This window comes from Falco punctatus (assembly GCF_963210335.1).
Source record: "Falco punctatus genome assembly, contig: scaffold_35, whole genome shotgun sequence".
In the NCBI taxonomy this organism is placed as follows: domain Eukaryota; kingdom Metazoa; phylum Chordata; class Aves; order Falconiformes; family Falconidae; genus Falco; species Falco punctatus.
The window spans coordinates 116,385-188,096 of record NW_027660155.1 but is presented as its reverse complement, the minus strand read 5'-3'; positions in this window follow the sequence as shown (position 1 = coordinate 188,096).

Sequence of the window (71,712 nt, the reverse complement as noted above, 5' to 3'; positions counted from 1 at the left end):
CATTCTGTTTCAGTTTTAATACATCAAACAGGGAGAGGAAAAAATCCTATGAGTACACATTGTAAAGACAAGACTGTTGAGAGAATGTCACAGAACCACAGGAAAAAAGAAAAAAAACCCCAACCGATAAAATTTGAATGTTTAAGGAATGGAGACGGTTTCCAAGTCTTTGTATTTCTGACAAGTCATATTCCAAAGTCTTTAATCACATGCAAGCTTTGCCAGACGGTAGATTACCAAACTGAAACAGCACGCTAAGTAATACAAAACCATTACCGTCTCTGAGAATCAAGCACCATTTCTGAGATTCAAAAGAACTTAGGGCTTCTCGAAGAACATTTTTAGGTATATTCACCATAACTGATCTGCCATAAAACTTCAGTACTGCCCTGACACCGTTTAACACGCAGTACCACGACAAAAATGCACCGTTTGAAAGAAATGAAGAAATGATGCTCAATAGCATCTGAATGAACATGTCTTTGGTGCAGCAAAGAAGCTGTATTGGCAAGAAATGCCAAGTATACTTTAGACAGAACGCTCGTCTACAAGATGGCTTTCCAGGGTCTGCATACATTCTCACTCACAGATACACTCTTGATCCCAAATGTTGCTACTGAGCAGTTTCTGCAACAGCCAAGCACCACTTTTCCAATGCGGTGGAGTAAAAGTAGCTGAAGACAAATTTCAGTCACCAAACCCACTTTTTTTTCCCCTTCAAATTAGCCACCCACTCCTTTTCTATCACGTTCAGCCTTCTCTGCCGGCTTTCAAAGAAATCTGGCAGGTTTGTGATTACAAGGCATTGTCCCACATTTCCTTATCGTTTTACCTAGAAGGGTTCCCAGAAACCAAACCCCTTCCACGCGCGGTGTCGCCCATCGACCCCGTACGCTGCTGTGCCTGGCTGCGCACACAGCCCTGACGCCAGCTGCCAGCGCACAACCACGGAAGAGCAGCTCTGAGGCCCCAGCACAAGTCACCGCTGCCGGCCGCGGCCCAACCGCCTCACTGGGCGCCTGCGCCGCCGCCAGCCGGCCGGTCCCCGGTCCCCGCGCCCGCCGCCCCCACGCACCTTCCATGGTCTGGGCGTTGGTGACCTGCAGGTCGCAGCGGGTCGCCTTCAGCCTCTCGCGGCCCATGATCTGGCGCCTGAGGTCGCGCAGGGAGATGTGGGGGCCGTGAAAGGTGACCACATCAGAGCTCAGCCTGGAGGAGAACTTGTAGTGGACACACGACATGGCCGGGGCCAGGCGGTGCCCGCTCCGCGATGGCACCTCACGCAGCAGCTGGCCTCGCGGCCCCCACAGCAGGTCAGGGCCCACCGAGGGGCTGGGGCCAGCAGCGCGGGCTGAGCCCGCCGGCTCCTCCTCGCAGCCCCGGTGGGAGGACGATGGCGACAGGCCCTGGCTCAGCCTCCGCTCCCTCCTCGCACCAGCGCTGCCAGGCCAAGCTGCTCGCTATGGCAACCCGGGCGGCTCCGCATTGTGACAGAGGGGCTCAGGGGGCCACTCAGCGCCCCTGGGGGAGGGGCCTTCATCAGCCCCGCCTGGGCCGCCGGTGTCCCTGCTGTCCCCCAGCCTGTCACCGCCCCGTGCCCTGTCACCCCCCAGGCTGTCACGGCTTGCTGTCCCCTCCTGTCACCCCCCAGGCTGTCACGGCCTGCTGTCCCCTCCTGTCACCCCCATGCCGTCCCAATCTGCTGTCCCCTCCTGTCACCCCCCAGGTTGTCACGGCCTGCTGTCCCCTCCTGTCACCCCCCAGGCTGTCACGGCTTGCTGTCCCCTCCTGTCACCCCCCAGGCTGTCACGGCCTGCTGTCCCCTCCTGTCACCCCCCAGGCTGTCACGGCTTGCTGTCCCCTCCTGTCACCCCCAGGCTGTCCCAAGCCACTGACCCTTCCCATCACCCCCAGGCTGTCCCCAACAGTTATCCCCTCCTGTCACACATCAGGCTGTCCCCACCAGCTGTCTCTCCTGTCACCCCCCAGGCCTGTTACTACCAGCTGTCCCCTCTTGTCACCCCCGGGCTGTCCCCACCTGCTGTCCCCTCCTGTCCCAAGGCAGCCTGGGGGAGATGCTGGGGCTCTGCCGGGTGGCACTTGGCTGCCCGCACCGCAGGGACAGCGCGGGGAGGGGACATCTCAGGGTGTCGCAGTGTTGTCCTTGTTGTACTCCTCCATGGTATTAACGATGGTTCCTTTTGTAACTGGCTTTTATTCACTGTCTGACGGGGCTTTCTCTGGTAGAACCAGTGCCAAGAGGAAAAAAGGGCGCAGTCCAGTCGTAATGGGTGAGGTGCACACTGTCATCTTTTGTAATGTTTCATAAAACAGCTTTTATTTAAATTCTGTATCAGCAGTATTTTTTCCAAAAATGTTCAGTTAAGGGAAGACGAGAGAAAGGGTGAGTCCACTAGCACGAGCGGGGAGAGCCATGTGACCTTGACCTCGAGCGGGGATAACCACGTGACCTTGAGCTAGAATGACAGCCTCGACTCTTCTCTCTGCCTCTTCTTGGATACGGTGGTGATCGTGGGTAGGAATGAGAGGGGTCACGGCTAGATGATTGAGAGCAGCAGCGAGGGTGGGAAGGACCTGATCTTGACTTGGAGTAGGTATGCGAACTTCTAGAGCGAGAGGAAGTGGCACAGGGAGACCTGGACCTTAAAAAACAAAACACAACACAAAGGAAATGAATGAAGTTAATTCAAAACAGTCACTCACACCATTTTTTTTTCTCCCAAATTTGTTTGGGTTTGGGTTTTTTACCTCTCCATACGCTTATGTCAAAGTTCCTTTCAGCTGCTGATATACTGCTCCTGCAAACCGAAGAGCATGACGGCATGTAAAGGTTTCTGCTTACGAGCCAGAACAGCTGCTGCTGTGGTAGTGTAAAAACACGCAGGAAGGGTAAGTCTGCTCCTACTCACTTCTATCGCATGGACTACCCTAGCTATGGATGGATTTCAGGGGTGTCTACTGGTCTCTGCTGGTACATGGACATGCAGATGTCTCACTACCCAGCATCCACCTGCAGCGCAAATCACTCTTGTGCTTTGTAAGATGCAAAACAAGTGAGTCTTAATGGCCACAGCGCAGTATCAACTGTCAGGAAAGCAGGGTTTAGCCTGGAGGCAGTAAAGCTCCATTTGAAAATGCCAGCTTAGTCTATTTAACTTCACTACGTATTTGGCAATTTGTACAGGATGCAAAATGCCCCACTTCTAGCCAGTGGTAGCCAAATTCTGCACATACCTCTAGCTCCAACCAAGGCCAGTGACTGCATTTCAAGAAAAATCCTAGCTAAAAGCTTCTAAACTCAGTCTCCAGTAAGCTGACGGAATGCCACTACTCTGGGAAAGATACTGACAGCATTACTACAGAGAGCTCTTCAGATTCCTGCCCAAGGGCTTTTTAAGGACAGAAGACAGCAGCTATCTTTAGATTTTTCTTCACAAGTTATTCCACGTATGTTCATTCCTCCTCCAACTGAAGATTTCCTTACGCAAGTCTGATCTTTTAATTTGTAAGAAAAATTTAAGGATGTCAGCAGAATCTGAGCAAAAGGCACCAGTTTGCAGTCCAGGTTGCAATCCGTCTGTGCGAGATTAGATGACAGAGGCAACAAAGGCAATTCCTCTCACGTATCTCCTCCAAAGTGCTTTGAGGTAACAGTTACAGTCAGAGCACGGAGGCGCAGGAATCCACACCTGTCCAGTTTCTAGCCTCCTCAGGGCTGTCAGGAGGCGAAGGATGTCACTGCAGAGAAGCTTTGGCAAAAGAGACACCCGTTCCTTCTCAACTGCTGCCCAGTTATAACTATCAGTCGCCTGTAATCCCTGCCATCTTTGAGCTAGGGACCTACATGTGGAGCTCCCATCACTACTCGTCCCTTGAACCATCCAATCCACCTAAGGATAGAGAGGTGGACTGGAACTCCTCCTGATTCTTCTAGACAATCTGCTTCTCCGTCAGGGACATGCAACGCAATTCCCTGGGAAATGAATGCCTGCGCTCCTCCTGAAACTCCTCACGTGCCACCAATTCCATAGAAGAAGTGTTTGTGAACACTTTGGGTCTGGACTTTTTCTTTTCCCTGTTAAAATCAGTTTGACCATTATTATAATTATAGTTGGATATTTATTCCAAACAGACACCAAAATACAAAACACGGCCAAGATGAGAAAATGTCTACTGCATGTAATGCCAAACATGAACATCCTAGTCAAGCAAAACGAGTTTAGAATTCCCCCAGGATTTAGGGAAAGTTCTACAATTCCATTTGTCTTGCTTGAGTTTTGCACATTTACCATCTGCAATGAAAAGGTCTGTTGGATAAAACACGATGCCATTTTTGCTTCTGCCAGATGCGCTTTAGTGTAACTGCAGTCCAAGGTGCTAACGAAATACCAAAGCGCAAACCCGTGCAACTTCCTGGAGCCAAACACTTACTCCTTTTGAAGTCTCCGTTGTTCCCGTAAAACTCCTCCCTAGACAAGGGAGGCCAACAGCATCCTGGCTTCTGCCTGAAAGACGGTGGCCAGCAGGACCAGGGGAGGGATTGTCCCTCTGCACTCAGCCCTGGTGAGGCTGCACCTCCAACACTGGGTTCGGTTTTGGGCCCCTCACTACAAGAAAGACACCGAGGTGCTGCAGCGTGTCCAGAGAAGAGCAACAAAGCTGCTGAAGGCTCTGGAGCACAAGTCCTGTGAGGAGCAGCTGCGGGAACTGGGGTTGGTTAACCTGGGGAAAAGGAGGCTGAGGGGAGACCTCACTGCTCCCTGCAACTACCTGAGAGGCAGCTGTGGTGAGGTGGGGGTCGGTCTCTTTTTTTCCCAGGTAACAACTGATAGGAGGAAAGGAAGTGGCCTCAAGTTGCGCCACAGGAGCTTGAGATGGGATATTTGGGAAAATTCCTTCACCAAAAGGTTTGTCAAGCGTTGGAACAGGCTGCCCAAGGAAGCGGTTGGGTCACCATCCCTGGGTGTATTAAAAGAAATGTAGAGGTGGCGCTTAGGGACCTGCTGTAATGGCGGACTGTGTAGGTTTAGGTTAACTGCTGGACTCAACGATCTTAAAGGTCTTTTCCAACTAAACCTAAATGACCCTGTGATCCTATAAAGAAAGTGCTGGTGTCGCTGGGAGGGTATTTGAATGAGTCGCTGGCCGTGCTGTTGGCTGATGACATGTTTGCAGGAGCTGGGGGATATTCTGGAGCGGGGTGGGGGTATACCCAGCAGATGGAGGCTGACCAGGTGGAAACTGAGGAGGTAGTGGTGGTGGTGGTACCGCCAGCGGGAAAGGAAGCGCCTGGGGTGGGGGAGGATGCAAGGGAGGTGGAGGCACAGGTGCAAAGGCTGCTGTTGATGATGGCAGTGTCAGGGCCCGAGTCCTCTGGGTACGTGTGCTACGTGGATGTCCTCCATTTGAACTTCCAGAGAAACCCAAACCCGCGTGTCACTGTCACACTCTGCCCTGATTTTAAAGAGGAATGTGAATGAAGCGGGAGCACGGTGGCGAGCCCTTCTGGTTCTCAACCTGAGCATTTTTCTGGCAGCTTCCTGTCCATTTGAGCCTACCCTCATTTCTGGACCCTCACACTTGCCTTCCACATCCTCACTCCAAGCAGTTGCCTCAGGCTTCTCCCCCTCCATTCAGCTTTGTGACTGTGGGCAGAGGCTGCCCACGCTTAAAGGAGACTCCCATCTCCCAGGTGCCAGGTGCCCATGGCTCCTCTGCCACTCCTCCATACACTTCCTACTTCACACTTCCGAGCTTCAAAGTACTGCACAGATATTAACCAAGCTTCTCTCAAACTTCCTTTCAATTCTTCCCCATAAACTTCCTAGGTTGTTGCCTCGTGATGATCTGTTTGGCCTGGTCTTGCCCCTGAACTGTTCTTTCCTTGCTTACTGAACCTGAGAATTTTAGGTATCTCTGGGACGGATGCTGTGTTTTCTTTTGATTTATCTTTAAGATTTTATAAACACGACGCACACTTATAATCTATCCATAACAAATACATACCAAAAGGAAGAACTAACTGATATGGCAATAACAGCAAAACCAGATTCCTCTCTCTCCAACAGAGAGAAAGCAGCTTGGCTATTTGAGATGACTAGACTAAAGAAATTCAAAATGGTCACAAAAAACCAGCACTGACTCTTCCAACAATTTGCTCCATCACTAAGTCATTAAAAATCAAATGTTGGAGGCTGACTTCAATTGGGAAATCAATTTCTTCAGCCCTATCCAGCCAGTAATTCGAAAGGGTGGCTTTGCACCTCATCCTGTCATTATGTTTAATTTTGATATATACTTACGGTTTCCTCCAAAAGCGTTTGTTTTTCAGAGTCTACTTTTGGGTCACATACTGGAGTTTGATTTGTAATCGTTTTACTGCAAGCACAGATCCCCTTTGTTAGAGCCAACTCAAGCTGAGCCACTTAAAAATGAATTGCCACTTGTATTCTCCACAGCTATCTGTGCACAGGCATTTCATTATAAATCAGCTACTGTAGAAGTAATGTAGGTGTTACAGCCTGGTTTAACAGGTTACAAGTCGTCATAGACTGAATTTCTGTGAAATACTTACAGTCCCCAGCCTGGTCTGCCACCTGCTGAGCGAACTGCACTGGCTCTCATCGGATGACCTTTTGGAGTGGGGAGAGGAAAAAGAAATAAATCCCATTCAGTTCATCTGAAGATAATTTTTTTAGAAGAAATTCTAAAGTTACGGTCACTCACCAGGTGTGGGTATTTTTTGCTCTTGGGGGCCCAGAAGACATGGTACTGCCGGTTGTCTTGCTACAGGGACCGGAAAGCCCTTGTGAATAAATGCAAACAGTTGGAAAATAAGCTCTAATAAATACTGTATTTCAAAAGCATATGTTGAAATAAAACTTAACAGACCGCTGACTGACAGAGAGGAAGATTTAGAAAGTTTGGTGGCAGTCACCTGAGCAGCAGGTGTCACAGTCACAAGTGGTCGTGCAGGCGGTGACGGCGGCTGTCGCTGCTGCTGCTGAGTCTCCTTATGGAGCCCTGTTGTGTGGCCGGTTCCACTGTGGAAGTTGTTCACAGCCTAGAGGCAGAAGAACATTGACAAAAAGATCAAAGTGTCAGATTATGACGACAATAGATGAAGAAAAGCCTCCACAGGGTAAAATGACTTGTATAATCCCATACATGCTATCAAGCCTAGAGTAAAGCAGCACACAGAGATAGGAACACATCACAGGAAACACTGCTGTTAAGGACTGGTAGCTCAGAGTATCTGTAGTTAAAGGACTTCGGTGTTAACAGCGAATCTGAGAGGCAGGCAAGCATGTTTAGACAAAAGTTTGACCTGAGTTTGCCTGATTATCTCTAAAGAGTTGTCAGCTTCTGTAACAACAGACAACGCATTTGAAAAGAAAATGCAGCCTTATTCAGTTTATCCTTCTTTAAGGAGATGTCAACAATTTCCTCCCTTTCAGCTTTTTACAAACAGACTTTCCTTACAAACAGTTGATGAAAAAGTCACCACGTTACCTGGCGCAGGAAGTTGTTGGCAACTAAAGCGTCAGGAGAAACACCTGTCTGATGACACGCCGGGCAAGTATGTTCCTCTGACTCCAGTAAAGCTGTTCTAATACCTGTGTGTAATTAGAAGCGTCAAAATAGGTTTCAGCCAAAGTAGGGAAATCTTTGGGGTTCTCATCAATTATAAGAACACACAGACGATTAATGGGTGGATACGGTCTTGAATGGAGAGCATGAAGCTATAAATGGTCAGTAGTGTAAAAAATGCCCAGTACGCAGCAAATCGCTCTACAGTTTTGACATTCCCCCGCTGTAACAGCTGAAGACATAGAGCGGGCTGTGTCCTGATGTTTGGACTAGTCTTTTTTCCACTACCGAGTACAGCAAGAAGCCACCAACATCAAGGCTAATGAACAAAGCACATCTCAAAAAGCCGTGAGTCGGTTCGAGTTTTGAAGGTTTAACCAACTCCTGTGGCAAAGAATGTAGATTAAATGCCCGACTGCCTGTTTGTGGCGGACCAGAGTCAGTCACCAGAGCTGGCTCTATAGTTGTGTATGAGAGAAAGAGCTGTGGACAAACTACGTGCATTCCACATCTAATACTGTAATCACCTGCACAATTATGCACTCTTCTCATACTCGACCTTCCGCATGTGAAGAAGATTTGACTAGATACACAGAAAGGGAAAAAAGCTCTTTGGCCTTTGGGTTTGTTTTTTTTTTTCCCCCCGTTACGGAGAAGAGGCCTTTCCTACTCCGGGCGTACTGAAGTATGAAATAGACCACGTAGCACAGGCGATCTCCTATTCCTGCTTTCAGAAGATCCGATGTGGTGTTTTGGATTAAAAAACACGGGAGGGGAGTTTACTCCTTACATGACATTACTCACTTACATTCGTCACAGTAACTTGCTCCACAGCAGGGAATAAGCGCTGCATCCGTCGCTGGATCTTTACAAATGGGACATAACAACTCGTTTGGAACAGGCCTGTCTGCAGAGGAGGAGGAGGGCTCCTCTGGTAAAAAGGGTGGCTTTTCCTTTTTCTCTCTAGCATAAGCTTCCCTGGAGGGCAGGTGGGGAAGGAAAAAGAAAAAAGTGAAAGATGGGAAAGGAAAAATTTTCCAAGCTTTGGATTTTATCAAACGAAGGTAATAGGTGGAAGTCTTCTCACTCCACATTGGCTTTCTACAACGTAGGCATTTACGCTAAATGACTTCTCTAGGGCCACACTATCAGAAGAAGAAGGAGGGGGGAACATTTTTCCTTCTGCAGAACTCTCCCATCCGTTGGATCAACTACAAAATTAGCTCAGACTAGAAAAATAATTGCTTGACAGCTAGAGAGCAGGGGAAAGGAACCCCACCTCTCCTTTGCCAGAGGGTAAATGCAAATTGCTGGATCAGGGTAAAGTTCGTCCCCCAAGTAATTTCATTTTGTAAATGAAAGAAGTCTGTGCTACAGCTTCTACAACAGGAGACCCATGACAGAAAAAGAGAAGTGCTACCGAGTGCGCTTTCCAACAGCCACTCTTGTCAGCACACAGCAGTAATTTCTTAGTTTATAGCAACAGGAACACTTCAGCCCGTTTCACACATGAGATTTGCTAAAAGTCAGAGGAGGAGGAAATCTCAGTCCAAGGGCTATTTGTTAAATTTTGCAAGAAGCCTTTGAAACGTAAACCAGAAGCAGAACGAGCATTCAGAGAGAATGATGCCAGCTGGAAACACTACTGAAATGCCTTGCAGAAATACAGGTTCTTAGCATACCCCAAGGTCAGCCAGCTTCCCGGGGCATGAACAGCAGGGCTACTCTATTTCAATATGGGAAAGTATTGCAGATTTTAAGGTTAAGATACGACGGTAGTGCTTCCTCCCTCGTAATTAGAGGCTGGCCACCTCGGCTGCATTGCCACTCAGACATTTACGCATGGTTGCTCTCATTCGCATTTTGGTCGGCCCGATTAATTCCATACTTACGCATTAATAGTTGGTATTGCGTATTTCCCAGCCTTTGTCAGCATGGCACCTTTTGTGTTGGGATCCTTCACCTCCATCAGGAAACTCCTTGGAATTCCGGTGCTCCTTTTCATTCTGCGAACAGGCTCCACATTTTTGTCCTGTTGAGAACAGAAATGCAGACATCTCTCCTCTTCAGACGCACACTTAAAATGACGTTTCAGAGATAATTTTAAGCAGCGAAAGCCTTTAATCCCCTCCTTTTACCTAACATAATGGCTGCTCGACTCATACTCCTGCTTTCCCCAACGAGCATAGCCAGGACGTACCACAGGCTTGAGCAGAGTTTTGAACCCAGTCGTCATTCTTTGGCTTAACTTCAGGACCCTTCAGGGTGAAATAGCCCTTTGCTCACCATCCGCTCAGAGCAGAGACACAAACCTGTTCCCCCTCCAAAGCCCTTGGGCAACGTGTGAGAGCTTAATTCAGGGCTCCAAATCAGCCCCCATGGAAACTTACATTCACTTCTATATAGGAAGGCTGAATTCATCCCTCCTGCATGTACATTCAGGGACTGATGTTAAACGGCATGAATATTCAGCCAGAGGCTTCTGTAGTTAAAACTGACAGATACTCAATAGACGGGGTCAACAGAAACCTCTTGTTTTTAGAGGAAATACCAACAACTTTGAACTGTCATTAGAAAGAGTTAGAACCAGGAAAATTTCCAGTACTATTGAAATAGATACAAATATGTATGAAAGTTCACTGAGAAAGATCTATGGACATCTTTAATGTCTGTGAGCTAGAGAAAAAAAAAGTTTCACATGTAGAATTCCGGGTTTCCCTTGAATTTGGAACATGGCTTTGCAACATCGCCATGTAACATTTCGCCTCCAGAGAAACAATTCTTACTGGGAGTGTTCATGTCTTTGTCACATAAATGCCAAGGTAAAAAACCCTAAAAGCTCGGTAACACCAGAGGCCTGCCCCAATCTTACCCTATTTACCGGGCAGTTCTTGGCAAAGTGGCCAGGTTTTCCACAGCAAAAGCAACTGGATGATGGTGGAGGCAGATCCAAGGGTTCCCTCAAGTAACTAGAAGGTTTGGGGAAAAAAAGGAAAAGGTATGCATGTGTCTCTCTTCTTAAAAGAAACATCTCCATACTTTTTCCATAACCTTTGAAGACCACATTTGATACTTACTTGGATGGATCGTATTCATGGCAGGACTGTATCATCATCGCCTTTATCTTATCCTCTTCGGAAGCATTGGCTTCAGCCAGGTTGGCAGTCTGTTTAACAGGTAATGGTTATTTGACACACACATTAGGCTACAAATAGGCTCTCTTTGTACCTTACATAAAGACTTGTGAAGCCAATCCAAGTTTTGTCCAAGCGGACTGAAGCTATGTGTAGAAAAAAGCACACCAGCCAGCATTTTGAAGCTGGTCTTTAAGCTCCAGACTAGTCAAAGAAGCGAGCCACGGTACATTTAACCAAGAAAGATGTGTGCAAGTAGCATTATTTACATTCTGCAGCGTCAAAAGGACACACAACTTCAGAGTCGTGGCAGTTGGTTTTGCTTGCTGAAATTCAGCTTCAGACCCAGAAGCATTAAAAGGAATCAAGCTTTCTGTAATCCCTCAGCAAGACAAAAGATTCTTTTCAGCAGACATCTGACCATCATGTGCTGTAGGCAGTCCAAACCGCACGGTTCCGCCCCCTCCCCCGCTGCCACTCGCTTCTTCATAGGAAGTGACTGAACTACAATTTTTTTCCAGTTGGCACTGTCCTTTTAACACGCAAATTGTAATATAAACCTTACGCAGAACTAGATCTTCGAACTATGGAAGCCAGATGGTTTTTTTTTACACAGTACTTCTTCAAATGTTTCTATTCCACACTAGTCCAGATACAAGCAGGGTCAAAGGGGGTGACTGTAAATTATTTGGAACTTCAAGCACCTATCCTACAGACCAACTGCTCATGTTTTCCTTTTTACATGCATTCACTCACAAAAGCAACCAACTAGTTTCCACATGTGATTTCATCTAGCTGTTCCATATACGCAGGAACATAATCCAGATCGCCATCTATGAAATCATTTCCAGTAACATTTGCAGAGAACTTTTATAGACACTTGACTGATTTGTCTGAACCCAAATGGTTTACAAAACACACCCAAAACCCACAACACATTTCTAGGAACAGGCCGACATTAACTATGGCATTCAAAACATAGTCATAGCAAAGCAGAAAAGTTCTTACTACACATTGCCTCCTGTGCCAGCCTGCACTAAAGAGGTTAGGGTAACAGTTCGGAGCTGCTTTGTTACCTATCTCCGTATTTCTGAAATCTTTGAATTTCTCAAAAGCTTGGACAGTTTAGAGTAAATTTCACATGCCTTTACAGAACCAAGGGACAGCCCTGAGGGAGACCAATGTCTTTTGGTGGCTGCTTCCCAAACTAATTCTGCACACACCCCCACCCCCACCCTGCCGCAAAATGTTAATTAACACAATTAAATTTCTGCAGTGAGCGAGGGAAGACGTTCCCAGTGGGAAGAGATTTCTTTCTCGTGGAAATGAGCTCTGGCCTTCATTTTCAGAGGAAAGAACTAGCTCCTCTGCGTTAGGCCCTGCCTTCTCTACTCTTTGTAACTTTAAAGACTATGTTTTTAATCACTTCTGTGGCTAGCACTACGCCTCTTCACCAAGTGCAATCACTAGTGTTTCCCCAGACAACGTTACACGTTGCTGAGCACAAAATACCAGCAGTTCCATTACAAAACATGCTTTCAGGCGGTCACGTCTGCTGATGTGCCTCGCATAAACACTGGCACAGTCCTATCAACAATTAGGTGCACTTGCACAGTTTGCACAGTCTGCATGTAAACAAATTAGGTTGCGTCGTCCTCTGCCTGTATGCCACAATTCAGGCAGTCCCGCACCATTCAAAGAATGGACCTGTAACTGTAATGACTAGAAATTCAAAAACAGCCATGCAATTGTCCATGTTCCAGAAACACGTCTGTTCTGGCTGTTGCAAAGGCCCTAGAAATGTCCATAACTTACAGCCAATTAAATCCTGCTGTAAAAATTGTGTTAGTTTCCAATGAACAATGAGCGGGACATATGAAAAATGGTAAACAGCTTCTGAAGTGCTGCTTCTTTGTGTCTTGCAGATGGGTAACACTGCAGCATTACACTGAGGCCAGTAAGGTGCTCCCCTTCCATCTTCCCAAGCTGGGAACTATTCTCTACAGGATAGTATCAAAGTAACATTTCAAAGTTAGGAGAAACACTCTGAATTATTAACAATTAATGTTTTGCTCATATTACAGCAGTTATCCAGCTAGAGAGCACAGTGTAAGGTTTACAAACACTATTTCACAAGCAAGTACATCTAAGCATACCTTAATAAGCTGGGCCAGAGAAAGAGGTGCAGAAGGGTCGCCAACCTATTCAGAAAAATTAAACACATGTTCAAGTTCTACAATCAAAACAGAGCAATAGTTCACCCCTACTGCTGTATGAAAGCCTGCGCTATATCCTCTGAGCGTCACTGGAAGAGCCATCTCCAAGCCAGTGGAATTTATACTTGTTCAAAACAAAGTCCAAACCTTAAACAGCTTAAGTATGCCTACGTTGTTAATGAGAAGAAACTAAAGCAACCAACCCCTCCTGAGATCAACCAATTGCTCAGAATACCTCAGAGGGGGACCCTTGTCAAATGCTCACAACTGCTTAAAAGACGGAGGGTCAAGGAAGCTGTCCATTTTCAGCTCAAAAGGATCTAAAAAAAATATTTCCGTTTATTTGAGAAGGAAGTGTCACTACAGGAAACATTGTCAGCGCAGTTTATAAATTAATCAGTTAATAGCTCATCATTTACTAAATGCACACAGGTGTGATACATGAACGCAGTATAGTTTTTGCGCTGTCTTTCGTTTACTTTAATTAGACTCCAAGTTCACAAATTTCTAGATGAAGTTATCCTAAGAGCTTACAAAGTGATCAGATCCAGTGACCTAGAGCTCGTGTAATGCCTCACTCCATTCTAGTGAAGAACAAGCAGTTATACTTACAGATGAAAACCAAACACCACCGCAAAGTAAGGTTTGTACTATGAGGGCTATTTTGAAATGCATCGTTGCACGTAGCATTCCCCCCAAGGACCAAATGGAGATCTAGGCCATTACGAGTCAAGTATCTCCTCGAGTTACTTATTCATGTCTTAGCAGCAGAACAACAGTGTTTTCTGACCAGAAGAAAAATGCTGCCCCTTTTCCAAATGTAAATTCAAAGTGGTGGTGTACCAAGTTCAGTGGTGCAAACCTTGAACCTACAAGCTCTACCAATGAGCCTACATTATCTGTACAACACACAGTCATACAAGAAATATTCTAGCCTAGTCAGTACGAAATGCAATGCGTTACTAGGCACAAATACCATTATTCACATTAGAACCGTGCAAATGTTGGCATTGCTCAGTTTTCACTATGCTGAATCAAATACATTGGATTTACAGCATACACTATGTTTCACTGGAAAATATGTTTGATATATATATATTATAAATGTTATATATAAAACATATATATTTTATATATTTTTATATATATAAAAAGAATTAGTACAAGGCTACATTTCTTAGACTTAGGTGCAGCATGTAGAAAAAAGTTTCAGCTTGTGTTTTTACATACCTCTTTTGATGTTCTACTCGCTGGCTCAGTTCGACTTCTAGAAGAAGAAAGAAAGATGATCAGAACTTAAAATAAAGCACTTGAAACCAACATAAAGCCGTGAAAACAGTTTATAAAACCTGAACATCAAAACATTGTGTTCTGGTAGTCTTATGAATACGGAAATTTATTTCTATACATAAAGTGCGCTCTCCTGGTACATTCAGTGCAACTGAAATAAAGCCCAAAATCCCATTCCTTCTTTGTCCCCAATGACTCTAAGATACAGAATACAGCAGTGCAAGAAGAAGTCCTCACATATTTTCTTTCTGCCCTCTAAGTACCAAAACTGTGAAGACTGTGCTACAGTTTTCTGTTCTTGAATAGTCAGCCATCCAAATACGAAGGCACCTTCAGGCAATCTGTATAGCCCCACTATCACAAATAGGTACCAGATAGAGCACTTTGGTTTCTACACTCCTCTGACAAAACAAGAACAGTTGTCTGTAGAAAAGTGTTTCTTGGTGGAAGCCCCAGCACTGTGTTCAGGTACCTACCATACTTAGCCTAAAGTGACTACAAATAGCAGTAGAAACATCACCTGAAAGCAGTTCCTAGGATTTTCTGTGATCGAGGAGGCCTGTGTTAAAAAAATAAGAAAAAAAGTCTTGATTACCAGAACTTGCTTTAAGATCATCTTGAACATGCTACAATATTTTAGGAAACGCTTATGACACACAAGCCCTTGCCGAGATCCCACATACTCATTGGTCTGTACCTGCATGCTACTCATGAATCAAACATGCAACCGTCCATCAGTTAACAAACAATTCATACATCATCCAAAGCGTCCCACGAGCAGAGGCAACCCAAAGGCTGCTGTGCCGGTCCTGCACAAATAGAAAGGCTCATTCTTCCTGCCACTGCTACACCACCACCAGGCTCGCAAGTACAGCCACGTACCTCCTGAACATGAGGAAGTGCTTTAGATTACCACACCATGGTTTCTCCATCCATTTGCCTTGAGGAAGATACTACAAGGTGACTAACGCATTCCTGAAGGCCTCTCCACCGTGACAGCATGCATTCACCATTCCCAAACACTAACGACTCTACCAGTTGTTTCCACAATGGCTCCAGCTGAAGGAATAGAAAGCTGACCTGCCTGATCCATTTGCAACTTTAGCAGAGCAGCGGCGTTCATCCCTTATCCCCACGTGCAGGTATTTCTTGGATCTTTGATGCTAGTGGCACCTAGCCTCTCATTTTAGGGCAGCATTCCAACACCAGGAGAGGGTGCCATCTAACCAGAAATGGAGGATATATTGACAAGACAGCACTAAGCATCCCCATCTAAATTAACCCCCCAAACAAGGCCATGCTTAGCAGCACAGTGCTGTGGCATCCAGAAACTCTTGGTAGTGCTGGGAAGCACTAATATGCTCAAAGCTTACAGGAGAGCCACATAAATTCAGGGGGGTTTGCTTGCAGATGCTTCATGGGTACTAGGATGCTGCTGTACTGTTTGTTTGAGACACGCTGTAACTCGCCGGTATACTTTATTTATTGAGTACTAACATTAGAAAGACACGGCAAAACCACAAGTCAGTAATATCTACTCATGGTGGAGGAGAGGTCTATCTTGAAGAAGGCTGGAAAACATGACCATTCAAACCATGCTGATGCAGCTGATACAGAACTGGACTGTACGAATACATCGATGACAGCGACAATGCTGTAGTCAGGCTTACATTCGAATATCTGCAATTGTAATCAGATTCTCTGTCCTCCATAAATCTGAAGAATACAGCAGTAATACCTGGAGCACAGAGAGCAGCTTAGGGTGAAATCAAACTTAGAAAGGTAACTACCAACATTTGGGAATGTGCTCAACTGCTTTCTGAGCTTCAGGTTTGGAAAAGATCAACTGTTCCTTCACCGTCCTGGCACAAAAGGCAATACGCTTTAGGACGTTGCTCTTTTTCTCTTGCCCGACAGACATTGTCTTTAGGAATCTAATAGGAATCACTTAAGAATGAAACTTCTTGTTCGCACGGTTTGCCAGCTGGCCACTCAGTCTTTCCTCTGGAGATAGCATGCAGCCCACACACACACCCCCCTTTGGGGTGTAAGAATACCCTGCCCCCCTCCCCCAAACAAAGGAAGCAGGCAAACACTGAGACTCGGACTGCTGGCAGATGGGAACAAATCACCAGTTCACACTGCAATGTGTCTCTCCGTTTACTCTAAAAGCACTACAAGCAAAAGCATAAAATAAGGAATCTCTCTGCTTAGAGGAAACAGGATGGAGAACTTGACTCTCAGAAAAAACAACCCCAAGAACAAACTCAATTCAAACATCAGAACAGTTACCACTGTTGGACTTTGAATGCCACGTCCCAGCGGGCTGAAAAATCTAAGTCTGCTTTGGGACAGATACCTTCAAATCTGCCCTGTCACAACAAAAGTTAATAGCAGCTTTAACAAGAAAGATACAACCTGAATGCCTCCGTAAACCAACAGCCACAAAGAAGGTGAACACACTGAAACCCCTCCCACAGGACACAACGCGTTACGGCTACTTACCCAAGGTCTGTTTTGCCGGTAGCTTTAACTCCTCTAACAGGGACTCCCCTAACAGTTACCGATGAGTTCCCCGGAATCAGGGCATTGTCATCTGTGTATTCTGGAAACAACATCAATACAGAGAAAGCATCAGTCAGTTTGTAAGAGTGATATTAACATGTGACGCAGCACTTCAGGGAATCCCTTTACAGATAGAAAAGCAACATTTTACACACAGCGTCATGCTTTCATCATCTCACGGTACCATTCCAGAAATCTTCAGGTCTGATAGTCAAACACAAGCAGCAAAATCTTTTCCATTTGTTTTGAATTGTTTCAATGCCAACAGCAAAATGGTCTCTAAAGTCACTAAAGCAGAGTCTGCTACAACATGAGGCTCTTTCCTGATCTAACTTCCATTGCTTTTGCTCCTGTTAGCTTACAAAACCCTAGAACATGTCTCTAGAATAGCGAGCACGGAAGAGGACACCCCCACCCCGCCTCCCACCTTTTCAAACACATCCCAACCATCCATTTTGCCTTCCCACCATCTTCAAAAAGAGTCCACCATCTCTTTTTTTTTCCCCCCAGTGATGTTTAAAATCCTGTTTACTTTTAGCTTCTATTAGCATTGCTTCTATTACGAGATTTCCGTGATCACGGGGCTCGGAAAAATCTGAACAAGTTGGCCATCTTCACTCAGGGTTCACTGAAGGGTCTTTCCAAGATCATGTCACCATTTAGTCAGGACTCCTGCACCAAGTTATAAAACCCACGACCATATCTCCACAGGGAAGATCTCCAAGAACCCCCTTTAGGCAGGACATCCAGGCCTAGTTCTTTCCTTCATCTTCTGAAGGTGACTTTAGGCACGCAGATGCTGTTCAATAAAAACGGAAATTCACGGTTATGTATAAAACCCCAAAATCTGGCATACATGTGTATGACACTGAATTGTATTCCTTAGCTTTGCTCTGACAACCGCTGGGGGATTTTTGCATTTCCACAGGGAAGACACCCTTACAGAAGTTCCAGTAAGCATCTGTGTCACAACCTGTACGTCTGCCTCTACCTGCATGTCTGTCTCTACTGCTGTATATGACACGCGACCCCGTAACACCCCCAAGACCCCTAACACCGTGCTGTTAAGTCTGCTCACAGATACTCTCCTGAACATACTTTACCTATCTGTAGGTAAACAGCGTGTTTAGGTCCAACCACTGGAAAGGCTGGGGCCAAAGTTACAGTTACCGGAGCAGGCATGTCATTCTGTTTCAGTTTTAATACATCAAACAGGGAGAGGAAAAAATCCTATGAGTACACATTGTAAAGACAAGACTGTTGAGAGAATGTCACAGAACCACAGGAAAAAAGAAAAAAAACCCCAACCGATAAAATTTGAATGTTTAAGGAATGGAGACGGTTTCCAAGTCTTTGTATTTCTGACAAGTCATATTCCAAAGTCTTTAATCACATGCAAGCTTTGCCAGACGGTAGATTACCAAACTGAAACAGCACGCTAAGTAATACGAAACCATTACCGTCTCTGAGAATCAAGCACCATTTCTGAGATTCAAAAGAACTTAGGGCTTCTCGAAGAACATTTTTAGGTATATTCACCATAACTGATCTGCCATAAAACTTCAGTACTGCCCTGACACCGTTTAACACGCAGTACCACGACAAAAATGCACCGTTTGAAAGAAATGAAGAAATGATGCTCAATAGCATCTGAATGAACATGTCTTTGGTGCAGCAAAGAAGCTGTATTGGCAAGAAATGCCAAGTATACTTTAGACAGAACGCTCGTCTACAAGATGGCTTTCCAGGGTCTGCATACATTCTCACTCACAGATACACTCTTGATCCCAAATGTTGCTACTGAGCAGTTTCTGCAACAGCCAAGCACCACTTTTCCAATGCGGTGGAGTAAAAGTAGCTGAAGACAAATTTCAGTCACCAAACCCACTTTTTTTTCCCCTTCAAATTAGCCACCCACTCCTTTTCTATCACGTTCAGCCTTCTCTGCCGGCTTTCAAAGAAATCTGGCAGGTTTGTGATTACAAGGCATTGTCCCACATTCCCTTCTCGTTTTACCTAGAAGGGTTCCCAGAAACCAAACCCCTTCCACGCGCGGTGTCGCCCATCGACCCCGTACGCTGCTGTGCCTGGCTGCGCACACAGCCCTGACGCCAGCTGCCAGCGCACAACCACGGAAGAGCAGCTCTGAGGCCCCAGCACAAGTCACCGCTGCCGGCCGCGGCCCAACCGCCTCACTGGGCGCCTGCGCCGCCGCCAGCCGGCCGGTCCCCGGTCCCCGGTCCCGCCGCCCCCACGCACCTTCCATGGTCTGGGCGTTGGTGACCTGCAGGTCGCAGCGGGTCGCCTTCAGCCTCTCGCGGCCCATGATCTGGCGCCTGAGGTCGCGCAGGGAGATGTGGGGGCCGTGAAAGGTGACCACATCAGAGCTCAGCCTGGAGGAGAACTTGTAGTGGACACACGACATGGCCGGGGCCAGGCGGTGCCCGCTCCGCGATGGCACCTCACGCAGCAGCTGGCCTCGCGGCCCCCACAGCAGGTCAGGGCCCACCGAGGGGCTGGGGCCAGCAGCGCGGGCTGAGCCCGCCGGCTCCTCCTCGCAGCCCCGGTGGGAGGACGATGGCGACAGGCCCTGGCTCAGCCTCCGCTCCCTCCTCGCACCAGCGCTGCCAGGCCAAGCTGCTCGCTATGGCAACCCGGGCGGCTCCGCATTGTGACAGAGGGGCTCAGGGGGCCACTCAGCGCCCCTGGGGGAGGGGCCTTCATCAGCCCCGCCTGGGCCGCCGGTGTCCCTGCTGTCCCCCAGCCTGTCACCGCCCCGTGCCCTGTCACCCCCCAGGCTGTCACGGCTTGCTGTCCCCTCCTGTCACCCCCCAGGCTGTCACGGCCTGCTGTCCCCTCCTGTCACCCCCATGCCGTCCCAATCTGCTGTCCCCTCCTGTCACCCCCCAGGTTGTCACGGCCTGCTGTCCCCTCCTGTCACCCCCCAGGCTGTCACGGCTTGCTGTCCCCTCCTGTCACCCCCCAGGCTGTCACGGCCTGCTGTCCCCTCCTGTCACCCCCCAGGCTGTCACGGCTTGCTGTCCCCTCCTGTCACCCCCAGGCTGTCCCAAGCCACTGACCCTTCCCATCACCCCCAGGCTGTCCCCAACAGTTATCCCCTCCTGTCACACATCAGGCTGTCCCCACCAGCTGTCTCTCCTGTCACCCCCCAGGCCTGTTACTACCAGCTGTCCCCTCTTGTCACCCCCGGGCTGTCCCCACCTGCTGTCCCCTCCTGTCCCAAGGCAGCCTGGGGGAGATGCTGGGGCTCTGCCGGGTGGCACTTGGCTGCCCGCACCGCAGGGACAGCGCGGGGAGGGGACATCTCAGGGTGTCGCAGTGTTGTCCTTGTTGTACTCCTCCATGGTATTAACGATGGTTCCTTTTGTAACTGGCTTTTATTCACTGTCTGACGGGGCTTTCTCTGGTAGAACCAGTGCCAAGAGGAAAAAAGGGCGCAGTCCAGTCGTAATGGGTGAGGTGCACACTGTCATCTTTTGTAATGTTTCATAAAACAGCTTTTATTTAAATTCTGTATCAGCAGTATTTTTTCCAAAAATGTTCAGTTAAGGGAAGACGAGAGAAAGGGTGAGTCCACTAGCACGAGCGGGGAGAGCCATGTGACCTTGACCTCGAGCGGGGATAACCACGTGACCTTGAGCTAGAATGACAGCCTCGACTCTTCTCTCTGCCTCTTCTTGGATACGGTGGTGATCGTGGGTAGGAATGAGAGGGGTCACGGCTAGATGATTGAGAGCAGCAGCGAGGGTGGGAAGGACCTGATCTTGACTTGGAGTAGGTATGCGAACTTCTAGAGCGAGAGGAAGTGGCACAGGGAGACCTGGACCTTAAAAAACAAAACACAACACAAAGGAAATGAATGAAGTTAATTCAAAACAGTCACTCACACCATTTTTTTTTCTCCCAAATTTGTTTGGGTTTGGGTTTTTTACCTCTCCATACGCTTATGTCAAAGTTCCTTTCAGCTGCTGATATACTGCTCCTGCAAACCGAAGAGCATGACGGCATGTAAAGGTTTCTGCTTACGAGCCAGAACAGCTGCTGCTGTGGTAGTGTAAAAACACGCAGGAAGGGTAAGTCTGCTCCTACTCACTTCTATCGCATGGACTACCCTAGCTATGGATGGATTTCAGGGGTGTCTACTGGTCTCTGCTGGTACATGGACATGCAGATGTCTCACTACCCAGCATCCACCTGCAGCGCAAATCACTCTTGTGCTTTGTAAGATGCAAAACAAGTGAGTCTTAATGGCCACAGCGCAGTATCAACTGTCAGGAAAGCAGGGTTTAGCCTGGAGGCAGTAAAGCTCCATTTGAAAATGCCAGCTTAGTCTATTTAACTTCACTACGTATTTGGCAATTTGTACAGGATGCAAAATGCCCCACTTCTAGCCAGTGGTAGCCAAATTCTGCACATACCTCTAGCTCCAACCAAGGCCAGTGACTGCATTTCAAGAAAAATCCTAGCTAAAAGCTTCTAAACTCAGTCTCCAGTAAGCTGACGGAATGCCACTACTCTGGGAAAGATACTGACAGCATTACTACAGAGAGCTCTTCAGATTCCTGCCCAAGGGCTTTTTAAGGACAGAAGACAGCAGCTATCTTTAGATTTTTCTTCACAAGTTATTCCACGTATGTTCATTCCTCCTCCAACTGAAGATTTCCTTACGCAAGTCTGATCTTTTAATTTGTAAGAAAAATTTAAGGATGTCAGCAGAATCTGAGCAAAAGGCACCAGTTTGCAGTCCAGGTTGCAATCCGTCTGTGCGAGATTAGATGACAGAGGCAACAAAGGCAATTCCTCTCACGTATCTCCTCCAAAGTGCTTTGAGGTAACAGTTACAGTCAGAGCACGGAGGCGCAGGAATCCACACCTGTCCAGTTTCTAGCCTCCTCAGGGCTGTCAGGAGGCGAAGGATGTCACTGCAGAGAAGCTTTGGCAAAAGAGACACCCGTTCCTTCTCAACTGCTGCCCAGTTATAACTATCAGTCGCCTGTAATCCCTGCCATCTTTGAGCTAGGGACCTACATGTGGAGCTCCCATCACTACTCGTCCCTTGAACCATCCAATCCACCTAAGGATAGAGAGGTGGACTGGAACTCCTCCTGATTCTTCTAGACAATCTGCTTCTCCGTCAGGGACATGCAACGCAATTCCCTGGGAAATGAATGCCTGCGCTCCTCCTGAAACTCCTCACGTGCCACCAATTCCATAGAAGAAGTGTTTGTGAACACTTTGGGTCTGGACTTTTTCTTTTCCCTGTTAAAATCAGTTTGACCATTATTATAATTATAGTTGGATATTTATTCCAAACAGACACCAAAATACAAAACACGGCCAAGATGAGAAAATGTCTACTGCATGTAATGCCAAACATGAACATCCTAGTCAAGCAAAACGAGTTTAGAATTCCCCCAGGATTTAGGGAAAGTTCTACAATTCCATTTGTCTTGCTTGAGTTTTGCACATTTACCATCTGCAATGAAAAGGTCTGTTGGATAAAACACGATGCCATTTTTGCTTCTGCCAGATGCGCTTTAGTGTAACTGCAGTCCAAGGTGCTAACGAAATACCAAAGCGCAAACCCGTGCAACTTCCTGGAGCCAAACACTTACTCCTTTTGAAGTCTCCGTTGTTCCCGTAAAACTCCTCCCTAGACAAGGGAGGCCAACAGCATCCTGGCTTCTGCCTGAAAGACGGTGGCCAGCAGGACCAGGGGAGGGATTGTCCCTCTGCACTCAGCCCTGGTGAGGCTGCACCTCCAACACTGGGTTCGGTTTTGGGCCCCTCACTACAAGAAAGACACCGAGGTGCTGCAGCGTGTCCAGAGAAGAGCAACAAAGCTGCTGAAGGCTCTGGAGCACAAGTCCTGTGAGGAGCAGCTGCGGGAACTGGGGTTGGTTAACCTGGGGAAAAGGAGGCTGAGGGGAGACCTCACTGCTCCCTGCAACTACCTGAGAGGCAGCTGTGGTGAGGTGGGGGTCGGTCTCTTTTTTTCCCAGGTAACAACTGATAGGAGGAAAGGAAGTGGCCTCAAGTTGCGCCACAGGAGCTTGAGATGGGATATTTGGGAAAATTCCTTCACCAAAAGGTTTGTCAAGCGTTGGAACAGGCTGCCCAAGGAAGCGGTTGGGTCACCATCCCTGGGTGTATTAAAAGAAATGTAGAGGTGGCGCTTAGGGACCTGCTGTAATGGCGGACTGTGTAGGTTTAGGTTAACTGCTGGACTCAACGATCTTAAAGGTCTTTTCCAACTAAACCTAAATGACCCTGTGATCCTATAAAGAAAGTGCTGGTGTCGCTGGGAGGGTATTTGAATGAGTCGCTGGCCGTGCTGTTGGCTGATGACATGTTTGCAGGAGCTGGGGGATATTCTGGAGCGGGGTGGGGGTATACCCAGCAGATGGAGGCTGACCAGGTGGAAACTGAGGAGGTAGTGGTGGTGGTGGTACCGCCAGCGGGAAAGGAAGCGCCTGGGGTGGGGGAGGATGCAAGGGAGGTGGAGGCACAGGTGCAAAGGCTGCTGTTGATGATGGCAGTGTCAGGGCCCGAGTCCTCTGGGTACGTGTGCTACGTGGATGTCCTCCATTTGAACTTCCAGAGAAACCCAAACCCGCGTGTCACTGTCACACTCTGCCCTGATTTTAAAGAGGAATGTGAATGAAGCGGGAGCACGGTGGCGAGCCCTTCTGGTTCTCAACCTGAGCATTTTTCTGGCAGCTTCCTGTCCATTTGAGCCTACCCTCATTTCTGGACCCTCACACTTGCCTTCCACATCCTCACTCCAAGCAGTTGCCTCAGGCTTCTCCCCCTCCATTCAGCTTTGTGACTGTGGGCAGAGGCTGCCCACGCTTAAAGGAGACTCCCATCTCCCAGGTGCCAGGTGCCCATGGCTCCTCTGCCACTCCTCCATACACTTCCTACTTCACACTTCCGAGCTTCAAAGTACTGCACAGATATTAACCAAGCTTCTCTCAAACTTCCTTTCAATTCTTCCCCATAAACTTCCTAGGTTGTTGCCTCGTGATGATCTGTTTGGCCTGGTCTTGCCCCTGAACTGTTCTTTCCTTGCTTACTGAACCTGAGAATTTTAGGTATCTCTGGGACGGATGCTGTGTTTTCTTTTGATTTATCTTTAAGATTTTATAAACACGACGCACACTTATAATCTATCCATAACAAATACATACCAAAAGGAAGAACTAACTGATATGGCAATAACAGCAAAACCAGATTCCTCTCTCTCCAACAGAGAGAAAGCAGCTTGGCTATTTGAGATGACTAGACTAAAGAAATTCAAAATGGTCACAAAAAACCAGCACTGACTCTTCCAACAATTTGCTCCATCACTAAGTCATTAAAAATCAAATGTTGGAGGCTGACTTCAATTGGGAAATCAATTTCTTCAGCCCTATCCAGCCAGTAATTCGAAAGGGTGGCTTTGCACCTCATCCTGTCATTATGTTTAATTTTGATATATACTTACGGTTTCCTCCAAAAGCGTTTGTTTTTCAGAGTCTACTTTTGGGTCACATACTGGAGTTTGATTTGTAATCGTTTTACTGCAAGCACAGATCCCCTTTGTTAGAGCCAACTCAAGCTGAGCCACTTAAAAATGAATTGCCACTTGTATTCTCCACAGCTATCTGTGCACAGGCATTTCATTATAAATCAGCTACTGTAGAAGTAATGTAGGTGTTACAGCCTGGTTTAACAGGTTACAAGTCGTCATAGACTGAATTTCTGTGAAATACTTACAGTCCCCAGCCTGGTCTGCCACCTGCTGAGCGAACTGCACTGGCTCTCATCGGATGACCTTTTGGAGTGGGGAGAGGAAAAAGAAATAAATCCCATTCAGTTCATCTGAAGATAATTTTTTTAGAAGAAATTCTAAAGTTACGGTCACTCACCAGGTGTGGGTATTTTTTGCTCTTGGGGGCCCAGAAGACATGGTACTGCCGGTTGTCTTGCTACAGGGACCGGAAAGCCCTTGTGAATAAATGCAAACAGTTGGAAAATAAGCTCTAATAAATACTGTATTTCAAAAGCATATGTTGAAATAAAACTTAACAGACCGCTGACTGACAGAGAGGAAGATTTAGAAAGTTTGGTGGCAGTCACCTGAGCAGCAGGTGTCACAGTCACAAGTGGTCGTGCAGGCGGTGACGGCGGCTGTCGCTGCTGCTGCTGAGTCTCCTTATGGAGCCCTGTTGTGTGGCCGGTTCCACTGTGGAAGTTGTTCACAGCCTAGAGGCAGAAGAACATTGACAAAAAGATCAAAGTGTCAGATTATGACGACAATAGATGAAGAAAAGCCTCCACAGGGTAAAATGACTTCTATAATCCCATACATGCTATCAAGCCTAGAGTAAAGCAGCACACAGAGATAGGAACACATCACAGGAAACACTGCTGTTAAGGACTGGTAGCTCAGAGTATCTGTAGTTAAAGGACTTCGGTGTTAACAGCGAATCTGAGAGGCAGGCAAGCATGTTTAGACAAAAGTTTGACCTGAGTTTGCCTGATTATCTCTAAAGAGTTGTCAGCTTCTGTAACAACAGACAACGCATTTGAAAAGAAAATGCAGCCTTATTCAGTTTATCCTTCTTTAAGGAGATGTCAACAATTTCCTCCCTTTCAGCTTTTTACAAACAGACTTTCCTTACAAACAGTTGATGAAAAAGTCACCACGTTACCTGGCGCAGGAAGTTGTTGGCAACTAAAGCGTCAGGAGAAACACCTGTCTGATGACACGCCGGGCAAGTATGTTCCTCTGACTCCAGTAAAGCTGTTCTAATACCTGTGTGTAATTAGAAGCGTCAAAATAGGTTTCAGCCAAAGTAGGGAAATCTTTGGGGTTCTCATCAATTATAAGAACACACAGACGATTAATGGGTGGATACGGTCTTGAATGGAGAGCATGAAGCTATAAATGGTCAGTAGTGTAAAAAATGCCCAGTACGCAGCAAATCGCTCTACAGTTTTGACATTCCCCCGCTGTAACAGCTGAAGACATAGAGTGGGCTGTGTCCTGATGTTTGGACTAGTCTTTTTTCCACTACCGAGTACAGCAAGAAGCCACCAACATCAAGGCTAATGAACAAAGCACATCTCAAAAAGCCGTGAGTCGGTTCGAGTTTTGAAGGTTTAACCAACTCCTGTGGCAAAGAATGTAGATTAAATGCCCGACTGCCTGTTTGTGGCGGACCAGAGTCAGTCACCAGAGCTGGCTCTATAGTTGTGTATGAGAGAAAGAGCTGTGGACAAACTACGTGCATTCCACATCTAATACTGTAATCACCTGCACAATTATGCACTCTTCTCATACTCGACCTTCCGCATGTGAAGAAGATTTGACTAGATACACAGAAAGGGAAAAAAGCTCTTTGGCCTTTGGGTTTGTTTTTTTTTTTCCCCCCGTTACGGAGAAGAGGCCTTTCCTACTCCGGGCGTACTGAAGTATGAAATAGACCACGTAGCACAGGCGATCTCCTATTCCTGCTTTCAGAAGATCCGATGTGGTGTTTTGGATTAAAAAACACGGGAGGGGAGTTTACTCCTTACATGACATTACTCACTTACATTCGTCACAGTAACTTGCTCCACAGCAGGGAATAAGCGCTGCATCCGTCGCTGGATCTTTACAAATGGGACATAACAACTCGTTTGGAACAGGCCTGTCTGCAGAGGAGGAGGAGGGCTCCTCTGGTAAAAAGGGTGGCTTTTCCTTTTTCTCTCTAGCATAAGCTTCCCTGGAGGGCAGGTGGGGAAGGAAAAAGAAAAAAGTGAAAGATGGGAAAGGAAAAATTTTCCAAGCTTTGGATTTTATCAAACGAAGGTAATAGGTGGAAGTCTTCTCACTCCACATTGGCTTTCTACAACGTAGGCATTTACGCTAAATGACTTCTCTAGGGCCACACTATCAGAAGAAGAAGGAGGGGGGAACATTTTTCCTTCTGCAGAACTCTCCCATCCGTTGGATCAACTACAAAATTAGCTCAGACTAGAAAAATAATTGCTTGACAGCTAGAGAGCAGGGGAAAGGAACCCCACCTCTCCTTTGCCAGAGGGTAAATGCAAATTGCTGGATCAGGGTAAAGTTCGTCCCCCAAGTAATTTCATTTTGTAAATGAAAGAAGTCTGTGCTACAGCTTCTACAACAGGAGACCCATGACAGAAAAAGAGAAGTGCTACCGAGTGCACTTTCCAACAGCCACTCTTGTCAGCACACAGCAGTAATTTCTTAGTTTATAGCAACAGGAACACTTCAGCCCGTTTCACACATGAGATTTGCTAAAAGTCAGAGGAGGAGGAAATCTCAGTCCAAGGGCTATTTGTTAAATTTTGCAAGAAGCCTTTGAAACGTAAACCAGAAGCAGAACGAGCATTCAGAGAGAATGATGCCAGCTGGAAACACTACTGAAATGCCTTGCAGAAATACAGGTTCTTAGCATACCCCAAGGTCAGCCAGCTTCCCGGGGCATGAACAGCAGGGCTACTCTATTTCAATATGGGAAAGTATTGCAGATTTTAAGGTTAAGATACGACGGTAGTGCTTCCTCCCTCGTAATTAGAGGCTGGCCACCTCGGCTGCATTGCCACTCAGACATTTACGCATGGTTGCTCTCATTCGCATTTTGGTCGGCCCGATTAATTCCATACTTACGCATTAATAGTTGGTATCGCGTATTTCCCAGCCTTTGTCAGCATGGCACCTTTTGTGTTGGGATCCTTCACCTCCATCAGGAAACTCCTTGGAATTCCGGTGCTCCTTTTCATTCTGCGAACAGGCTCCACATTTTTGTCCTGTTGAGAACAGAAATGCAGACATCTCTCCTCTTCAGACGCACACTTAAAATGACGTTTCAGAGATAATTTTAAGCAGCGAAAGCCTTTAATCCCCTCCTTTTACCTAACATAATGGCTGCTCGACTCATACTCCTGCTTTCCCCAACGAGCATAGCCAGGACGTACCACAGGCTTGAGCAGAGTTTTGAACCCAGTCGTCATTCTTTGGCTTAACTTCAGGACCCTTCAGGGTGAAATAGCCCTTTGCTCACCATCCGCTCAGAGCAGAGACACAAACCTGTTCCCCCTCCAAAGCCCTTGGGCAACGTGTGAGAGCTTAATTCAGGGCTCCAAATCAGCCCCCATGGAAACTTACATTCACTTCTATATAGGAAGGCTGAATTCATCCCTCCTGCATGTACATTCAGGGACTGATGTTAAACGGCATGAATATTCAGCCAGAGGCTTCTGTAGTTAAAACTGACAGATACTCAATAGACGGGGTCAACAGAAACCTCTTGTTTTTAGAGGAAATACCAACAACTTTGAACTGTCATTAGAAAGAGTTAGAACCAGGAAAATTTCCAGTACTATTGAAATAGATACAAATATGTATGAAAGTTCACTGAGAAAGATCTATGGACATCTTTAATGTCTGTGAGCTAGAGAAAAAAAAAGTTTCACATGTAGAATTCCGGGTTTCCCTTGAATTTGGAACATGGCTTTGCAACATCGCCATGTAACATTTCGCCTCCAGAGAAACAATTCTTACTGGGAGTGTTCATGTCTTTGTCACATAAATGCCAAGGTAAAAAACCCTAAAAGCTCGGTAACACCAGAGGCCTGCCCCAATCTTACCCTATTTACCGGGCAGTTCTTGGCAAAGTGGCCAGGTTTTCCACAGCAAAAGCAACTGGATGATGGTGGAGGCAGATCCAAGGGTTCCCTCAAGTAACTAGAAGGTTTGGGGAAAAAAAGGAAAAGGTATGCATGTGTCTCTCTTCTTAAAAGAAACATCTCCATACTTTTTCCATAACCTTTGAAGACCACATTTGATACTTACTTGGATGGATCGTATTCATGGCAGGACTGTATCATCATCGCCTTTATCTTATCCTCTTCGGAAGCATTGGCTTCAGCCAGGTTGGCAGTCTGTTTAACAGGTAATGGTTATTTGACACACACATTAGGCTACAAATAGGCTCTCTTTGTACCTTACATAAAGACTTGTGAAGCCAATCCAAGTTTTGTCCAAGCGGACTGAAGCTATGTGTAGAAAAAAGCACACCAGCCAGCATTTTGAAGCTGGTCTTTAAGCTCCAGACTAGTCAAAGAAGCGAGCCACGGTACATTTAACCAAGAAAGATGTGTGCAAGTAGCATTATTTACATTCTGCAGCGTCAAAAGGACACACAACTTCAGAGTCGTGGCAGTTGGTTTTGCTTGCTGAAATTCAGCTTCAGACCCAGAAGCATTAAAAGGAATCAAGCTTTCTGTAATCCCTCAGCAAGACAAAAGATTCTTTTCAGCAGACATCTGACCATCATGTGCTGTAGGCAGTCCAAACCGCACGGTTCCGCCCCCTCCCCCGCTGCCACTCGCTTCTTCATAGGAAGTGACTGAACTACAATTTTTTTCCAGTTGGCACTGTCCTTTTAACACGCAAATTGTAATATAAACCTTACGCAGAACTAGATCTTCGAACTATGGAAGCCAGATGGTTTTTTTTTACACAGTACTTCTTCAAATGTTTCTATTCCACACTAGTCCAGATACAAGCAGGGTCAAAGGGGGTGACTGTAAATTATTTGGAACTTCAAGCACCTATCCTACAGACCAACTGCTCATGTTTTCCTTTTTACATGCATTCACTCACAAAAGCAACCAACTAGTTTCCACATGTGATTTCATCTAGCTGTTCCATATACGCAGGAACATAATCCAGATCGCCATCTATGAAATCATTTCCAGTAACATTTGCAGAGAACTTTTATAGACACTTGACTGATTTGTCTGAACCCAAATGGTTTACAAAACACACCCAAAACCCACAACACATTTCTAGGAACAGGCCGACATTAACTATGGCATTCAAAACATAGTCATAGCAAAGCAGAAAAGTTCTTACTACACATTGCCTCCTGTGCCAGCCTGCACTAAAGAGGTTAGGGTAACAGTTCGGAGCTGCTTTGTTACCTATCTCCGTATTTCTGAAATCTTTGAATTTCTCAAAAGCTTGGACAGTTTAGAGTAAATTTCACATGCCTTTACAGAACCAAGGGACAGCCCTGAGGGAGACCAATGTCTTTTGGTGGCTGCTTCCCAAACTAATTCTGCACACACCCCCACCCCCACCCTGCCGCAAAATGTTAATTAACACAATTAAATTTCTGCAGTGAGCGAGGGAAGACGTTCCCAGTGGGAAGAGATTTCTTTCTCGTGGAAATGAGCTCTGGCCTTCATTTTCAGAGGAAAGAACTAGCTCCTCTGCGTTAGGCCCTGCCTTCTCTACTCTTTGTAACTTTAAAGACTATGTTTTTAATCACTTCTGTGGCTAGCACTACGCCTCTTCACCAAGTGCAATCACTAGTGTTTCCCCAGACAACGTTACACGTTGCTGAGCACAAAATACCAGCAGTTCCATTACAAAACATGCTTTCAGGCGGTCACGTCTGCTGATGTGCCTCGCATAAACACTGGCACAGTCCTATCAACAATTAGGTGCACTTGCACAGTTTGCACAGTCTGCATGTAAACAAATTAGGTTGCGTCGTCCTCTGCCTGTATGCCACAATTCAGGCAGTCCCGCACCATTCAAAGAATGGACCTGTAACTGTAATGACTAGAAATTCAAAAACAGCCATGCAATTGTCCATGTTCCAGAAACACGTCTGTTCTGGCTGTTGCAAAGGCCCTAGAAATGTCCATAACTTACAGCCAATTAAATCCTGCTGTAAAAATTGTGTTAGTTTCCAATGAACAATGAGCGGGACATATGAAAAATGGTAAACAGCTTCTGAAGTGCTGCTTCTTTGTGTCTTGCAGATGGGTAACACTGCAGCATTACACTGAGGCCAGTAAGGTGCTCCCCTTCCATCTTCCCAAGCTGGGAACTATTCTCTACAGGATAGTATCAAAGTAACATTTCAAAGTTAGGAGAAACACTCTGAATTATTAACAATTAATGTTTTGCTCATATTACAGCAGTTATCCAGCTAGAGAGCACAGTGTAAGGTTTACAAACACTATTTCACAAGCAAGTACATCTAAGCATACCTTAATAAGCTGGGCCAGAGAAAGAGGTGCAGAAGGGTCGCCAACCTATTCAGAAAAATTAAACACATGTTCAAGTTCTACAATCAAAACAGAGCAATAGTTCACCCCTACTGCTGTATGAAAGCCTGCGCTATATCCTCTGAGCGTCACTGGAAGAGCCATCTCCAAGCCAGTGGAATTTATACTTGTTCAAAACAAAGTCCAAACCTTAAACAGCTTAAGTATGCCTACGTTGTTAATGAGAAGAAACTAAAGCAACCAACCCCTCCTGAGATCAACCAATTGCTCAGAATACCTCAGAGGGGGACCCTTGTCAAATGCTCACAACTGCTTAAAAGACGGAGGGTCAAGGAAGCTGTCCATTTTCAGCTCAAAAGGATCTAAAAAAAATATTTCCGTTTATTTGAGAAGGAAGTGTCACTACAGGAAACATTGTCAGCGCAGTTTATAAATTAATCAGTTAATAGCTCATCATTTACTAAATGCACACAGGTGTGATACATGAACGCAGTATAGTTTTTGCGCTGTCTTTCGTTTACTTTAATTAGACTCCAAGTTCACAAATTTCTAGATGAAGTTATCCTAAGAGCTTACAAAGTGATCAGATCCAGTGACCTAGAGCTCGTGTAATGCCTCACTCCATTCTAGTGAAGAACAAGCAGTTATACTTACAGATGAAAACCAAACACCACCGCAAAGTAAGGTTTGTACTATGAGGGCTATTTTGAAATGCATCGTTGCACGTAGCATTCCCCCCAAGGACCAAATGGAGATCTAGGCCATTACGAGTCAAGTATCTCCTCGAGTTACTTATTCATGTCTTAGCAGCAGAACAACAGTGTTTTCTGACCAGAAGAAAAATGCTGCCCCTTTTCCAAATGTAAATTCAAAGTGGTGGTGTACCAAGTTCAGTGGTGCAAACCTTGAACCTACAAGCTCTACCAATGAGCCTACATTATCTGTACAACACACAGTCATACAAGAAATATTCTAGCCTAGTCAGTACGAAATGCAATGCGTTACTAGGCACAAATACCATTATTCACATTAGAACCGTGCAAATGTTGGCATTGCTCAGTTTTCACTATGCTGAATCAAATACATTGGATTTACAGCATACACTATGTTTCACTGGAAAATATGTTTGATATATATATATTATAAATGTTATATATAAAACATATATATTTTATATATTTTTATATATATAAAAAGAATTAGTACAAGGCTACATTTCTTAGACTTAGGTGCAGCATGTAGAAAAAAGTTTCAGCTTGTGTTTTTACATACCTCTTTTGATGTTCTACTCGCTGGCTCAGTTCGACTTCTAGAAGAAGAAAGAAAGATGATCAGAACTTAAAATAAAGCACTTGAAACCAACATAAAGCCGTGAAAACAGTTTATAAAACCTGAACATCAAAACATTGTGTTCTGGTAGTCTTATGAATACGGAAATTTATTTCTATACATAAAGTGCGCTCTCCTGGTACATTCAGTGCAACTGAAATAAAGCCCAAAATCCCATTCCTTCTTTGTCCCCAATGACTCTAAGATACAGAATACAGCAGTGCAAGAAGAAGTCCTCACATATTTTCTTTCTGCCCTCTAAGTACCAAAACTGTGAAGACTGTGCTACAGTTTTCTGTTCTTGAATAGTCAGCCATCCAAATACGAAGGCACCTTCAGGCAATCTGTATAGCCCCACTATCACAAATAGGTACCAGATAGAGCACTTTGGTTTCTACACTCCTCTGACAAAACAAGAACAGTTGTCTGTAGAAAAGTGTTTCTTGGTGGAAGCCCCAGCACTGTGTTCAGGTACCTACCATACTTAGCCTAAAGTGACTACAAATAGCAGTAGAAACATCACCTGAAAGCAGTTCCTAGGATTTTCTGTGATCGAGGAGGCCTGTGTTAAAAAAATAAGAAAAAAAGTCTTGATTACCAGAACTTGCTTTAAGATCATCTTGAACATGCTACAATATTTTAGGAAACGCTTATGACACACAAGCCCTTGCCGAGATCCCACATACTCATTGGTCTGTACCTGCATGCTACTCATGAATCAAACATGCAACCGTCCATCAGTTAACAAACAATTCATACATCATCCAAAGCGTCCCACGAGCAGAGGCAACCCAAAGGCTGCTGTGCCGGTCCTGCACAAATAGAAAGGCTCATTCTTCCTGCCACTGCTACACCACCACCAGGCTCGCAAGTACAGCCACGTACCTCCTGAACATGAGGAAGTGCTTTAGATTACCACACCATGGTTTCTCCATCCATTTGCCTTGAGGAAGATACTACAAGGTGACTAACGCATTCCTGAAGGCCTCTCCACCGTGACAGCATGCATTCACCATTCCCAAACACTAACGACTCTACCAGTTGTTTCCACAATGGCTCCAGCTGAAGGAATAGAAAGCTGACCTGCCTGATCCATTTGCAACTTTAGCAGAGCAGCGGCGTTCATCCCTTATCCCCACGTGCAGGTATTTCTTGGATCTTTGATGCTAGTGGCACCTAGCCTCTCATTTTAGGGCAGCATTCCAACACCAGGAGAGGGTGCCATCTAACCAGAAATGGAGGATATATTGACAAGACAGCACTAAGCATCCCCATCTAAATTAACCCCCCAAACAAGGCCATGCTTAGCAGCACAGTGCTGTGGCATCCAGAAACTCTTGGTAGTGCTGGGAAGCACTAATATGCTCAAAGCTTACAGGAGAGCCACATAAATTCAGGGGGGTTTGCTTGCAGATGCTTCATGGGTACTAGGATGCTGCTGTACTGTTTGTTTGAGACACGCTGTAACTCGCCGGTATACTTTATTTATTGAGTACTAACATTAGAAAGACACGGCAAAACCACAAGTCAGTAATATCTACTCATGGTGGAGGAGAGGTCTATCTTGAAGAAGGCTGGAAAACATGACCATTCAAACCATGCTGATGCAGCTGATACAGAACTGGACTGTACGAATACATCGATGACAGCGACAATGCTGTAGTCAGGCTTACATTCGAATATCTGCAATTGTAATCAGATTCTCTGTCCTCCATAAATCTGAAGAATACAGCAGTAATACCTGGAGCACAGAGAGCAGCTTAGGGTGAAATCAAACTTAGAAAGGTAACTACCAACATTTGGGAATGTGCTCAACTGCTTTCTGAGCTTCAGGTTTGGAAAAGATCAACTGTTCCTTCACCGTCCTGGCACAAAAGGCAATACGCTTTAGGACGTTGCTCTTTTTCTCTTGCCCGACAGACATTGTCTTTAGGAATCTAATAGGAATCACTTAAGAATGAAACTTCTTGTTCGCACGGTTTGCCAGCTGGCCACTCAGTCTTTCCTCTGGAGATAGCATGCAGCCCACACACACACCCCCCTTTGGGGTGTAAGAATACCCTGCCCCCCTCCCCCAAACAAAGGAAGCAGGCAAACACTGAGACTCGGACTGCTGGCAGATGGGAACAAATCACCAGTTCACACTGCAATGTGTCTCTCCGTTTACTCTAAAAGCACTACAAGCAAAAGCATAAAATAAGGAATCTCTCTGCTTAGAGGAAACAGGATGGAGAACTTGACTCTCAGAAAAAACAACCCCAAGAACAAACTCAATTCAAACATCAGAACAGTTACCACTGTTGGACTTTGAATGCCACGTCCCAGCGGGCTGAAAAATCTAAGTCTGCTTTGGGACAGATACCTTCAAATCTGCCCTGTCACAACAAAAGTTAATAGCAGCTTTAACAAGAAAGATACAACCTGAATGCCTCCGTAAACCAACAGCCACAAAGAAGGTGAACACACTGAAACCCCTCCCACAGGACACAACGCGTTACGGCTACTTACCCAAGGTCTGTTTTGCCGGTAGCTTTAACTCCTCTAACAGGGACTCCCCTAACAGTTACCGATGAGTGCCTTGGAATCAGGGCATTGTCATCTGTGTATTCTGGAAACAACATCAATACAGAGAAAGCATCAGTCAGTTTGTAAGAGTGATATTAACATGTGACGCAGCACTTCAGGGAATCCCTTTACAGATAGAAAAGCAACATTTTACACACAGCGTCATGCTTTCATCATCTCACGGTACCATTCCAGAAATCTTCAGGTCTGATAGTCAAACACAAGCAGCAAAATCTTTTCCATTTGTTTTGAATTGTTTCAATGCCAACAGCAAAATGGTCTCTAAAGTCACTAAAGCAGAGTCTGCTACAACATGAGGCTCTTTCCTGATCTAACTTCCATTGCTTTTGCTCCTGTTAGCTTACAAAACCCTAGAACATGTCTCTAGAATAGCGAGCACGGAAGAGGACACCCCCACCCCGCCTCCCACCTTTTCAAACACATCCCAACCATCCATTTTGCCTTCCCACCATCTTCAAAAAGAGTCCACCATCTCTTTTTTTTTCCCCCCAGTGATGTTTAAAATCCTGTTTACTTTTAGCTTCTATTAGCATTGCTTCTATTACGAGATTTCCGTGATCACGGGGCTCGGAAAAATCTGAACAAGTTGGCCATCTTCACTCAGGGTTCACTGAAGGGTCTTTCCAAGATCATGTCACCATTTAGTCAGGACTCCTGCACCAAGTTATAAAACCCACGACCATATCTCCACAGGGAAGATCTCCAAGAACCCCCTTTAGGCAGGACATCCAGGCCTAGTTCTTTCCTTCATCTTCTGAAGGTGACTTTAGGCACGCAGATGCTGTTCAATAAAAACGGAAATTCACGGTTATGTATAAAACCCCAAAATCTGGCATACATGTGTATGACACTGAATTGTATTCCTTAGCTTTGCTCTGACAACCGCTGGGGGATTTTTGCATTTCCACAGGGAAGACACCCTTACAGAAGTTCCAGTAAGCATCTGTGTCACAACCTGTACGTCTGCCTCTACCTGCATGTCTGTCTCTACTGCTGTATATGACACGCGACCCCGTAACACCCCCAAGACCCCTAACACCGTGCTGTTAAGTCTCCTCACAGATACTCTCCTGAACATACTTTACCTATCTGTAGGTAAACAGCGTGTTTAGGTCCAACCACTGGAAAGGCTGGGGCCAAAGTTACAGTTACCGGAGCAGGCATGTCATTCTGTTTCAGTTTTAATACATCAAACAGGGAGAGGAAAAAATCCTATGAGTACACATTGTAAAGACAAGACTGTTGAGAGAATGTCACAGAACCACAGGAAAAAAGAAAAAAAACCCCAACCGATAAAATTTGAATGTTTAAGGAATGGAGACGGTTTCCAAGTCTTTGTATTTCTGACAAGTCATATTCCAAAGTCTTTAATCACATGCAAGCTTTGCCAGACGGTAGATTACCAAACTGAAACAGCACGCTAAGTAATACGAAACCATTACCGTCTCTGAGAATCAAGCACCATTTCTGAGATTCAAAAGAACTTAGGGCTTCTCGAAGAACATTTTTAGGTATATTCACCATAACTGATCTGCCATAAAACTTCAGTACTGCCCTGACACCGTTTAACACGCAGTACCACGACAAAAATGCACCGTTTGAAAGAAATGAAGAAATGATGCTCAATAGCATCTGAATGAACATGTCTTTGGTGCAGCAAAGAAGCTGTATTGGCAAGAAATGCCAAGTATACTTTAGACAGAACGCTCGTCTACAAGATGGCTTTCCAGGGTCTGCATACATTCTCACTCACAGATACACTCTTGATCCCAAATGTTGCTACTGAGCAGTTTCTGCAACAGCCAAGCACCACTTTTCCAATGCGGTGGAGTAAAAGTAGCTGAAGACAAATTTCAGTCACCAAACCCACTTTTTTTTCCCCTTCAAATTAGCCACCCACTCCTTTTCTATCACGTTCAGCCTTCTCTGCCGGCTTTCAAAGAAATCTGGCAGGTTTGTGATGACAAGGCATTGTCCCACATTCCCTTCTCGTTTTACCTAGAAGGGTTCCCAGAAACCAAACCCCTTCCACGCGCGGTGTCGCCCATCGACCCCGTACGCTGCTGTGCCTGGCTGCGCACACAGCCCTGACGCCAGCTGCCAGCGCACAACCACGGAAGAGCAGCTCTGAGGCCCCAGCACAAGTCACCGCTGCCGGCCGCGGCCCAACCGCCTCACTGGGCGCCTGCGCCGCCGCCAGCCGGCCGGTCCCCGGTCCCCGGTCCCGCCGCCCCCACGCACCTTCCATGGTCTGGGCGTTGGTGACCTGCAGGTCGCAGCGGGTCGCCTTCAGCCTCTCGCGGCCCATGATCTGGCGCCTGAGGTCGCGCAGGGAGATGTGGGGGCCGTGAAAGGTGACCACATCAGAGCTCAGCCTGGAGGAGAACTTGTAGTGGACACACGACATGGCCGGGGCCAGGCGGTGCCCGCTCCGCGATGGCACCTCACGCAGCAGCTGGCCTCGCGGCCCCCACAGCAGGTCAGGGCCCACCGAGGGGCTGTGGCCAGCAGCGCGGGCTGAGCCCGCCGGCTCCTCCTCGCAGCCCCGGTGGGAGGACGATGGCGACAGGCCCTGGCTCGGCCTCCGCTCCCTCCTCGCACCAGCGCTGCCAGGCCAAGCTGCTCGCTATGGCAACCCGGGCGGCTCCGCATTGTGACAGAGGGGCTCAGGGGGCCACTCAGCGCCCCTGGGGGAGGGGCCTTCATCAGCCCCGCCTGGGCCGCCGGTGTCCCTGCTGTCCCCCAGCCTGTCACCGCCCCGTGCCCTGCCACCCCCCAGGGCTGCGGTGTCCCTCCTGTCACCCCCTGGGGCCTTCACCACCCAGCGTCACCTGTCAGCCCCTGCGCCTCTGGTGGCTCTCCCAACGGCCCTGGGCACATCACCGCCCCGTGCCCTGTCACCCCCCAGGCTGTCACGGCCTGCTGTCCCCTCCTGTCACCCCCCAGGCTGTCACGGCCTGCTGTCCCCTCCTGTCACCCCCAGGCTGTCACAGCCTGCTGTCCCCTCCTGTCACCCCCAGGCTGTCACAGCCTGCTGTCCCCTCCTGTCACCCCCCAGGCTGTCACAGCCTACTTCCCCTCCTGTCACCCCCCAGGCTGTCACGGCCTGCTGTCCCCTCCTGTCACCCCCATGCCGTCCCAATCTGCTGTCCCCTCCTGTCATCCCCAGGTTGTCACGGCCTGCTGTCCCCTCCTGTCACCTCCCAGGCTGTCATGGCCTGCTGTCCCCTCCTGTCACCCCTAGGCTGCCACTGCCTGCTGTCCCCTCCCGTCACCCCCCAGGCTGCCACTGCCTGCTGTCCCCTCCTGTCACCCCCATGCTGTCCCAATCTGCTGTCCCCTCCTGTCACCTCCCAGGCTGTCATGGCCTGCTGTCCCCTCCTTTCACCCCTAGGCTGCCACTGCCTGCTGTCCCCTCCTGTCACCACGCAGGCTGTCACTGCTTGCTGTCCCCTCCTGTCACCCCCCAGGCTGTCCCAATCTGCTGTCCCTTCCTGTCACCCCTAGGCTGCCACTGCCTGCTGTCCCCTCCCGTCACCACCCAGGCTGTCACTGCCTGCTGTCCCCTCCTGTCACCCCCCAGGCTGTCACGGCCTGCTGTCCCCTCCTGTCACCACGCAGGCTGTCACCGCTTGCTGTCCCCTCCTGTCACCCCCCAGGCTGTCCCAATCTTCTGTCCCTTCCTGTCACCCTTAGGCTGCCACTGCTTGCTGTCCCCTCCTGTCACCACCCAGGCCTGTCCCCGCCTACTGTCCCCTCTGGTCACCCTCCATACTGCCACTGCCTGCTGTCCCCTCCTGTCATCCCCAGGCTGTCACTACCTGGTGACATAAGCTACATAAGAGAAAAAAGAAAAAAGAAAAAAAACAAAATGAAAACCTGCTTTGGTGAACACCAAAACACCCGTGACTTTCTCAGACTCTTCACTACCCCACATGTGAGTCAAGGGACAGGGTCTCCTAAAGGCTCTTTTGTGGGCACTTCCTGAAGACACCCCCAGCCCCCACCCCCCACCCCACCCTGCTTTTCTACAAGTGCACAAAGAGGTGAAGAAGAATTTCATGTTTAAGTTAAAGGAGGCAGTTTCTGAAATTAGCTTAGGTGAATAAACCAAGGTGGTGTACTCATGGATTTTCTCCTCTGCAGAGCCATGAAGAAAACATGAAACGCACTCCCCAAAGGCAAAGGAGCAAACTGAGGGAGAGCAGCTCATCGGCGCCTTTCAGAGCTTCAACAGTCTGGAGAAACGGGAAAAAAAACCATACAAAGATAACGAGCAGCCAAGAAGCACTTTTATAAAATGCACATTGGGGCCTGTTCCAGATCTCAGAATGACTTTCAATATTGCTTTGCATGACTATTAGACCAAGGCCTAAAGTGGAGTGATAGCTTCTGCTTGCCGGGGCATGGTAAGATCACTCAAACGAGCGACAAGGTAACAAGTAAACACCAAAGGCAATAGTGGAGCTTACCGTTTCCCTCCACTGGCGACCAGCTGTGCAGTAAACCAGCTTAACCAGCCTCCCTAAGGATGGCTCTAAAGTCGCTGAAAAGGAAAAAAAAGAAGGTAAGTCCTTAGCCTGGAATGTAAAGGCACCATCTTGGCTCCCAGGCAGGTGGCACTGATGGCCCAGCAGGGTCATGTCCCCACGTTCCAGGAAAGATAAAAAAAGTGCAGGACATGTTTGTGGGGTGGGTTTGATGCATCCTTTCCGTTTGCTGAAAGCCTGAGGAAGGATGTATTCCACGGTAGGACCGGTGGCACTTTAGACCTGAGGTTAAAAAAGTGCTGCACTTCAGTGACGCTCCCCAAGCTGCTTTCACCACCAAAGAGAAAAAGATTTGCTCTCTCCAGTATGGTGGGAATGATACCATAAAGTCGGTCAGGGAGAAAAACCCTCTAAGACTTGCTTGCAAGTTTCAGAAGGCCGGCATTCTTTATGGCAGTGCTGGGAGCACGGGGGAATGTTTCCTCTGAGCGTGCTCACCCAGTTCCTCGAGGGTACGCACTACGGACAGCAGAGCACTTGCACACTCATAGCGCATTACACACGCATTTTCAGTCAGGCACGGGATGGGTTACAAGTTGCTTGCTTTAATGCAAACGAGCACACACCCTCAGACAGCACTGCTGAGGTTTTTTACTAGCTCCCTGTGCTCCCCAAGCGGGGCCTTGCCCTCTCTCGGGGGGCTATCTGAGTCAGAGGTCACGATCTCCCCCCACAACAATTACCTTTGTCCGAATTCCAACCAACATTCTGCGGATCGCAGCACTCTATCGGCTTGTCTCCTCCTGCGACCACAACGTCCTCACCCGCAGGCTCTTTCTGCATCACTGAAGAGAACGCAGATCTTTCCCCCATCCATTCTTTGTTCCCCATCCTTCCCAAGGCTGACTCCCTGGATGAGAGGTCCCTTAATTCGTCACTTCTAACAGCTTTAGAGAGTCAGCTTGGCCTAACCTTTGTGCGCAGGTGTGTTTAACGTAGAGCTACACACCAAATCAGAGCGTGGTAACTGGGGAGCTCAGACATCTTGTCCCTTTGCCGAGCCAGCAGCCTTCCCTTAACAGAATCCCTGGACACAAACGTATATACAGTGGAATCTATACGGTGGCATCAAAGGTCCCCCCAGACACCACATCCGTCCCTAAAATCCTTCCCCCCAAACAACCCTGAAAGATTTCCCTTGACCCCCTCCTCCACCCTGGCTGTTCCTGAAATCATCCCCCACCTCCACCTCCCCGCCCTGGCCCTAAAACCTTTCCCTCAGACCCTGGTCCAGCCCTCAAGTCCCTCCCCCACTCTTGGTCCATCCCTAAAGGCCTTCCCCCAACTACCCAGTCCTTCCCTAAAGGTCTCCATTAACTCCCTGTCCGTCCCTAAAACCCTTCCCCCAGGCTTCCCAATCTGTTCTCTAAATAACACACACACCCTCAACGCCCCCCCCCCCCCGCCCCCCCCCCCCCCCCCGGTTTAGCAATACACACACCTCCACCTCCCCCCCCCCCCCCCCCCCCCACACCCACTCCCACAAACACACATCCTTGCCCCACCCCCCACCGCCACACACCCCGCTCCATCCCTAAACACCTTCATCCATTCCCACCCGTCCCTCCCTAAACCCCTTCCCCCCCTCCCCTGCCCCCGTCCCTCTGTCCCTGGCATGGCCCAACTGCCCAGCACCACCAGACCACTCTGGCCCAAACACCGTAAGGCAATGGTTCCCACCTGACAATAGCAAGTCGAGGAACTTTTTCGTTTTCCTAAATAGAGAGAGTTTTACTTAGCACGATGCCGACTACGCCGAATTATGTTTTGCTCACTGACTGGATACACAGCAAAGCTGAACTCCAGATCAAATATAGTCAAATCTATCAAATATATCAAATAATGGAATATATCACATGCAGTTTCTTATATTGCAATAAAAGAAAATAGCATGCAATATGATAAAAGGAACCAGTAGCAGTTACTGTGAGCAATATGATAAAAAAGCAATAGGAGCGAAGCATCCAATTGTTATTCCAAAGTGTTAACATGACCAAGGAAGGGAGACATCACCAATTCCCACCCCAATTCCCTTTGGCTGGGAGCCCCCTTGCAGCTGCTGCCAGGAGTCTCTCGGGAACTGGGAAATTCCCCTGGAGAAGGTACCAGGAAGGAATTCTCTTGCTGCTTCCCACTGTGCATGGCAGCCGTGTGAGGCACAGCACAAGAGTTCTGCTCCCTGCTTTCTGTGGTAAGAATATTGACACAGCACTTTAGAACTCATACAGAAGCAAAAAACATGGCCTGGGAAAGTGCAGCACGGCTCCCCTGGAGAGAGTTCCAGGCAGGAATTCTCTTGCTGCTTCTCACCCTGCCCGGGCAGCCATGTGAGGCACAGCACAAAAGTTCTGCTCCCTGCTTTCTGTGGTGAGAACATTGACCAAAACCTTCTGCACTCATGCAGAACCAGAGCTCACCTTGTGAAAGTGCAGCAGTGCTCCCTGGAGAAGGTGACAAGAAGGAATTCTCTTGCTGTTTCTCACTCTGTCCTTGCAGCCATGTGAGGCACAGCACAAATGTTCTGCTCCCTAATATCTGTGTTTTGAAAATTAACCCCTAACATTTGCAAACTTATAGAGCCAAAAAACCCCTCACCTTGACAAGTGCAGCACGGCTCCCCTGGAGAAGGTTCCAGGAAGGAATTCTCTTGCTCTTTCTCTCCCTGCCCTGGCATCCATGTGAGGCACAGCAGAAAAGTGCTGCTCCCTGCTTCCTGTGGTGAGCAAAATTAACCCTTCAGAGTTGCAGTTGTTAAGAGCCCAAAAAAGTCACCTTGGGAAAGTACAGCACTCCTCCCATAAAGAAGGTACCAGGAAAAATTTCTCTGGCTGTTCTCACCCTGCACTGGCAGCCATGTGAGGAACAGCACAAAAGTTCTTCTCCCTGCTTTCTGTGCTGAGAACATTGATCCAAAACTTTTGCACTAATGCAGAGCTAAAAGAAAAAAGAAAGTCTTGGGAAAGTGCAGCACTGCTTCCCTGGAGAAGGTGCCAGGAAGGAATTCTCTTGCTGCTTCTCACCCTGCCCAGGCAGCCATGTGAGGCACAGCACAAAAGTGCTACTCCCTGCTTTCTAAAGTTAGCAAAATTGACTGTCCACAGTTGCACTCATGTAGAGATAAGACTTTCTTACTCAAAAGCAAAACCCAAGAAGCCACGTAGCCTTGGGAACTCCCTTGTCCTTCCGTGTGGCTGGTGACTTCCCATGGCTCTTCCACAAGGCAGGACAAACAACCATGAATTTGGAAGCCCACGTAAATTCAAGTACACTTAGTCCTCTGACAGTCACTGCTTATGGGCCAGCGGTCCTCTCACCCCTCCACAGATCTGCCTCTTAGTCCTCTAGCAGTCATTCTCCATGGAGGGACCACAAGTCCTCCATACCTACCCACCAGCTCACCAGAAATGAGTCAGACCACGCCAGAAGTGACACTGCCTGACCTGCAGGAGATATATTAGACCAGTAACGATGGTTTCAAGACAGAAAAAACACCACCATCCAGCAGCACAGCAGAAAAACAACCAGAAGAAACTTCGTACACAAACCAAAGGCACCCATCCATACTTTACAAAGGAAAAAAAAGCTGAAAAAGGCACTCTCCACAAAAAAACCCACCACACAGATCACAAGATAAGATAAAAATGCCATAACCCCAGGAACGCAGGGCCAACAAACACAGATTCTGTCCATAACAATAACACACTTTGACACTGACTCGCTTGACCTCTGGCATGCTTGACCTTGTTGCCCCCAAACCCCAGCACATTGTAGCCCTAAGGCAACACAAAATGGAGCACAAAGTCCCTGGAGATCTCTGCCAGGGCAAAAGCAAAGCACAGAGCCACACGGGAGGGGGGGTTGGAAGGGACCCGTGGAGGTCCTCTGGGCAAAGCCCTCTGCTCCAGCACGCTCACCTCGAGCAGGTCGCAGAGAACTGTGTGCCCTTGGCCTTTGAAGATCTCCAAGGACAGAGAATCCACAACCTCCTTGGACAACCTCTGCCAGCATTTGACCGCTCCGAGGGGGAAAATTTGCCATTTCTCTCTCTCCTTTCACTGTACCACATTCCAGAACAGCCATGACATGACAAGCTCAGGCTTGAAAGCCAGTGCTGTGGCTGGCCTGAAATTCTGTCCCCCTATTTTTCATCCACTGGTAGCTAAAGGAGGACAAAGAAGGATTTCTTTCAAAGGAGAGCTTCTCTTTTCCTCTGTCCTTCTTCTCTACCAGTGATCTGGATTCTGAGTGCTGTGCCACTGTCCTAATGGCTGGGACAGGGATACTTCTCGTAGGACAGGGAGGAGGTGACAGTGGAGATCATCAGGCTGGGGAAGCTGAAGGAAAACGCAAGCGACTGGAGTTGCCTGGAGCAAGAGTGGCCAGCTTCCAAGCTAGGTCACCTCGTGTCCTCAGCTCCCATGCAGGAGCTGAACCACACACATGGACTGCAAAGCAGTGTGGCCCATAGAAAAAAACCTGCTTTTGGCTCGGGATCGCCCAGGGGCATTTAACTGCAATTCCACCCTTGTCAGCAGGAAGGAAACATGCCCTGCAAGCACACACTGAGGCACGACACCTTGCCCGGGGCTAAAGGGTACCTCAGGAGACCTACATGGGACCCCCCAGCACCTGGATTGCTGGCTGGAGGACGGGTAGGTCAAAGGACCCTGACGGGAGCCCTGCAGGCTCCATACATTGGACCAACGGGCACCTTCCCTTGTCACACAGAGCATCCTCTCGGATGCTCTGCACAGTTTCTGGTAGATCTCTGGAGAAGAGCTTCTCCGCAGCCCTCTCCCGTGGGCTTGCTCACCCCCGGTGCCCTTCCCAAGCACAGCCCCATCAGGTGGATGCAGCCGGCGATGCAGGGAAGAACAAGCAGCAGGCACCACAGTCAGCACTGCGGGAAAGCTGGGACCCCAGACACCCACCCAGGCTCTCCAATCCCAGCCTGGCCCACAAGAGTGCCTTTCTCTCCCTTTCCCAGAAGTGCTGAATTCCCCTTCCAGCATTAGCCACTGGACCCACGCTGCTTCTTGCTGCAGTGTACAACAGCCAACAGAGAACTTGCTACACGTCTCTGATTTCCTGCATTTTTCCTGAAAAGGGCGGGTGTGTAACTCTCTGAATGGCTTCTATTTGAAGCAAGGCATTGCTTAGGGTCAACAGTGAAACGAGACACGGGCCATCAAAAGCCGACTACGGGTCCCTTCTTTGCCATGGTCATGGCCTACCCCACAGACTCGCCCCTGGCCGTGTTGGCCACCGGCTGGGTGAAGGTCATGGCTAACAGGGCAGGGGCTCCTGGGTGGTGCTCATCCAGCCCTGATTGCCAAGGGTGAAGCCTTAACACCCAGGTGGGATAAAGCCTTCCCAAGCAAGGGTGGTGCTCCAGGGGCACCACAATCCCTGCCGAAGCTCACCACACATTTCATTTACCTGTGGCGCCTGGCAGGACACGAGCGGCTCTTGACTGCTGCTAGTCCCCCCATCTTTTGGTAAAAATGGAAGTTTTTCCTCCCGGTGGGCCTGCTCCAGTTCCAGCGCCTTGGGGCCTGAGGCCTAGCACGGCCTGGTTGCCAGAGGCCTTCCAACTGCTAGGCCTGCCTACACCAAGAGGAGTCTGCCTCTAGCCACAATGGCCATCTCTAGGAAAAACAGCTTCTTTTATTGAGCAGGACCCTGTCAAAAAGCCAGGTGAAAGCGTTGGCCGCAGGCGCAGGGAGGTGGCCCTCGCCCCCTGCCCTGTCCTGCTCGGGGCTCCCCCGGGCGGGGCAGGCCCGGCCATACTGGAGAGGGCCCCAGCCCCGCCCCCCCAGGCCCCGCCCACTTTCCGTTGGGCTCAGACCGTTGGTCACGGGGAGCCCACGGCCACCACAGGCAGCACGGCAGAGCTGTGCTGGCACGCAGCGGCGCTGGCAGGAGGCAGCCTCTGGCCCAGGAGCGCTGCCACAGCACCAGCACCCCGCTTCCCAGCCTCCCCGTCGCCGGCTGGGCCCCCTCCTCGGTGCACGGCCAGGGCCCTCCTCTCCCGGGCAGGATGGGCCAGGCCTGCTGCTGCTGCAGCTCCAGGTGGGCTTCCCCCGGGCTCGGGGACACACGGGCACAGCTGGGCCACGCAGCACTGACGTTGCTCATGCCCGCCGCGCTCTGCTCTGCAGGGAGGCTCTCAGTGACGCCGAGCCGGTGCTGAGCACGGACGTGCGGCTGACCCGGGGCCGCAAGAGGAGCGAGAGGCGCCTGCTCCTCCTCCACGAGGAACTGGTGGTCGCCAAGTTGCGGTAAGACCCTCAGAGCCCAGATCCTTGCCCCCAGCCCCGGCCCAGGGACACCCTGGCACCAGCCCCAGGCCCCGGCCCCTCGGTGCTGGAGGCACCAATGTCCGTCCCAAGGGCAGGTGGGGGACAGGGCTCTGCGCGTGGGGACCCAGCCCAAGGAGCCCCCCTCCAGCTCAGTGCCCGCCTCTGCTCTCTGCAGACATGGCACCAGCCTGCGCCCACAGCTCTGCCTGGCCCTGGACCAGCTGTGGGTGCTCAGCAGCGGGAAGGAGGCTGCGGGGCAGGATGGACAGGAGGAGGAGGAGCAAGGCACCGATGAGGACAGCACCTCTGTCATCCTCGCCTGGCCCACCGGCTCCTGCATTGCCACTTTTGGGTGAGTCGTGGTCGGGCAGCAGAGGTTCCCAGCCATGCCCGCGCCATCCCATGAACACAGGCCTCTGCCTTGCGTGCAGAGCTGGGCAGGGAGCAGGCAGCTCGGTGGCAGGGAGGGAGGGATGGGGGATGTTTCCCCATCCTGCATCCCCTGGTCACCTTTTGGTCCCCAGAAGGGAAGGGCAAACGCAGCCGCTCAGGCAGGACAGAGCGACCCAGGGCTTGGACAGCGCCTCTGTCCTGCCCCACGGGGCAGGGCTGTGCAGGCACCCACCTTTGCCCAGGGCTGGGGGCAGCAGGGCCTGACGCTCTCTCTCCTCTCTACCTGCAGATCCCAGGCACTGAAGGAGCTGTGGGTAGCCACACTGCTGGGGTAAGCCGGGGGGATGCTCCAGGAGAAGCTGGACGGACGGGGGAACACAGCCCCCAGCTGGGGAAGGTGCCCCCGTGGCTGCGAGCAGCTCTCGGGCACAGCTGCCTGACAAGAGACAAGAGACGGCTTGGGGCTCACCCAGCTCTCTCCCTCTCCATTCCCGGTGCACAGGACACCAGAAGGACGCAAGGGAGCCCGCGTCACCCGTCTGACATCCATCAAGCTCCTGGAGAAGGAGCTGAGCCGCCGCCACGCCGTGAGTGTCTCTCTGCTCTGGGCCCTGTCCCTGAGCACTGCTCCTGCAGCCGAGCAGCAGACCCATGGCTGCTCACCTTCTTCCCCTCCTTCTCTCCTGCCCAGTGGAGGACACTGCGCGCCAGGAGCCTGGAGAGGCTGATGGAGGCACAGGCAGAGGTGAGAATGGCTGCCTTGCACCTGCCTCTGGCTGCGCCGGGATGCACAGGGACTGGGGTGACCTTGTGTGGGAGGGACAGAGGGTCTGATGGTGCCACTCAGGGAGCAGAGAGTTTTGGGAAGCCAGCAGCACGCCAGCACGTTCTGACTGGTGACACTGGGAGGAACCCTGCCACATGGGGAAGAGAGCCTGGGAGGGCAGAGTGTCCCAGCTCTGCCGCGCTCAGGCTGCTGGTGGCCCTTTCTGCTGCGGGGCTGCTCTGCAAGCACAGCCTGATTCTTGGTTCTTGCAGGCTCATCCCAAGCAAGGGCCTGCGACGGCCCCATCTGCAAACGCAGGGGGACTTTGCCCCACACCAGGTGAGTTTGGGAAAGCAAGGCAACCTCCTGCAATGCTGTGCTCACTTGTCCCGAGTGTCGCCATGCAGGTTGGGCAGCCCACGGAAGGATGTCACCTGGACGGACAAGGACAACTGCTGGGCCGCGGCTGCTGGACGTGCTTCTGCGGGGACACGGAGCCTCTGCTGCAGCCCGCAGCTTGCAGGAGGGCAGGGCGAAGGCTGGCACAGGCTGACCCCGTGGCACAATGGCTCTCAAGAGCTTCTAAGTCAACACCTCCGAGCCACAGCCGTGGTTCCAGCTGCTGCCTCCCTGCCCATCCTGCCGCACCACACAGCACCGTGCTGCAGGCGGGGCAGCGCAGGGCAGGGCAGGCGCTGGGACCGCTGGCCTGGGGTCTCCATTGGTGGTGTCTTACTCTGTTTTCCTTTGCAGCAGGAGGGAGCAGCAGCGGGAGCAGCACCAGCAGGAGGAGGATGGGGCTGCCCTGGCCCTTTTGTCTACGGCGCACCCCGGCCGCTGCCCAGGCGCCAGGGCAGGCGGGCTCCGGCTGCAGCAGGGCGCTCTTTGGGCAGCCCCTGGCAGCCCTCTGTGGGGAGGACAACACGCTGCCCCGGCCCATCCAGGTAAGCCAGCCTGCACACGGGGTCCCCAGCCCTCCCTCTGGCTGCTCTGGAGAGGGCCTGCGTGTCCCCAGCAGCTGCGGGGACAGGGTACTGGACTCTGCACCCCCAGAACCTGCTTCTGGTCCCAGACCCTTTGTGGCGCTTAGGCAACCACGTCTGGGGCAGAGCTCTGGTCCTTGCCACCGCTTGGTTCTTCAGCCAAGCAAGTGGCCTCCTGCCTCTCCTGCAGGAGCTGCTGGCTGTCCTGCGCCAGCGAGGACCGACGACGGAGGGGATATTCCGCAGAGCTGCCGGCGGCACAGAACTTCGGCAGCTACGCGAGGCCCTGGACCGCGGCAAGGACATTGACATGGGAAGCCAGCCTGCGCTGCTGCTGGCCGTCATCTTGAAGGTGAGCGCTTCTGACCTGCAGCTGGAGGAGCTCCTGGCTGGCCTGCAGCGTTCAAAGGCTCACCTGCAGCCCTTGGCATTGCAGGACTTCCTGCGAAGCATCCCAACCAAGCTCCTCCTCATCGACCTCTACGAGGACTGGATGGCAGCCATGGAGAGGGCCAGCAAGCAGGCCAAGGTGGAGGAGCTGAAAGCGTAAGTGTGGGCAGCAGCCTGCCTGTTGAGCAGGGACCGGGAGAGTTCTGGGACCTGCCTGCCAAGGCACGGGCTCCTCAGAAAGCTGTCTTTTCGGGCAGCTGCAAAGCTGTGCAACACGGCTGCTGGCTCCCACCCGCCTGGGGCCAGCTGCAGGGACGGCTGTGGGCACCCTCTGCTTCATCAGCCTTGTCTTCCTCTTCCCTCAGGGTGGTCAACAAGTTGCCTGTGGCCAACCTCCTCCTCCTGAAGCAGCTGATGGCCCTGCTGCAGCACATTGGCCACAACGCAGCCACCAGCAGAATGAGCTGCAGCAACCTGGCCATCTGCGTCGGGCCCAACCTGCTGAGCCCACCCAACGAGGACCTGCTCCCGCTGCAGGCCATGCTGGCAGTGACCGAGAAGGTACGCCCTACCCAGCAGCCAGTGCTGCCTTCCCGGCCCATCGGAGCTTGGCTGTTGAGAGGTCCCTGGCTGCCTCCTCCCTTGAGCCAGGGCTGGTGGGCTGCGTGCCTGGAAGAGCAACCCCCAGCCGCAGCCGCCTGCGCAGACGAAGGGCCAGCAGTGGGAAAGGCTGCTTGACACGTCTGCAGGCACCTGGCTTGAGACCAAGGCTTTCATGTCTGCAGGTGAACGTGCTGGTGGAGTTCCTCATTGAAAACTGCGGGGACATCTTTGGGGAGGAGATGGCCAGCCTCTCCCCTCCATCAGCCGAGGAGGTGCCAGCACCCATGGACAGGCGCACAGGTAGGAGGCGGGACTGAGGCTTGTCACAGACACTGGGGCTTGGGATGCCAGAAACCTCAACGTTGAGGAGACAAGTGGTGTAGGGCTCGGCTGGGCTTTGCTTAGGTGTTCTTGACTTCCAAGAAGTCACGCTGCTGCACGTGCTTTTGCTTTCCAGAGCTGCAGTGCGAAGAGCAAAGTGGCCCTGCAGGCACAGCAGAGACCCAGCGTCCAGCAAAAGCCTTTTTGGATGCAGCCGCCTCTCTGCTGGACATCGAAAGAGGAGCTGGGGGAGACACAGGGGCAGGGCCCAAAGCGGCAGAGGTACGGCAGCTCCACAGACACTGGGGCAACATGTCTCAAGTGGGACAGAAATTTCCCAGGAGGCCAAGCAGCCGCTGGGGCTCCTCCTGGCAGCCGCTCTCTTGTGCCTTTGGGGTTCATCCTCTCCCCCCAGAGTGGTATGTGTTAAGGAAAACTGGAAAGGCTGTTTCTGGAATGCATTTCATTAAGTATGATCTGCTTCATCAAACAAAACATACCTACAAAATACCCACAGAAGGACAGAAAGGAGTAGCTGCCACCTTGAGAGGGCTTTTGCTCAAATCCTACTCCGTCGCAGCTTCATCAAGTCTAGGCTGCGTTGGCTGGACTGTGCAAAATGTGCACGATGCAAACCAGCATCTCCTCTGTAGAGCTCATACAGCAATTTGGCAGTCAGGCCCTCACTACCCCAGGCTGTCACTTGCCACCCCTTACCTCCCAAATTTCTGGTTTAGGCACCTCCAGATTTGCCTCCAGGCACCCCCGAGGGCACGGCAGAGTCCCTGGCACGCCTGCCACAACTGACCAGCCTGCCCCAGGAAACCAGGTAGGAAGAGCTCCCCTTGCCTGACCTGAGAGCTCACTGCAGGGGCTTGGGGCTTTCCCCATCTCATCACGCTGTGGGATGGAAAGGTTTGCAGGCTCCCACCAGGAGAAGGAAACGTCAAGGAAAAGGAAGAGAAAAGAAGCCTGGGCAGAGGAGAGGGACAGCCAAGCACAAATAAAAAGGAGAAGAGGGGAAATGATTTCGTGGACCCAAACCTGAGAAAATGCAGGAAGCTGCAGCACGTCAGGAAGGCCAGGTGCGTACCACGCGCTGCTGCCCATCTTTCCCGGCTCTGAACACGGCCCTAAGTCAGCCCAGCTGGCTGGCAAGGGCCGGCGAGGGCTGGTGCTGAGCAGGGTTTGGGATGAGCCCCATGGCTGCTCCCCAGGGGCTCCCCGTCAAGCCCTGCTGCGCGGCACAGGGGCACTGTCAGCATCCCTGCGCACGCACAGCTCCCTAGGGACATCACCCCTGGGGAGAAGGCCCCTAGTGGAGGCCAGCAAGAGCTCTCCCTTCTGGGTCATGAGGAATTCCTCAGAAACAGCGTCCCCCAAAGAGGGGGGAACCAAATCCTGCCTCTTCCTGCCTCTGGGGGTTTAGCAGAGCTTTCTGACTCTGTCCTTGCAGGTGCTGACTGATTTTCACCGGCTGAACAGCTGTGACTTCTGGGCCCCCGCAGCTGCTGTTGACAATAAAAGAATCTTTTCCCTCTCCTGACTGTGTCTGCCATAGGGTCTCGTGGAGTGGGGAGCGCTTGTGCTGGGGTGGACCCTCGGGGAGGAGATTGGGATCGTCCCTTCCCCAGCACCCTTTCCAGCGGGCATCGGGGCTGAGCTGAGGGGCTTTAGGAGGAAAAGCAAAGCACAGAGCCACACGGGAGGGTGGGGTTGGAAGGGACCCGTGGAGGTCCTCTGGGCCAAGCCCTCTGCTCCAGCACGCTCACCTCGAGCAGGTCGCAGAGAACTGTGTGCCCTTGGCCTTTGAAGATCTCCAAGGACAGAGAATCCACAACCTCCTTGGACAACCTCTGCCAGCATTTGACCGCTCCGAGGGGGAAAATTTGCCATTTCTCTCTCTCCTTTCACTGTACCACATTCCAGAACAGCCATGACATGACAAGCTCAGGCTTGAAAGCCAGTGCTGTGGCTGGCCTGAAATTCTGTCCCCCTATTTTTCATCCACTGGTAGCTAAAGGAGGACAAAGAAGGATTTCTTTCAAAGGAGAGCTTCTCTTTTCCTCTGTCCTTCTTCTCTACCAGTGATCTGGATTCTGAGTGCTGTGCCACTGTCCTAATGGCTGGGACAGGGATACTTCTCGTAGGACAGGGAGGAGGTGACAGTGGAGATCATCAGGCTGGGGAAGCTGAAGGAAAACGCAAGCGACTGGAGTTGCCTGGAGCAAGAGTGGCCAGCTTCCAAGCTAGGTCACCTCGTGTCCTCAGCTCCCATGCAGGAGCTGAACCACACACATGGACTGCAAAGCAGTGTGGCCCATAGAAAAAAACCTGCTTTTGGCTCGGGATCGCCCAGGGGCATTTAACTGCAATTCCACCCTTGTCAGCAGGAAGGAAACATGCCCTGCAAGCACACACTGAGGCACGACACCTTGCCCGGGGCTAAAGGGTACCTCAGGAGACCTACATGGGACCCCCCAGCACCTGGATTGCTGGCTGGAGGACGGGTAGGTCAAAGGACCCTGACGGGAGCCCTGCAGGCTCCATACATTGGACCAACGGGCACCTTCCCTTGTCACACAGAGCATCCTCTCGGATGCTCTGCACAGTTTCTGGTAGATCTCTGGAGAAGAGCTTCTCCGCAGCCCTCTCCCGTGGGCTTGCTCACCCCCGGTGCCCTTCCCAAGCACAGCCCCATCAGGTGGATGCAGCTGGCGATGCAGGGAAGAACAAGCAGCAGGCACCACAGTCAGCACTGCGGGAAAGCTGGGACCCCAGACAGCCACCCAGGCTCTCCAATCCCAGCCTGGCCCACAAGAGTGCCTTTCTCTCCCTTTCCCAGAAGTGCTGAATTCCCCTTCCAGCATTAGCCACTGGACCCACGCCGCTTCTTGCTGCAGTGTACAACAGCCAACAGAGAACTTGCTACACGTCTCTGATTTCCTGCATTTTTCCTGAAAAGGGCGGGTGTGTAACTCTCTGAATGGCTTCTATTTGAAGCAAGGCATTGCTTAGGGTCAACAGTGAAACGAGACACGGGCCATCAAAAGCCGACTACGGGTCCCTTCTTTGCCATGGTCATGGCCTACCCCACAGACTCGCCCCTGGCCGTGTTGGCCACCGGCTGGGTGAAGGTCATGGCTAACAGGGCAGGGGCTCCTGGGTGCTGCTCATCCAGCCCTGATTGCCAAGGGTGAAGCCTTAACACCCAGGTGGGATAAAGCCTTCCCAAGCAAGGGTGGTGCTCCAGGGGCACCACAATCCCTGCCGAAGCTCACCACACATTTCATTTACCTGTGGCGCCTGGCAGGACACGAGCGGCTCTTGACTGCTGCTAGTCCCCCCGTCTTTTGGTAAAAATGGAAGTTTTTCCTCCCGGTGGGCCTGCTCCAGTTCCAGCGCCTTGGGGCCTGAGGCCTAGCACGGCCTGGTTGCCAGAGGCCTTCCAACTGCTAGGCCTGCCTACACCAAGAGGAGTCTGCCTCTAGCCACAATGGCCATCTCTAGGAAAAACAGCTTCTTTTATTGAGCAGGACCCTGTCAAAAAGCCAGGTGAAAGCGTTGGCCGCAGGCGCAGGGAGGTGGCCCTCGCCCCCTGCCCTGTCCTGCTCGGGGCTCCCCCGGGCGGGGCAGGCCCGGCCATACTGGAGAGGGCCCCAGCCCCGCCCCCCCAGGCCCCGCCCACTTTCCGTTGGGCTCAGACCGTTGGTCACGGGGAGCCCACGGCCACCACAGGCAGCACGGCAGAGCTGTGCTGGCACGCAGCGGCGCTGGCAGGAGGCAGCCTCTGGCCCAGGAGCGCTGCCACAGCACCAGCACCCCGCTTCCCAGCCTCCCCGTCGCCGGCTGGGCCCCCTCCTCGGTGCACGGCCAGGGCCCTCCTCTCCCGGGCAGGATGGGCCAGGCCTGCTGCTGCTGCAGCTCCAGGTGGGCTCCCCCCGGGCTCGGGGACACACGGGCACAGCTGGGCCACGCAGCACTGACGTTGCTCATGCCCGCCGCGCTCTGCTCTGCAGGGAGGCTCTCAGTGACGCCGAGCCGGTGCTGAGCACGGACGTGCGGCTGACCCGGGGCCGCAAGAGGAGCGAGAGGCGCCTGCTCCTCCTCCACGAGGAACTGGTGGTCGCCAAGTTGCGGTAAGACCCTCAGAGCCCAGATCCTTGCCCCCAGCCCCGGCCCAGGGACACCCTGGCACCAGCCCCAGGCCCCGGCCCCTCGGTGCTGGAGGCACCAATGTCCGTCCCAAGGGCAGGTGGGGGACAGGGCTCTGCGCGTGGGGACCCAGCCCAAGGAGCCCCCCTCCAGCTCAGTGCCCGCCTCTGCTCTCTGCAGACATGGCACCAGCCTGCGCCCACAGCTCTGCCTGGCCCTGGACCAGCTGTGGGTGCTCAGCAGCGGGAAGGAGGCTGCGGGGCAGGATGGACAGGAGGAGGAGGAGCAAGGCACCGATGAGGACAGCACCTCTGTCATCCTCGCCTGGCCCACCGGCTCCTGCATTGCCACTTTTGGGTGAGTCGTGGTCGGGCAGCAGAGGTTCCCAGCCATGCCCGCGCCATCCCATGAACACAGGCCTCTGCCTTGCGTGCAGAGCTGGGCAGGGAGCAGGCAGCTCGGTGGCAGGGAGGGAGGGATGGGGGATGTTTCCCCATCCTGCATCCCCTGGTCACCTTTTGGTCCCCAGAAGGGAAGGGCAAACGCAGCCGCTCAGGCAGGACAGAGCGACCCAGGGCTTGGACAGCGCCTCTGTCCTGCCCCACGGGGCAGGGCTGTGCAGGCACCCACCTTTGCCCAGGGCTGGGGGCAGCAGGGCCTGACGCTCTCTCTCCTCTCTACCTGCAGATCCCAGGCACTGAAGGAGCTGTGGGTAGCCACACTGCTGGGGTAAGCCGGGGGGATGCTCCAGGAGAAGCTGGACGGACGGGGGAACACAGCCCCCAGCTGGGGAAGGTGCCCCCGTGGCTGCGAGCAGCTCTCGGGCACAGCTGCCTGACAAGAGACAAGAGACGGCTTGGGGCTCACCCAGCTCTCTCCCTCTCCATTCCCGGTGCACAGGACACCAGAAGGACGCAAGGGAGCCCGCGTCACCCGTCTGACATCCATCAAGCTCCTGGAGAAGGAGCTGAGCCGCCGCCACGCCGTGAGTGTCTCTCTGCTCTGGGCCCTGTCCCTGAGCACTGCTCCTGCAGCCGAGCAGCAGACCCATGGCTGCTCACCTTCTTCCCCTCCTTCTCTCCTGCCCAGTGGAGGACACTGCGCGCCAGGAGCCTGGAGAGGCTGATGGAGGCACAGGCAGAGGTGAGAATGGCTGCCTTGCACCTGCCTCTGGCTGCGCCGGGATGCGCAGGGACTGGGGTGACCTTGTGTGGGAGGGACAGAGGGTCTGATGGTGCCACTCAGGGAGCAGAGAGTTTTGGGAAGCCAGCAGCACGCCAGCACGTTCTGACTGGTGACACTGGGAGGAACCCTGCCACATGGGGAAGAGAGCCTGGGAGGGCAGAGTGTCCCAGCTCTGCCGCGCTCAGGCTGCTGGTGGCCCTTTCTGCTGCGGGGCTGCTCTGCAAGCACAGCCTGATTCTTGGTTCTTGCAGGCTCATCCCAAGCAAGGGCCTGCGACGGCCCCATCTGCAAACGCAGGGGGACTTTGCCCCACACCAGGTGAGTTTGGGAAAGCAAGGCAACCTCCTGCAATGCTGTGCTCACTTGTCCCGAGTGTCGCCATGCAGGTTGGGCAGCCCACGGAAGGATGTCACCTGGACGGACAAGGACAACTGCTGGGCCGCGGCTGCTGGACGTGCTTCTGCGGGGACACGGAGCCTCTGCTGCAGCCCGCAGCTTGCAGGAGGGCAGGGCGAAGGCTGGCACAGGCTGACCCCGTGGCACAATGGCTCTCAAGAGCTTCTAAGTCAACACCTCCGAGCCACAGCCGTGGTTCCAGCTGCTGCCTCCCTGCCCATCCTGCCGCACCACACAGCACCGTGCTGCAGGCGGGGCAGCGCAGGGCAGGGCAGGCGCTGGGACCGCTGGCCTGGGGTCTCCATTGGTGGTGTCTTACTCTGTTTTCCTTTGCAGCAGGAGGGAGCAGCAGCGGGAGCAGCACCAGCAGGAGGAGGATGGGGCTGCCCTGGCCCTTTTGTCTACGGCGCACCCCGGCCGCTGCCCAGGCGCCAGGGCAGGCGGGCTCCGGCTGCAGCAGGGCGCTCTTTGGGCAGCCCCTGGCAGCCCTCTGTGGGGAGGACAACACGCTGCCCCGGCCCATCCAGGTAAGCCAGCCTGCACACGGGGTCCCCAGCCCTCCCTCTGGCTGCTCTGGAGAGGGCCTGCGTGTCCCCAGCAGCTGCGGGGACAGGGTACTGGACTCTGCACCCCCAGAACCTGCTTCTGGTCCCAGACCCTTTGTGGCGCTTAGGCAACCACGTCTGGGGCAGAGCTCTGGTCCTTGCCACCGCTTGGTTCTTCAGCCAAGCAAGTGGCCTCCTGCCTCTCCTGCAGGAGCTGCTGGCTGTCCTGCGCCAGCGAGGACCGACGACGGAGGGGATATTCCGCAGAGCTGCCGGCGGCACAGAACTTCGGCAGCTACGCGAGGCCCTGGACCGCGGCAAGGACATTGACATGGGAAGCCAGCCTGCGCTGCTGCTGGCCGTCATCTTGAAGGTGAGCGCTTCTGACCTGCAGCTGGAGGAGCTCCTGGCTGGCCTGCAGCGTTCAAAGGCTCACCTGCAGCCCTTGGCATTGCAGGACTTCCTGCGAAGCATCCCAACCAAGCTCCTCCTCATCGACCTCTACGAGGACTGGATGGCAGCCATGGAGAGGGCCAGCAAGCAGGCCAAGGTGGAGGAGCTGAAAGCGTAAGTGTGGGCAGCAGCCTGCCTGTTGAGCAGGGACCGGGAGAGTTCTGGGACCTGCCTGCCAAGGCACGGGCTCCTCAGAAAGCTGTCTTTTCGGGCAGCTGCAAAGCTGTGCAACACGGCTGCTGGCTCCCACCCGCCTGGGGCCAGCTGCAGGGACGGCTGTGGGCACCCTCTGCTTCATCAGCCTTGTCTTCCTCTTCCCTCAGGGTGGTCAACAAGTTGCCTGTGGCCAACCTCCTCCTCCTGAAGCAGCTGATGGCCCTGCTGCAGCACATTGGCCACAACGCAGCCACCAGCAGAATGAGCTGCAGCAACCTGGCCATCTGCGTCGGGCCCAACCTGCTGAGCCCACCCAACGAGGACCTGCTCCCGCTGCAGGCCATGCTGGCAGTGACCGAGAAGGTACGCCCTACCCAGCAGCCAGTGCTGCCTTCCCGGCCCATCGGAGCTTGGCTGTTGAGAGGTCCCTGGCTGCCTCCTCCCTTGAGCCAGGGCTGGTGGGCTGCGTGCCTGGAAGAGCAACCCCCAGCCGCAGCCGCCTGCGCAGACGAAGGGCCAGCAGTGGGAAACGCTGCTTGACACGTCTGCAGGCACCTGGCTTGAGACCAAGGCTTTCATGTCTGCAGGTGAACGTGCTGGTGGAGTTCCTCATTGAAAACTGCGGGGACATCTTTGGGGAGGAGATGGCCAGCCTCTCCCCTCCATCAGCCGAGGAGGTGCCAGCACCCATGGACAGGCGCACAGGTAGGAGGCGGGACTGAGGCTTGTCACAGACACTGGGGCTTGGGATGCCAGAAACCTCAACGTTGAGGAGACAAGTGGTGTAGGGCTCGGCTGGGCTTTGCTTAGGTGTTCTTGACTTCCAAGAAGTCACGCTGCTGCACGTGCTTTTGCTTTCCAGAGCTGCAGTGCGAAGAGCAAAGTGGCCCTGCAGGCACAGCAGAGACCCAGCGTCCAGCAAAAGCCTTTTTGGATGCAGCCGCCTCTCTGCTGGACATCGAAAGAGGAGCTGGGGGAGACACAGGGGCAGGGCCCAAAGCGGCAGAGGTACGGCAGCTCCACAGACACTGGGGCAACATGTCTCAAGTGGGACAGAAATTTCCCAGGAGGCCAAGCAGCCGCTGGGGCTCCTCCTGGCAGCCGCTCTCTTGTGCCTTTGGGGTTCATCCTCTCCCCCCAGAGTGGTATGTGTTAAGGAAAACTGGAAAGGCTGTTTCTGGAATGCATTTCATTAAGTATGATCTGCTTCATCAAACAAAACATACCTACAAAATACCCACAGAAGGACAGAAAGGAGTAGCTGCCACCTTGAGAGGGCTTTTGCTCAAATCCTACTCCGTCGCAGCTTCATCAAGTCTAGGCTGCGTTGGCTGGACTGTGCAAAATGTGCACGATGCAAACCAGCATCTCCTCTGTAGAGCTCATACAGCAATTTGGCAGTCAGGCCCTCACTACCCCAGGCTGTCACTTGCCACCCCTTACCTCCCAAATTTCTGGTTTAGGCACCTCCAGATTTGCCTCCAGGCACCCCCGAGGGCACGGCAGAGTCCCTGGCACGCCTGCCACAACTGACCAGCCTGCCCCAGGAAACCAGGTAGGAAGAGCTCCCCTTGCCTGACCTGAGAGCTCACTGCAGGGGCTTGGGGCTTTCCCCATCTCATCACGCTGTGGGATGGAAAGGTTTGCAGGCTCCCACCAGGAGAAGGAAACGTCAAGGAAAAGGAAGAGAAAAGAAGCCTGGGCAGAGGAGAGGGACAGCCAAGCACAAATAAAAAGGAGAAGAGGGGAAATGATTTCGTGGACCCAAACCTGAGAAAATGCAGGAAGCTGCAGCACGTCAGGAAGGCCAGGTGCGTACCACGCGCTGCTGCCCATCTTTCCCGGCTCTGAACACGGCCCTAAGTCAGCCCAGCTGGCTGGCAAGGGCCGGCGAGGGCTGGTGCTGAGCAGGGTTTGGGATGAGCCCCATGGCTGCTCCCCAGGGGCTCCCCGTCAAGCCCTGCTGCGCGGCACAGGGGCACTGTCAGCATCCCTGCGCACGCACAGCTCCCTAGGGACATCACCCCTGGGGAGAAGGCCCCTAGTGGAGGCCAGCAAGAGCTCTCCCTTCTGGGTCATGAGGAATTCCTCAGAAACAGCGTCCCCCAAAGAGGGGGGAACCAAATCCTGCCTCTTCCTGCCTCTGGGGGTTTAGCAGAGCTTTCTGACTCTGTCCTTGCAGGTGCTGACTGATTTTCACCGGCTGAACAGCTGTGACTTCTGGGCCCCCGCAGCTGGTGTTGACAATAAAAGAATCTTTTCCCTCTCCTGACTGTGTCTGCCATAGGGTCTCGTGGAGTGGGGAGCGCTTGTGCTGGGGTGGACCCTCGGGGAGGAGATTGGGATCGTCCCTTCCCCAGCACCCTTTCCAGCGGGCATCGGGGCTGAGCTGAGGGGCTTTAGGAGGAAAAGCAAAGCACAGAGCCACACGGGAGGGTGGGGTTGGAAGGGACCCGTGGAGGTCCTCTGGGCCAAGCCCTCTGCTCCAGCACGCTCACCTCGAGCAGGTCGCAGAGAACTGTGTGCCCTTGGCCTTTGAAGATCTCCAAGGACAGAGAATCCACAACCTCCTTGGACAACCTCTGCCAGCATTTGACCGCTCCGAGGGGGAAAATTTGCCATTTCTCTCTCTCCTTTCACTGTACCACATTCCAGAACAGCCATGACATGACAAGCTCAGGCTTGAAAGCCAGTGCTGTGGCTGGCCTGAAATTCTGTCCCCCTATTTTTCATCCACTGGTAGCTAAAGGAGGACAAAGAAGGATTTCTTTCAAAGGAGAGCTTCTCTTTTCCTCTGTCCTTCTTCTCTACCAGTGATCTGGATTCTGAGTGCTGTGCCACTGTCCTAATGGCTGGGACAGGGATACTTCTCGTAGGACAGGGAGGAGGTGACAGTGGAGATCATCAGGCTGGGGAAGCTGAAGGAAAACGCAAGCGACTGGAGTTGCCTGGAGCAAGAGTGGCCAGCTTCCAAGCTAGGTCACCTCGTGTCCTCAGCTCCCATGCAGGAGCTGAACCACACACATGGACTGCAAAGCAGTGTGGCCCATAGAAAAAAACCTGCTTTTGGCTCGGGATCGCCCAGGGGCATTTAACTGCAATTCCACCCTTGTCAGCAGGAAGGAAACATGCCCTGCAAGCACACACTGAGGCACGACACCTTGCCCGGGGCTAAAGGGTACCTCAGGAGACCTACATGGGACCCCCCAGCACCTGGATTGCTGGCTGGAGGACGGGTAGGTCAAAGGACCCTGACGGGAGCCCTGCAGGCTCCATACATTGGACCAACGGGCACCTTCCCTTGTCACACAGAGCATCCTCTCGGATGCTCTGCACAGTTTCTGGTAGATCTCTGGAGAAGAGCTTCTCCGCAGCCCTCTCCCGTGGGCTTGCTCACCCCCGGTGCCCTTCCCAAGCACAGCCCCATCAGGTGGATGCAGCCGGCGATGCAGGGAAGAACAAGCAGCAGGCACCACAGTCAGCACTGCGGGAAAGCTGGGACCCCAGACACCCACCCAGGCTCTCCAATCCCAGCCTGGCCCACAAGAGTGCCTTTCTCTCCCTTTCCCAGAAGTGCTGAATTCCCCTTCCAGCATTAGCCACTGGACCCACGCTGCTTCTTGCTGCAGTGTACAACAGCCAACAGAGAACTTGCTACACGTCTCTGATTTCCTGCATTTTTCCTGAAAAGGGCGGGTGTGTAACTCTCTGAATGGCTTCTATTTGAAGCAAGGCATTGCTTAGGGTCAACAGTGAAACAAGACACGGGCCATCAAAAGCCGACTACGGGTCCCTTCTTTGCCATGGTCATGGCCTACCCCACAGACTCGCCCCTGGCCGTGTTGGCCACCGGCTGGGTGAAGGTCATGGCTAACAGGGCAGGGGCTCCTGGGTGCTGCTCATCCAGCCCTGATTGCCAAGGGTGAAGCCTTAACACCCAGGTGGGATAAAGCCTTCCCAAGCAAGGGTGGTGCTCCAGGGGCACCACAATCCCTGCCGAAGCTCACCACACATTTCATTTACCTGTGGCGCCTGGCAGGACACGAGCGGCTCTTGACTGCTGCTAGTCCCCCCATCTTTTGGTAAAAATGGAAGTTTTTCCTCCCGGTGGGCCTGCTCCAGTTCCAGCGCCTTGGGGCCTGAGGCCTAGCACGGCCTGGTTGCCAGAGGCCTTCCAACTGCTAGGCCTGCCTACACCAAGAGGAGTCTGCCTCTAGCCACAATGGCCATCTCTAGGAAAAACAGCTTCTTTTATTGAGCAGGACCCTGTCAAAAAGCCAGGTGAAAGCGTTGGCCGCAGGCGCAGGGAGGTGGCCCTCGCCCCCTGCCCTGTCCTGCTCGGGGCTCCCCCGGGCGGGGCAGGCCCGGCCATACTGGAGAGGGCCCCAGCCCCGCCCCCCCAGGCCCCGCCCACTTTCCGTTGGGCTCAGACCGTTGGTCACGGGGAGCCCACGGCCACCACAGGCAGCACGGCAGAGCTGTGCTGGCACGCAGCGGCGCTGGCAGGAGGCAGCCTCTGGCCCAGGAGCGCTGCCACAGCACCAGCACCCCGCTTCCCAGCCTCCCCGTCGCCGGCTGGGCCCCCTCCTCGGTGCACGGCCAGGGCCCTCCTCTCCCGGGCAGGATGGGCCAGGCCTGCTGCTGCTGCAGCTCCAGGTGGGCTCCCCCCGGGCTCGGGGACACACGGGCACAGCTGGGCCACGCAGCACTGACGTTGCTCATGCCCACCGCGCTCTGCTCTGCAGGGAGGCTCTCAGTGACGCCGAGCCGGTGCTGAGCACGGACGTGCGGCTGACCCGGGGCCGCAAGAGGAGCGAGAGGCGCCTGCTCCTCCTCCACGAGGAACTGGTGGTCGCCAAGTTGCGGTAAGACCCTCAGAGCCCAGATCCTTGCCCCCAGCCCCGGCCCAGGGACACCCTGGCACCAGCCCCAGGCCCCGGCCCCTCGGTGCTGGAGGCACCAATGTCCGTCCCAAGGGCAGGTGGGGGACAGGGCTCTGCGCGTGGGGACCCAGCCCAAGGAGCCCCCCTCCAGCTCAGTGCCCGCCTCTGCTCTCTGCAGACATGGCACCAGCCTGCGCCCACAGCTCCGCCTGGCGCTGGACCAGCTGTGGGTGCTCAGCAGCGGGAAGGAGGCTGCGGGGCAGGATGGACAGGAGGAGGAGGAGCAAGGCACCGATGAGGACAGCACCTCTGTCATCCTCGCCTGGCCCACCGGCTCCTGCATTGCCACTTTTGGGTGAGTCGTGGTCGGGCAGCAGAGGTTCCCAGCCATGCCCGCGCCATCCCATGAACACAGGCCTCTGCCTTGCGTGCAGAGCTGGGCAGGGAGCAGGCAGCTCGGTGGCAGGGAGGGAGGGATGGGGGATGTTTCCCCATCCTGCATCCCCTGGTCACCTTTTGGTCCCCAGAAGGGAAGGGCAAACGCAGCCGCTCAGGCAGGACAGAGCGACCCAGGGCTTGGACAGCGCCTCTGTCCTGCCCCACGGGGCAGGGCTGTGCAGGCACCCACCTTTGCCCAGGGCTGGGGGCAGCAGGGCCTGACGCTCTCTCTCCTCTCTACCTGCAGATCCCAGGCACTGAAGGAGCTGTGGGTAGCCACACTGCTGGGGTAAGCCGGGGGGATGCTCCAGGAGAAGCTGGACGGACGGGGGAACACAGCCCCCAGCTGGGGAAGGTGCCCCCGTGGCTGCGAGCAGCTCTCGGGCACAGCTGCCTGACAAGAGACAAGAGACGGCTTGGGGCTCACCCAGCTCTCTCCCTCTCCATTCCCGGTGCACAGGACACCAGAAGGACGCAAGGGAGCCCGCGTCACCCGTCTGACATCCATCAAGCTCCTGGAGAAGGAGCTGAGCCGCCGCCACGCCGTGAGTGTCTCTCTGCTCTGGGCCCTGTCCCTGAGCACTGCTCCTGCAGCCGAGCAGCAGACCCATGGCTGCTCACCTTCTTCCCCTCCTTCTCTCCTGCCCAGTGGAGGACACTGCGCGCCAGGAGCCTGGAGAGGCTGATGGAGGCACAGGCAGAGGTGAGAATGGCTGCCTTGCACCTGCCTCTGGCTGCGCCGGGATGCACAGGGACTGGGGTGACCTTGTGTGGGAGGGACAGAGGGTCTGATGGTGCCACTCAGGGAGCAGAGAGTTTTGGGAAGCCAGCAGCACGCCAGCACGTTCTGACTGGTGACACTGGGAGGAACCCTGCCACATGGGGAAGAGAGCCTGGGAGGGCAGAGTGTCCCAGCTCTGCCGCGCTCAGGCTGCTGGTGGCCCTTTCTGCTGCGGGGCTGCTCTGCAAGCACAGCCTGATTCTTGGTTCTTGCAGGCTCATCCCAAGCAAGGGCCTGCGACGGCCCCATCTGCAAACGCAGGGGGACTTTGCCCCACACCAGGTGAGTTTGGGAAAGCAAGGCAACCTCCTGCAATGCTGTGCTCACTTGTCCCGAGTGTCGCCATGCAGGTTGGGCAGCCCACGGAAGGATGTCACCTGGACGGACAAGGACAACTGCTGGGCCGCGGCTGCTGGACGTGCTTCTGCGGGGACACGGAGCCTCTGCTGCAGCCCGCAGCTTGCAGGAGGGCAGGGCGAAGGCTGGCACAGGCTGACCCCGTGGCACAATGGCTCTCAAGAGCTTCTAAGTCAACACCTCCGAGCCACAGCCGTGGTTCCAGCTGCTGCCTCCCTGCCCATCCTGCCGCACCACACAGCACCGTGCTGCAGGCGGGGCAGCGCAGGGCAGGGCAGGCGCTGGGACCGCTGGCCTGGGGTCTCCATTGGTGGTGTCTTACTCTGTTTTCCTTTGCAGCAGGAGGGAGCAGCAGCGGGAGCAGCACCAGCAGGAGGAGGATGGGGCTGCCCTGGCCCTTTTGTCTACGGCGCACCCCGGCCGCTGCCCAGGCGCCAGGGCAGGCGGGCTCCGGCTGCAGCAGGGCGCTCTTTGGGCAGCCCCTGGCAGCCCTCTGTGGGGAGGACAACACGCTGCCCCGGCCCATCCAGGTAAGCCAGCCTGCACACGGGGTCCCCAGCCCTCCCTCTGGCTGCTCTGGAGAGGGCCTGCGTGTCCCCAGCAGCTGCGGGGACAGGGTACTGGACTCTGCACCCCCAGAACCTGCTTCTGGTCCCAGACCCTTTGTGGCGCTTAGGCAACCACGTCTGGGGCAGAGCTCTGGTCCTTGCCACCGCTTGGTTCTTCAGCCAAGCAAGTGGCCTCCTGCCTCTCCTGCAGGAGCTGCTGGCTGTCCTGCGCCAGCGAGGACCGACGACGGAGGGGATATTCCGCAGAGCTGCCGGCGGCACAGAACTTCGGCAGCTACGCGAGGCCCTGGACCGCGGCAAGGACATTGACATGGGAAGCCAGCCTGCGCTGCTGCTGGCCGTCATCTTGAAGGTGAGCGCTTCTGACCTGCAGCTGGAGGAGCTCCTGGCTGGCCTGCAGCGTTCAAAGGCTCACCTGCAGCCCTTGGCATTGCAGGACTTCCTGCGAAGCATCCCAACCAAGCTCCTCCTCATCGACCTCTACGAGGACTGGATGGCAGCCATGGAGAGGGCCAGCAAGCAGGCCAAGGTGGAGGAGCTGAAAGCGTAAGTGTGGGCAGCAGCCTGCCTGTTGAGCAGGGACCGGGAGAGTTCTGGGACCTGCCTGCCAAGGCACGGGCTCCTCAGAAAGCTGTCTTTTCGGGCAGCTGCAAAGCTGTGCAACACGGCTGCTGGCTCCCACCCGCCTGGGGCCAGCTGCAGGGACGGCTGTGGGCACCCTCTGCTTCATCAGCCTTGTCTTCCTCTTCCCTCAGGGTGGTCAACAAGTTGCCTGTGGCCAACCTCCTCCTCCTGAAGCAGCTGATGGCCCTGCTGCAGCACATTGGCCACAACGCAGCCACCAGCAGAATGAGCTGCAGCAACCTGGCCATCTGCGTCGGGCCCAACCTGCTGAGCCCACCCAACGAGGACCTGCTCCCGCTGCAGGCCATGCTGGCAGTGACCGAGAAGGTACGCCCTACCCAGCAGCCAGTGCTGCCTTCCCGGCCCATCGGAGCTTGGCTGTTGAGAGGTCCCTGGCTGCCTCCTCCCTTGAGCCAGGGCTGGTGGGCTGCGTGCCTGGAAGAGCAACCCCCAGCCGCAGCCGCCTGCGCAGACGAAGGGCCAGCAGTGGGAAAGGCTGCTTGACACGTCTGCAGGCACCTGGCTTGAGACCAAGGCTTTCATGTCTGCAGGTGAACGTGCTGGTGGAGTTCCTCATTGAAAACTGCGGGGACATCTTTGGGGAGGAGATGGCCAGCCTCTCCCCTCCATCAGCCGAGGAGGTGCCAGCACCCATGGACAGGCGCACAGGTAGGAGGCGGGACTGAGGCTTGTCACAGACACTGGGGCTTGGGATGCCAGAAACCTCAACGTTGAGGAGACAAGTGGTGTAGGGCTCGGCTGGGCTTTGCTTAGGTGTTCTTGACTTCCAAGAAGTCACGCTGCTGCACGTGCTTTTGCTTTCCAGAGCTGCAGTGCGAAGAGCAAAGTGGCCCTGCAGGCACAGCAGAGACCCAGCGTCCAGCAAAAGCCTTTTTGGATGCAGCCGCCTCTCTGCTGGACATCGAAAGAGGAGCTGGGGGAGACACAGGGGCAGGGCCCAAAGCAGCAGAGGTACGGCAGCTCCACAGACACTGGGGCAACATGTCTCAAGTGGGACAGAAATTTCCCAGGAGGCCAAGCAGCCGCTGGGGCTCCTCCTGGCAGCCGCTCTCTTGTGCCTTTGGGGTTCCTCCTCTCCCCCCAGAGTGGTGCGTGTTAAGGAAAACTGGAAAGGCTGTTTCTGGAATGCACTTCATTAAGTATGATCTGCTTCATCAAACAAAACATACCTACAAAATACCCACAGAAGGACAGAAAGGAGTAGCTGCCACCTTGAGAGGGCTTTTGCTCAAATCCTACTCCGTCGCAGCTTCATCAAGTCTAGGCTGCGTTGGCTGGACTGTGCAAAATGTGCACGATGCAAACCAGCATCTCCTCTGTAGAGCTCATACAGCAATTTGGCAGTCAGGCCCTCACTACCCCAGGCTGTCACTTGCCACCCCTTACCTCCCAAATTTCTGGTTTAGGCACCTCCAGATTTGCCTCCAGGCACCCCCGAGGGCACGGCAGAGTCCCTGGCACGCCTGCCACAACTGACCAGCCTGCCCCAGGAAACCAGGTAGGAAGAGCTCCCCTTGCCTGACCTGAGAGCTCACTGCAGGGGCTTGGGGCTTTCCCCATCTCATCACGCTGTGGGATGGAAAGGTTTGCAGGCTCCCACCAGGAGAAGGAAACGTCAAGGAAAAGGAAGAGAAAAGAAGCCTGGGCAGAGGAGAGGGACAGCCAAGCACAAATAAAAAGGAGAAGAGGGGAAATGATTTCGTGGACCCAAACCTGAGAAAATGCAGGAAGCTGCAGCACGTCAGGAAGGCCAGGTGCGTACCACGCGCTGCTGCCCATCTTTCCCGGCTCTGAACACGGCCCTAAGTCAGCCCAGCTGGCTGGCAAGGGCCGGCGAGGGCTGGTGCTGAGCAGGGTTTGGGATGAGCCCCACGGCTGCTCCCCAGGGGCTCCCCGTCAAGCCCTGCTGCGCGGCACAGGGGCACTGTCAGCATCCCTGCGCACGCACAGCTCCCTAGGGACATCACCCCTGGGGAGAAGGCCCCTAGTGGAGGCCAGCAAGAGCTCTCCCTTCTGGGTCATGAGGAATTCCTCAGAAACAGCGTCCCCCAAAGAGGGGGGAACCAAATCCTGCCTCTTCCTGCCTCTGGGGGTTTAGCAGAGCTTTCTGACTCTGTCGTTGCAGGTGCTGACTGATTTTCACCGGCTGAACAGCTGTGACTTCTGGGCCCCCGCAGCTGCTGTTGACAATAAAAGAATCTTTTCCCTCTCCTGACTGTGTCTGCCATAGGGTCTCGTGGAGTGGGGAGCGCTTGTGCTGGGGTGGACCCTCGGGGAGGAGATTGGGATCGTCCCTTCCCCAGCACCCTTTCCAGCGGGCATCGGGGCTGAGCTGAGGGGCTTTAGGAGGAAAAGCAAAGCACAGAGCCACACGGGAGGGTGGGGTTGGAAGGGACCCATGGAGGTCCTCTGGGCAAAGCCCTCTGCTCCAGCACGCTCACCTCGAGCAGGTCGCAGAGAACTGTGTGCCCTTGGCCTTTGAAGATCTCCAAGGACAGAGACTCCACAACCTCCTTGGACAACCTCTGCCAGCATTTGACCGCCCCGAGGGGGAAAATTTGCCATTTCTATCTCTCCTTTCACTGTACCGCATTCCAGAACAGCCATGACATGACCAGCTCCCTACAGCTCTGGCAAAACCAAACTGGGTGGAAATCAGAAACCGGTACTGCTGTGTAAGCAGCACAGCCTTTAAACCCAAACCAAGGGTTTCATTCTAAAGGTCAGCTGTTGGAGCACCATGAGGCTCTGGTGGGACAGCTCTGGAAAGAGTTAAGCCTACGCATCTTCAGAAGTTCTGCTCACCTTGGAAGAGGCCACATATGCAGGGCTAGCGCTGCCCGTACCCTGGAAGGTTAATTTAACCCTAATTTCTATATAGCACTGCAGATACCATTTGAAGGGCACATCACTGTCTGCCTCTGTCTCACTATGAGCAAACACTGACCTGCTGGCTAATTATTCAGCTGCTTTGGGGGGGCGGGGTGGTGGTGGTGGTAGTGGTGGTAATTTGCAGTAGATTTAAAAACCACCCTCTTGCCAATTCAAGTCTGCTCCGACTTCAGTGAGAGCAGCTGGGGAGAACTGCAGCCAATGCTGACATGCTCTTCAAAGCCTTCACTGCCTGCAGCCTGCACGGTTTGCTCAGAGAGCAGCAGAATCGCCCGTCAGCCAGAACAAGGAACAGAATCACTAAAGCAGCATCCCCTCATCAGAACTGTTTTTAAGTTTATCTCCTCCGTGTTTTGCTGTCTCTCCATATGGCCGTTTTGTTAATAAAGGCAGTGTCGCCAAAGGATTGAGGTAATAAACAATTAAATTAGTAAATGAAAAAAATTGTGTGCTAGAGGGGAGAAGCCAGTATGGGAATGGGAACTGCGTGTTCTGCCCTTGCTTACACCACACCTGACCAAGAGCCTTTATACATTGCCTGAAAAATCAGTTATCTGCAGTGAATCCCAGTGACAAGACAAATAGTTACGGCTTTTTTTCTTTTCTAAAAAAACACACAAAACTTGGTCTCTTCTGCAAGGTCAGCTCCAGTTGAATGTGACAGCAGCGCATCCCTGGGAATGCCGAAGGGGATCTGCATTGAGCCACCAGGCACCCTCCTGAAGACGACGCAGCTGGCTGTACGACCGCTGCTGGAAACCAGGCAGCAGCGAGCTTCACCTGGAGCACAGGGCTCTGGATCAGGGAGGTCAGGGACCAGGCTGAAGGAGACAGGACCCCGCATTACGACTGTCATGAGAAGAGGAAATCCCAAGGAAGGTCTTCTGCCTCCTCCCTCGTTACAAGGCGCTGGGAAACCATTTGCGCCCTGTGGCAGCACATAACAGACCCAGCACGGGGGTTATGCAGGCAGAAAAAAGCTGCCACTGACTAAGAAACCTTACACCCTAGGCCTATCTTTTCTTTCCTGATCACAGAGACGTGACATGCAGCTGCCTTCTGTGATGCCAAGAGATGTCAGCCTTAGCAGCCACACAAAAGATCCCCGAGAAGACAGCATGACAAAGAACAAGTAGGAAATGATCTAAGAATGATGCTTTTTCCTTTCTGCAGGGAGAGCAAACACTTCCATCAGTCCATAACAAGCCTTTGGCACTTGTCAATATGGCAGAAATCAGGCACTTAGGGAGGCAGGAAAAGAAGATGACAGTGGAGCAAGGAGGAGAAACAGCCACTTTTGTCAGCAGGTTACATCAGCCCCCCGCTAAGCTGCAACAGCTCCATCATGTTGACCCATTCCTCCAGTCTTTTTTTACCCAAGACAGACACAAATCCTCCCCTTGCTGGATCCAGAGGACTCCCTAGCAGGCTGGGCTGCCTGGCAGCTGGGAAAGCAATCTGACAGGGAAAAGCACACCCGACAGACACAGGATTCGCTGGGTGAGCACAGGACGACACACTGGTCCCAAGGGTCGCAGATCTGCAGACACCCTGGCAAGCAGGGATAAGCCAACCGAGGACGCAGGTATGCAGTCCCTACACCCCTCTTCCCACCCAAAAAGCCCCATCTCAACGCACAGATTTGGCGGGGTTTTATTTATCTTCATTGGGTGGCAGAGATGCTCCCTGCTGCTCCCTGCAACTGAGAACAGAACAGACACAACTCACCCAGCAGAGAGGAGAGGGGTACAGGGAAGCTGGTGCCTGAGGGGAACTGCAAGTAATTCCTGAAGTCACTATCCCAAAGTGAAGTTCACCACAAATCATCCTGGCTTGCTCAGGTAATGATCTTGTCTCCCCCAAAGCGAGCAGCAAGCTTGCCTTAACAGGAAGAGCAATTTACACTCGACGGTTAAGAGTACCATCGGGGTGGCAGCACGGCCACCATCATTACAGCATTTTCCTTTTCTGTTTCCAACAAGACACCAGCCTTTCATTTGCCCTGTGGCTGCCTCTTCAGTTAACCTCATTCAGTTTGTCAAGCTGCCCGTCAGTCTGCATAACATTCCCGATGCAACGCTCCTGTGAAAATTTCAGTCAATAACTCGCTCCTTCGAGTGGAGACCATGACCTCTGAGCCTCACAGCCACCGTTTGCAGATTGGCCAACAAATGGGAGACAGGGAAATGACGGCTCACCACCCTGCAGCAACCTCCAAGCAGGAATCAGAGCAGCGGCTTTGGCGCTTTAGAGGACACAAGGCTTGGGTTCAGGGACACGGGGGAATGAAGGATGCCTGTGTCACCCATCGGCTGGGCTAAGGCACAGCCCAGCCTGCTCCGCTCTCAGATGGACACGTGCACGTCACCCTGACACCCGACTGCATCCCAGGCTTTATCTCCACAATTATTCAGTCCCCTCTGCTTCTCATCAAGGAGCTGCCAGGCAGCGTAAGGCAGCCAAGGGCAAAACTTCAACTGGGGCAGCAAAAGAGCAGCAGAGCAGGCAGCTGCTGAGGGCCAGGGCGCAGCTCGGGCACATCTCGCCCACGCCCGCGCTGCTCCCATCAGGCAGCCTCAGCAGCACCGTGCCCGGAGTCTGTCTGAAGAGCCCTTGGTGAAGCGGCTGACGGAGCAGGTTCCCAGGACCTGCCTCTTGGCACGTCTCCATGAGAGCAGCAGCTGCCCTGAAAAGCAGAGATGCTCACCATGGGGGAACTCAGCCCCGTGGAGTCAGCAGGGGGGAGCATCACACACACACAGTCACAGGGCGGCTGGGGCTGGCGAGACCTCTGGAGATCATCTGGCCCCAGCCACTGCTCAAGTTTCTTTATTGCAGGGAAAGAAACCGTCCCTGAGCCGCCGCGTATTACTGCTCTAGTGATCGATCAGCCCCAGGATTGGCAGGGATGGCGGTGAAGCACGACAGGCTTTATTGCCCAGTCCCATGGGTTAGGGCCCTGAGGCAACGGAGGGGCAGATGTACCCTGCAAGCCCCCCGGCGACACCGCGAGCTGCCCGGGGAGGAGGGAAGGCATTGCACTGGGACAGCAGGACCCCAACAGCTCTGCGGGTCACTGCCTGCGACAGGCATGCAAACCCATCATTTCAACACCAGTACCAGCCATCCCTGGAGGCTTGCTCTCGCCACAGATGGCAAGCGGGTTTTCATGGTGGATTCAAAGAAAGCTGCCCTGGGAATCCCTCCCCCACTTGGAGGTTACCGTTGTCCCCCAAACAGCTGGAAAAGCCGCAAGGAGGAAATTTGCCCCCCTCCTGCTTGGCCCAGGAGGCTGAGCCTGGCCTCTCGCACGCTGCCTGATGCTTTACCCGCAGACCCAGCCAAGCCCACAGAGCCAGGCCTGGGTGAACCAGCTCCACAAATCCCACCCACCTAGCGTGGAGCAGAACAAACCTCCTCCCAACCCTGTTTTTAAGCCCCTCACAGATCCCACCTCCAGTGAGCGGCACATCCCACCCAGCCTCTGCACAGAGCCCTCCCTGGCTGCACCAGCCCTGCCCCCCCTGCCAGGGCAGCGACCCAACCTCCTCCTGCCACCTGCCACGCAGCTTGTCAGCTGCAGCATCCATCAGTTCAACGGCCTTTCCCTGCGGCTGGCCCCCGGAGATGCTCTGCAACGTGACGGAGCCCACAGACTCTGTAGCTACACAACCCTTACCGTTCTGTGTTTGTGCAACACCACAGCTGGTCGGGTCCCCAGCAGGTGTGAAACTCACCTCACCACAGGCAGGTTGAGGACAAACTTCACACCCCAGACTCTGTCACAAACAGCAGTCTGACACAAAGCAAACGCAGACCTAATGGGGAAAGCGTCGGGAAATCCATGCCCTTCCAGGAGCAAAGGGCCACAGGGGCCTCTTGATCTCTGAGCTCCAAAGACACGACTCTCCGTTAAATACCGTCCAGAAAACAAAGGGAAAACTTGTAAAGATGATCCAGACTCATTTCTGCGCAAACGACTATGCAAGCTGTCTATTTTACTGAGGGGTGCCCCAGCTAAAACTGCCCCCAGAGCCAGGCTCCTCTCGCTGCGTTGGGATGGAATATCTTGCTTTCTCTCCGAGACAGCAATACGGAAACGTTGCATGTAAAAATCAGGCCACGGGCTGCTACAGACCAGTCAATTTTCATTGGGAAATAGCCCCACAGATACTTACCATCTCTACACAGAAGGATGCAGGGATGACAGCCTGATTGGAGAGGTGGAGAGTTTTGGACGCATCTTGTAGAACTTCAATACTGTCGGAATTGATCTCACTTAGATGCACGTAGACAACCCATCCTTCTCCAACACTCACTAAACAGATATTCTGCTCCAGGAAGCAGGTAGGAAAGAAAAAAGAAAAGCAGGGGAAGTTAAAAAATATGTGACAGCTCTAAGGGTCCTCCTCGACGGGGTGATAAGTACGGCTGTTGGAAGTTTTCAGTGTTCAAGGCTGAAACTGAAGGCCTGGGGCAAGTGCAGGCTCGGGAGCGATCCCATCCAAAAGCCTCAAGCTCCCGTTCTCAGGGGACAGAGAAACCCTGGGTCCCACGCTTTCCTTTCCAGACCTCCTCCACAGTTAGCTCTCCTTTCTCTGCCTTGTGCCTGCTCCCGCTCCTTCTGCCGCTCAGCCTTGTCCCAAACCTCCCTGACCGCTGCTGCTGCACAGCGACACTTGGACAGTTACTTCTCTGACATTCCCAAAAATGCACCTCTGCAAACCAGCACAAGCCAGAAGCGAAGCAGGCTCTTCAGAGCAGAGATCGTGCAAGTTATGGCCTCTGATGTGTGCTTATGTGTATTCCTGGTATGACATGAATAACAGGCATTAATTATTCATTACATCATTCAAGCGGTGTTTTTTCTCTTGACAGTCAGACCCAAAAGCTTTCTCCTTGCAGAACTGGCACAGACTACTGGAGGAGGAACACAGACCCCTTTGCTAAACCACCTTCCCACATCATTAAAAACAACGAGAATTTGTCCACTCTTGCGGTAGATTTCACTGGTTCCAAACACCTCAACACTTCAACAGGATCTGAATGCATAAAACTCCCAACACTGACCAGACGCCGTATGATTCACTGGAGGGCACAGAGTACGATTTAACC